This window comes from Saccostrea echinata, unplaced genomic scaffold (genome assembly GCF_033153115.1).
Source record: "Saccostrea echinata isolate AGI-Se365-2 ecotype Australia unplaced genomic scaffold, CSIRO_AGI_Sech_v1 ptg000058l, whole genome shotgun sequence".
Lineage (NCBI taxonomy): Eukaryota > Metazoa > Mollusca > Bivalvia > Ostreida > Ostreidae > Saccostrea > Saccostrea echinata.
Window position 1 is genome coordinate 532,410 of NW_026889807.1, and position 72,089 is coordinate 604,498.

The following is a 72,089-nucleotide window of genomic DNA, read 5'->3' on the forward strand; positions in this document are numbered from 1 at the left end:
AACTCAGTGCTGCAGGCATTGGAATAAAGATCATAAAGAATCATTATGAGTATTTTCTCGGATGTGAGGACTATTCTTTTTTATTTAAATTTATCCCTGTAGAAAAGTTTTAGGAAAAGATACAATTTTCTTTACTTGGCTCAGACTTTAAGAATTAATAAACAAAGCAACTGTTATAATTTTCTTTATGCAATTCTAATTTGCGTTTTTTGTCAATGAGAAAAAGTCAAAAAAAAATCATTCCTCGTATTCTTGAAATAAAGCAAAAATTATAAAATGTGAGTCTCATGGAACAGCATATAAAATTGATGTTGGTAGATTGGGGTTCTATTCAGTGTGCAAATACTTAATTTTGAATGGTAACGTTTCACTTTTATTAGATTTCTATGCATTATTTTTTTTTCCCAGGAGCGTATACATGTACATGTACTGACATTATACATAATATAGCGTTAGAACATGAATCTGCATGGGCAGCAGAAGGGCATGATGCAGGAGTGTCTCAGTTTTTCCCTTGATATTCCCGGTGGCTCGATGGCCAAGTCACTTCAAAGGATACGATGAAGGAAAATGGGCAAAGTCTTTGGAATTAATTGAGGTTAAGATTAATTTAAGTTGAGGCGTCAAAACTTCTTTGCTACCGTAGTACTTAGGCGGCTAAGAACTTAATTCAAAAGGAATGCTAAGTTTTTATCCATCTTCTTTCGGAATATTTGTTAAATCTATATATGGCGTATCTGAGCTAAAAAATAAGAATACGAGATTGAGTGTATATCTAAACATGATATATGTTATTTACGTTGAAATTAATTTTTTCACCGATTTTGAACTTGAATAACCTCATGTTTCCATACTTAGATTGATTTTAAAAAATTAAACTATGTCTGTTAATTAAATGCGGAATCGGTAAATAAATCGGTTATTGTTTTAAATTTCTAATATCGTTGAAACATGATTGATATAAATTGTGTTGTTTACAGGAAAATCCTATTTTTTATTTAAAGTAATAAAAAAAAAAAAATAGAAAGATCTTTTTAATTTAGGTAGTCTGAACTTATTAAAAAAAAACGAATATTCCTCAGTGGTTAGAATTTTTTTACAAACATTTATTCAAAATATATTTAAAATGAATAAAGCATATTTACAACAGGTAAAATAATACAGGCACGTAGCATCAGGAGGACCGCCCCTTTCGACTTTTTCCCCCAAACAATTGAAAAGGCGCACCCTTGCCCCCTCTTCCACCTTTCGTTGCAGTATGGTACGTCAAATCATCCCATGGGAATGTATTGTAATATAAAATATGTTTGTCGGAAAAGTTGTAATCCCTCCTTCCAAGAAATGAAAATGCTGAGTTTGGATAGCCCCTTTTTCCCCTTGTCAAAAATTGTTCAGATAAGTCATCGATTTTTTTTTTTCTGTCCTCCACCCCCCATATTTCAAACGCAATACTACTGCCTGTAATAGCTGAGAAAATGATGCAACATTTCACTGTTTATTCTATGACATTAATGAAGTAAAAGAGATGACATTTAAGGCTTTCTCGAAAGCCAAACTTGTTCTTTATGCATTCATTTTTTTTATTGCAATTCCAAACACAGAATGTATGTGTAATCCATACTTCTCCATCAGTCCATTTGTTTACCACGAAAAGCGGGACACGACACATAATTTTGCACCATCATTTACTTTTTTTTTGAATGTATATTCTTTCGAATAGGTGTGATAGCTTCAATGAATTAAAAAAGTATATATATTCTTATAGCCTGATTTTCAAGCTTTAATATGTATATTTATCACATTGTACATATAACATTTCTTTTACTGGCAAATAACACTAAAGCTGTGAACTTGCTAAGTTTTCACATTTACATATTTTATTTTCCTGTTTACTCAAAAACTGGTCTATTCCAATTAGGTACACATCCATGAATAGACTGGACCGTTTCGCAACAAAACATGTCTCGCCCTACGACGGTCAAGGAGTCTGATATCATTTATGTTAAAAAAAAAAAAAATATTCGTGATTTGTAATTTTGTAATCTTGAAATGTTAGACAAGCCCGCATGCCAAAAAGATGCCACGTAAAACGTTATATAAATATTGATTGCTTTAGTCAGGCAAGCTTCTTGAAAAGCTATTGCTTATAACGCAATATTAATTACCGTTGCAATCCCTCTAACTTCTTATTCTTGACATACATAAAATATATAAGAAACTAAAGCAAAGCTCGTTGCAAAGCAACGAGTAGGTCATCCGTAGGAGCTCCGAACAAGAAGAAGTGACCTTGAGTCAAGGTCATGCAACATTCTAAGGTTATAGACAATCTTGTAAAAGGTATCAACTTGCAATGTTTCAACAGTATAAAGACAGTAAAGGAATGTAAAGTTCCCCTATCAGTGACCTTGAACTTGTCCAAATGACCTTGTGTCAAGACATGTCACACTCTGTAGCTGGTTAAGAGCAAACCTCATCTGTATGTTACTGACTTAGAAAGATTCTATCAGATTATTCGTCCAAAACATCACGTTCTAAGTGACCTTGAACTTAGGTCAAGGCCATTAAACACTCTGCATGATAAAATAATAATTTTTCAGTGAAATGCAGATAAATGCAATGTTTTTCTATTACAAAATTATAGACGTTTTTATGAATTTTATATTTTTTTTATATCAGTGACTTGGACTTGCCTAAATGACCTTTTTCAAAGTCATGAGACACACTCAGGTTATAAACAACCTCTATACAAAGTATGAGCTTCCAATGATTCTCGACTACAAAGTTACACCTGGACAATGATTTTGTATTTTTTCTATCAGTGACCTTGAATTTACCGAAAAGACCTTGGGTGAATGTCAGGACAAACCCTAGATCTCAAGCAATCTTTTTAAGAAAGAGCTTCCTGCGTTCCCTCTTACAAATTTATATCCCAGGCAGGAATTCTGCAACTTCTGCAAGTTTAATTCTATGTCATCTCAAACCGGTGAATCATAATCAATCTGAGCATCCAAAATTATAGCACAGACAGTAATTTTACACTTTTCTCTCAGTGGTCTTTAACTGACAGGAATAACCTTGGGTGAATGTCTTGGCAAGCCTTTTTGAGATAAGCAATCCCTGTATCCCTGTGTCAAGTATGAGCTTCCATTGATTCTCTATAACAAATACATGGCTTGGACAAAACTTTGATGCATTTTCCATTGACCTTGAACTTGCCGGAATGACGTTGGGTCAAGACCATTACACAACCCCGGATCATTAGCAACCTTTTTACCAAGTATGAGCTTCCAGTTTCTTCATTACAATATTATATCCTAGGCAAATTTCAGGGACATACAGACAGCTAGACAGACTGACAGTGTGATTCCGAAAGACCCCCCCCCCCCCCCCAACCAATTCAAGATTTGAAAAAAAAATAGAATGTATATTATGTCGGAATTTTTCTCATTCTAGTCCAGGGTTCTTGATAGAACTATTTTCAAATTACCCCATCTAATTTTTACTACATATATTTCTGAATTATCTTCTGTTGGAAGAGGATGTGGCCCTTCATTTGAACAAAAGAATGAATCGTTTAAACGTCAAAATATGCCCCCCCCCCCCCCCCGGATAATTTACAAGAAAATAAATTACAGATTTTCTACATTTTTTTTTGCCTCAATCTTTCCATCATTGTAGTTTATTATTTTCAATTTCAATTTTTACTCCATTGCATTGATATTAGGTATTTATCTGATTAATATAGCAGGGGTACGTTGTTTACATCGATTTCTAATAGACTTTAGGCCACACCCCCATTTTGCAAACCTTTATATATATATATATATGAGCGCATGGGTGTTTCAAGTTGTCGTAAATACGGTCAATGTAAAAAATTATACTAGTCCTTTACATTCATGAAAGAAATTGAAACAGTCGTGCGCTCATTTATTATTTTCCAAAAAGGTGCAAAATCACGGGTACTTTTCTCTATAGTAAAGGCACCTTATTTACCATTTTCAACCCGTCTTTGTCCTCATGAATAACAAAGCACTGAACACATGACTCAAATCTAATCACTTTACGTCTAGTGTCTGGGAGCTATCGATGGTCAAATTATTTTCAAATGGGTAATTAGAATTCTGGGAGAAAACTTTTTTATGATTAAGATGTGTTAAGATTTTTAATATACTTGTTTTTAAGCGCTACTTCAGTCGATTTTGTTTGTTTGTTTGTTTGTTTGTTTTTTTTTTTCGGTATCTATCAATTTATATTGGATGCCTGTGGAAGATAGCTTTCACTTACCGCTGTGTCTATTTAATACAGAGTTTTTGAATTTAAATTACTGTGGGTATCTATTATACATTTGCCTTTGTTCCCAAACATCAGCACTACGTTCATTGATTCTCGGAAGATATAAAAGATTTTTTTTCCGTTAAAACTGTCATTAATATTATCAACCGTTATTTGAAAAACACCAGTTAACCATATCTTTAGAAAAATAAACTGTTGGTTACAAGTGCACAAATGCATACTTTCAATTGAAGAAAACCTTAAGGGAAAGAAATTGAAGTACGGAGGGCTAAAAAGACCTGTATGGTTAGAGAGCCTGCTATTGAGTCACTATATCTTTACTGAATGAATACTTTAAAATTGCACAAAATGCACCCCTAATTTGAATGGAGGAAAGCTGCAGGTTTCTTCTGACGACACTGCAAATGCTTTAAATTTTTACATCGGCACAAAACCTTACTGAGAGTTTTTTTTTTTTTTTTAAATTAAATTATGTAAAAAAAAAGTTTATGTTCGCAGAGATGTTTAAAAGCAGGAAAATGCACTTGTATGACCCTTTTAAGTATAATTAAAGATTGAGATAATTAGTAACAAAAATCAATCGAATGAAAAAGGGCAATAAAAATATCTTGACGTGTTGATCATTTATCTTACTACAGGGCGAGAGTTTGTTAAAATCAAAATGTACACGAGCAGATTTCGACAATTTAAGTTACACAATGAGTCAAAATCGTGTGTCTCCTTTAAATTATCTGTATCATAAAGCGATAGATTTATGAAAATTATGAGTATAGAGAAGATATGACATTTAAACTGTACTGTAAAGCAAGAAAAGACTGCACAATATAAGTGCCAGAAAAACAAAGGTTGGGTGTACTGTGTCGTTGTTACCGTACATGTCAAGGTCACGCCTCTTTTAATGTCAGCGTAAACTTGTAAACAACATTCAATTGTTCTAATAATCTTTTTTGAAGATTGCATAAAAATTCTTGGTCTACCGACATTCATTTTTTTATTGGTACTTGAGACCATTCAGGAATTGAACAAATTGTGCACTGGTCATGCAAAAATTCTATGGTCAATTTTCCCGTTTGTGCGTCACGATGTCGCATTAATGAATTCCTAAATGAGGAAGATCATATTAACTTGTCTGAATAAACAGGATAATTTGAAAAAATGCAATCTGGACACAGTACACTGACACTGATGTTTCTTCATCCATCAGCGATGATATTGACGTTAAACAGACGTTTAATTGGCGTTTTGATTTTCACTTTCTTACGAATTTATTTTTTATACACAGTGTGAAGTTTCATATCATAATTCAACCGCCTACGTGTACTTGTTGTAGCACTCGGATTTTGTAAAATTATACATATATATGCTATGAAATAAATTCAAATTATACACATAAATGAAATCAATCTCTTATGCAGAGTTGTCGTTCGTTCCTCTCTCACACACCTCTGCAATGGGCTCGCGTCAAGATTTTTGACATAACGTTAAAAACATAACATTTTAAGGATTATTTCAAATTAAACTAATAGTTTTAGAACTATTTGGTAAATATCCATCCTTAAGGACTATCATTAGCTCAAACATTTAATTATAATGAATTAAAAGAAATGCACTATTTCTCGTGCTTATCACTGTGGTATACGCGAGCCAACGACAGAGGTGAATGTATGAACCGATGGTAGAGAGTGAAATGAAATAAGCTTAAGTTGATTATCTCTTTAAAAAATAAGGTTTCTTTAAAGTATAAAAAATAGTGTATCCTGCCGCGTTTCTGTATAAAAATTCCATTGTGTATTTAATGTATAAATAACGAATTTCTAGTAAATCATTTCAATTTAAAAATAACTCGTAAATTAAGCAGAGAAAAAAATAATGCTACGGCTGTCATATTAAAAATGTATGCTTATGTATGGTCGGTCTCTCGCACTAAAAAAGAGGGTTTTTAGGTGTCAGTTAATCATAAAACTTAGTATACCTCGAACACACGCTAATGTATTCATACTAATCGCACGCTTGATGGACGCTCCGCCTTCTCATCCAAATAATCGTACAATGACCTACATAGCTGAAGTGGTGAGGCCGAGATTTTACTGTAAAGTATACGATTTTATTTATTCGATATAATTTATATATCGAAAGTCTCTCCTAAAGAATCTTTTATGAGTATGCTTGACAACTTTTGCTATAATATAACAATGTTCTGATTTAAAAAGGTAGAATTCTGCATCTAAAAAGGGACGAGAAAGCAGTGTTATGATGATTCTTTCTTTTACTAAAGAATATTCTGTGCCAATTTTTGTTGATATCGCCCCATGATTCTTGATAAGATAAAAATGCAAAAATTTACAAGTAGGTTTACAACGATAACGCTTACACCAAGAAAACAAAGAAAGATGACAGAAAATGAAGAATTATGAACAGAAAAGCTTACTTGAGCCCTTGGTTTGAGAGATGAGAAACTGAATGAAAATTAATAATATTTAGTCATAGTCATTTTTTTAATGATCGACGGGCCTGCAATTCAAAGAGAGAAAGAGAGAAAGAAAGAGAGAAAGAAAGAGAGAAAATTTCTTTTTAGGTCTTTGAATAACCGTGAGATCAGTGCAGAAAACGAGGTCCCTAGGAATGTACATGTATATGAAACAGGTTGTGCCTTTCTTTCGGAATTCAACACCGGCTTCAGTAAAGCTCCGCCCTCACTTGTACCTACTTTGTAAACCAACCGACTGAGAAGGAATTTTATTTTAATATTTCAGGAAGGGGCTATACGTGTGTTATGAGAGGAACGGAAGACCTGAATAATTATTAGTAGATGTTTAGACGATATTACGTTGAGAGCAAGGAGAAGGGCTTCCGTCCGATTTTTGATAAGATGGGATCTGATTTTGACATGATGATGAGATATTCTCTGATGAAAACTAATGGAAAGAATTTGTTAGCTTCTGTTTTATCCGGTGTTTCTAAACCATTACTCATGGGCATCTTTTGTTTTTATCTCTTTTTAATATATTTCAAGTTTTGAGATACAAGGGTAGAATTATGTGACAGATGGTCTCAATATATATATTATTTATATTTAAAGACAAGGTCATTATAACGTCGTAGCGGAACAGCGTGATACATGCGTTTAATATCTAAACACATGTATAAAGCATAATGTACTGTACCTATGTTTGTTCTTTTTTTATATTGTAGAACAGTGAGTGAAAGATTTTTTTTTTTATCTTGTCTCTTATATTGCATTCAAAGTGTATGTATGAAAAAAAAAATCTTTTGGGGATTAAATTGCCAGCTAAACTATTACTATCATTCTTAGTGAAGGGACTTTCTAACAAAAAAAAAGCCAAATTTTGCGTTGTCGTATTACTAGACTAAAGGTGGTGTAATAATTGATATGGAATGAGAAATAATATATCTCCTGATCTACTCATAATTACATAGGCCTTATTTTTCTTTGTTTAATTATCATCCATAAGTAACACTTTTTAGCATCACTAATTGTATATTTATTGATTGCATCTTCTCAAGAAAACAGTTGTATTTTCGTCTGATACGTCATTTTAAAATAGACTAAAGATGCAAATTTCCGTTTTGGGATCTGTGATTTTGTACATTTTAGGTTGCAGAGAAACAGGCTATTATGGATCAGATTGTTCCCGTCCCTGTCCTGATACCAACTGTCGTTATTGTAACATAGAGACAGGTGCTTGTCTGGGGTGTAAACCTGGATACCAAGGGCATCAGTGTGAATTACGTAAGTTAATATAATCAAGTCACATCTGAAACTATTAATTCAAACGTAATTTCATATTTAGGGTTATTATGGACCGACATGCTTCCTCCCTTGTCGTGATAAAAATGTCGATATTGTGACATAGAGACAGGGGCGTGTAAATGGGCAAAAAAATATTATATATGAGGAATATTACTACCGGAGCTCTTATGGCTGCTTCGTTTGTTAGTTTGTTTGTTGTAACGTCCTTACCGAGAATTTTTCACTCATATGGAGACATCATCACTTGCCGGTGGAGGACTACAAATTTTTGACATAAACTCGACACTCAGGGTCAATGGGCAGTGAAGGATCTTTTTCTTGCCAGCACCTACTGCAACAAGGGACCTCGGTTTATAGGGTCTTATCCGAAGGACCAGTGTCAACTTCCCACAATGGGATTCCAACCTGCGACGTAAGGACCATTTCCTTACTCCGCGACTCAATAGCAGTCTCTCTTACCACTGCGCCACGCGGGCAAAAGTGTGGCTGCTTCGTATTCAAATTTGTTCAAATGTTAATGATGCTCTAAACGCAGAGGAAAGGTGATCTTAGGACTTTGAAAAAAAAAAAATTACGAGTTGTTTGTTTGATTCACCAGCTATTGACAGAATTTAAAGGGAATTTATTAACTAGAATACATACATACATACATACATACATACATACATATATATATATATATATATATATATATATATATATATATATATATATATATATATATATATATATATATATATATATATATTGACTTCAGCCTGTAGCAAAAATTTCTATGGGGAGTCCTGTAAGGAGGAATGTGGTAACTGTAGTGACGGAGAGACTTGTAACAGTGTCAACGGAACGTGTACAAACGGATGTGACATCGGGGTTTATGGAGATAGATGCAAAACACGTAAGTACAAACAAATTCTGTTAAAAAAAAAACTTTTATGGACTAGTTATAGAGGGAAAATATCAAATATAAAGGAACAAGTTTCCGATACTCTATTGATGCTCTTTATGATTCTGAGCGGCTGCGTAAAAGAAATCATGCAATTAACATTGACATAAAAATGTTCAAACTATGCAGAATCGTTTGTTTTCATGAAATTTAGATCTTTAAAATATAAAAGTTGCATAAGAAATTAAAGTTAGCAATGTCCACATTTACGTGTTATCCCGATTAAAGAATAGGAATCATATGATTTAATTAGGTGAATACGTAAACATAAAATTTAAGTGGAAATAGTCACACTCTCAAGAAAACACAAACGATTGCATATCATTCTTATGATAAATAGCCAAATTATTCAACTTGTTTATTTTAAAACTGAAGTATTTCTTTTCAATAAATGAGATTTGTGTCATTCTTTCTTTACTTTTGATATATTTCATTTTAGTGAATATTTCTTTTTTCATAATAAACATTTTCAGTAAACAAATTCTAATGACGGTTAAATGTAAAAGGAATTTTGGGTTATAGGAAATATAACATTGCATTGTTTTTCTTAGTCTGTTCAGTTTGTTTGAATGGAAAAATAATGTTCTGACAAATGCAGTAATTGTGATACACGAAAAAGGTGAAGATAACGAACAGGGATCGATTGAAAGAAAATTTACAAGCATTACAAATCTGTGAACAGGGCATTAAACATGAATCCCAACATTCAAGGGGTGAGATCAGGGCCTAGGAGGAGTAAGCACCCTCTGTTGACCGGTTTCACCCGCCATGTGCCCTAGGTACGTATTAGGTAGTCAGAACATTCCGTAGTAAAATTTAGTATAAAACAAAAGCATACTAATTAGTACAAGTGACAGGATCACAAACCAATTTACATCTCCATGTCACATACGAGAGGTGATCAAAAAGTTCGCGAACTAATTGAATTACTTCCATAAAAGAAATAAAATTAGGTTTTAATGTTCATTATTTTATAAAGAAATTATCTCTAATTTTAATGCACATCTGAAACCTTTCTGCCCATGCGCAAATCACGTGATCCAGGCTGTCACGTGATATGCTTTATAGCTTTCTGTTCACAGAAGCTAAAAGATTTTTTCCGAGTCTTATATCTCTTACCATGCCTTTTTTAATATAACAAGAACAGTCCTTTTGTCAGAAATGGCCAAAATCTCGGCAATAGAATGGGTGGATAAGGTTATCTTTCCCAGAATGAGAATGGTGACCATCACGACCCGAGTCATCTGTCTTAAGAGCGTCGTTTATCCAGTGTAGTGTGGATAAAGTATGGACGCCTTCATTTTATCATATCTGATATGTTTCAAGTCTAAAGTAAACGACATTTTAGGGATTTTATAATTATATCATTGTTAAGATATTCAACTGTTTTTCTAACCGTAACTTGGCGATCTTTCATAACAAATTGCTCAACTAAGGACACATCTCTTCCCCAGCTTGCTTCCACTGGGCAACAGAACAATTATCATTTTCAACCATCTCCCTTCCTTCACTCAAACAACAAATCCAATTAATGATTGAAGTTCTGGCAAGCTTTTTTGTCTTCAAAAACCTTGTACAAATTATTATATGCTACTGCAAAGAAATTTCCCAGATATACGTTAAACTTTACAGCCGTTTCGTTCCTCGAGTACGACTGAGTCAACCATTTTTTGTCACAAGTCTTCTATATATTAACGTCATTTTTACATTGTGACGTCACAAACATGGAGAAAAAAATTACATATGGTATGCTTTCTATAGAACATGTGAATGACTATATGTATGCCAAATTTCATTCTTGTCTGCATTGTGGTTTTGTGAATATAGAGATAGTTCGCGAACTTTTTGATCGCCCTTCGTAGCCTGGAAAAGACAAAGATGTATGGATTAAAATGTATTTTAAATCTCATTACAGCATGCTGGAATGGAACTTTCGGGAAAAACTGTAATGAGAGTTGTAACGTAAATTGCGGTTTACCAGGAACCTGTAAGAGGACAACAGGAGAATGTGAGGGCGGATGCCAGCCCGGCTGGGAGGGACCTCAATGCAATAATGGTTAACTGCATTTTTAGACTATTTACAGTGATAATTGTGGTGTCTTTCGTTTTTGTTTTTTTTTTTCCCCAAATATTTCAATTAGATTTGATGATGGTCAAATCATTTGCCTTTCTTTCTGGCATTGAATTTTAAATCACATCTGATATATTTTGTAATATTTGTATGGTTACATGTATTATGAAAAACAAATAGATACATGTAAGTGCTTAAAATATATAAAATATTCATGAAAGACAAAGCCAAATCAAGCAAGAACAAAAATATTTAAAGTAAGGTATTTCATTGACAAGGAAAACGGTCAAATATATAGAGAATTATGGGAAAAATACAAAATCAAATAAAGACTGAAGAGGTGTCAGTCATCTAATGTTAACATGCTAAACGATAGGATTCATAACTCTTTAAACTCTTTTTTGATGGATTAAAGTTCACTATTCATGTTAGAGTGTTATCTGTTTACATTTGTATAACATAACACTTCCTTGTTGAAGTTTTAACGAGCATATCGCTAACTCTTACAAAAGTACAGTATGTAATCAGTGTACCTCTGGATATGCACTGGAAAATAAATGATATCTTTGAAAAGGAATACAGAATCAAATAAAGGCAAGGAAAGAAAAAAAATCTTATTATTTATTTTTAAAAATAAAAAAATGGAAACATAGACAACCAAACAAAAAGCCATACTTTTCAATGTTTGCGTTATTGTTATGTAGTTGATTGTTATCAGTAAATGACGTAGAGTTAAATAAATATTTATGGTACATTTTTAAAAAAGATATTTTTTTTAAATATTTATTTTATATTTTTGATAAAGAACAATAAAATAAGGGGGAAAACATAATGAAACAAACAAAAACACAAGCACACTAAAACCATAAAGTAATCATGCAGTTCATACACTTTGTTTTCTTTTCAACTAGTTTGTTCAGACTATAGGTACGGAATGAACTGTAGTCAGCGTTGTGGGAAATGTCGAAATCCGTCGAGATGTCATCACATCAATGGCAGTTGTTTGAATGGATGTGCAAAAGGATACAAAAAAGTACACTGCACTGAAGGTATATATATATATATATATATATATATATATATATATATATATATATATATATATATATATATATATATATATTGTAATTTCGTTGGAATAATAACAAATTCTGCGATTGTTATTTTTGCCAGTTTGTTTTCTGAATGTACATGAATTTTTTTTATTTTTTGACCAAAATAGGGCTAAAGATATTGCAATTAGTATTGCTCAAACTTGGAAGTCAAACTGCAAAACGCACGGAAAAGAGTTACTTTCAATTATACTTTTTAATATCAACAACATTCCCCCCCCCCCCCAAAAAAAAAAAAAAAAAACAAAAAAAAACAAAAAAAAAAAAAAAAAAAACAAAACAAAACAAAACAAAACTACAAAGTCTAGAAAGAATGTAGAATCAAAATGTAAACTGATTCATTTGTTCCATATTTTTTATAACAATCGTTTGGTACTTGTATGTTTGGTTCTAAAATACATTTGTATAAAATACTAGAAGAAAAAATGTTAAATTATGGGCAATGACATTAGATATCAGCAATATGCAAATTGGTTGTAAAAATAGAAAATAAAGCAGTGTGGTGGAAGCATTAAAAAGTACACTAGTCTTGTCTTTATATCATGTAAAGTGTGAAGATTAACTTTCGGATATGAAGATAAACAAGCATTATGAGAGTATATTGCATAAGCAATACTAGTCCCCTACCGGGAAGTGTAATCTGGTTTCCGTTAAAAATTGAAAATGCCATAATTCCGTCAAAAATCAATGAAGTGGAACGAAATGCAAACTTGATCTATAACTCATCAAGGCAAAGTCACCTACCAAAAATCAGCTCAATATCTGCAAGCATTTAGAAAAAAAATGCAGAAAACCCCGAAAAATTGAAAAGGTCGTAATTCCGTCAAAAATCATTGAAGAGGAACAAAATTCAAACTTGATCTGTAACTCATCAAGATACACTCACATGCCAAAAAAACCAGCTCAATATCTGCAAGCATTTAGAAAAAAAAAGTGCGGAAAACCAAGTGGGACAGACAGACAGACAGACAGACGGACGGAGAGATTCAGAGGAAACCTATAGTCCCCTTCGGTTTCATCGGTAGGGAACTAATAATGTAGCAATCACGGACTGCGACGGCACTGCCCATGTCATGCTCCGTCGTGTTATTATGTCAATTTTTTTTGGATTTTTATGCTGATTTTCAGGATGTAGCTCGGACACATACGGGTTTGACTGCTTGAACAACTGTAGCACCAGCTGTATTAATAATACGTGTGACCCTGTCACTGGATATTGTCCTATTATAGAGGTGATATTTTTCCTACAATGTCCTAGTGTTTTCACAAATCATTTTCCAAGACACTACAGTGTTATTGTAGAATTCAAAATTTGTTTCAATAGAGTACTTTTTTTTCAATAGATTTAACAAAAAAAAATATGAAATAAATTTTATTTTTTACACTGTTTAAGCACAAATGAAATATATTCTATAACTAGATATAAGTAATTTGCATATCCATTTATGAAGAAAAAAAATATCTTAGCTAAATAAAGAAAAAAAAACAAAACATTTGTGATTATTCTTCTGATAAAACGTTCTGTCGTTATATCAATCTATTTACAGAATCCCTCACAGAACTATGTTATTAGCAGTTTTGGTTCAGTCATCGGAGGGATATCTGGTCTTGTCATTGCCAGCATTCTTATTGCAGTTCTAGTTATGGTTTTAAGAATGTAATTCATTCATTGGCTGTATTTTTAACATGATTTTACATATATATGAAAATAGATCTGCTTTATACATTCTTTGAAATAAACAACAATTATATTTTGCTAATCCCTAGAATACAGGGACATGTTTTTCTTTTAATTTCTAAAACTAAAGAGGTAGTTCTGCTTTGACCAAGAACTTTTCATGCTTCAGGCGCAGTCTACAGGAAGAAAGAAGAGAACAAATTGAAAGACTTAAACATCGTAAGTATCTAAATTCCTTTTCGTAGTCTTTTTTGTACATTAATCACATCCTCGAATGAACTAGCAGGTTTTTGTCTGATTTCAGCCGAGACTGGAGCTGAGGGGACAGATTCCAGTGATTCAAAACCTCTGACCTCAACCAAACACCAAAGAAGTAAACACAAAGATAGTGGAAATCGCAAACATTCTAGACGCAAGAAGAAAGGTGAAGATGCTGATGTTGATGAAGATGAGTTGATACACTCGGAGAATCCCTATGGGGACCTTTACGCAAATGAAACAACAATTCGAGACATACCTCTAAATCAGCTGGAATCAGTTATAGCTGAGAAAAGAAAGGATAAAGATGACAGGTTTCAAAGAGAATATGCGGTGAGAAAGAAACTGAAAATTTATCAAATTGTGATTATAAAGTTGGTATGGGTAAATTATATATTTTAAAATTTTGTCGTAAAGTTAACATTTTTGATACGGCATCTATAAGAAAGAAAAAAAGTGCATTATGCATGTGGATAAAGATTATAGAAGATATTATTTCTTTTCACCGCAGACATTACCATACGGGGAACTATACAAGTGTGACGCTGGAAAGAGAGAGGAAAATGTGATTAAAAATAGATATAAAACTACATTTCCCTGTAAGTTTTTAGTAATACGTTGGCGCATTTAAAACTAGGACTTCTTGCATTTTGCTCATATTGCAGACCAAACATTCATAATGTCATATATGACTAATAGAAATTCAATTACCGTATAGCAGGTTATTTTAGCGAGGTGCTAATTTTGGCTTATTTTAGCGTTTTGGTAATAGCCCACTAAAATTTTGATCGCTAAGAAAATCAAAATTCTTCTTAGTGTTCTTTTGCAAAGTGATAAGACCATATGACCACTAAAATAAATTACGCCAAAATTACTGACATACCTTTAAGCAAGCAATGCCAAATTTTACATAATAAAAATCAATCAGGATTTTGACAGAAAACGTGCAATCAAGTATTTTTTCATAATTAAAATATAAAATAAGTCGTACTAAAATTGTTATAATTTAATTCATTGTCAATTTTATCGTCGATTTTTAAATCATTTTAATTAAATGATTTGCTTGATATTTGGCAGTTCTCCGAGCATTTTAAGGGGACTGACTGGAGTTTTCATTGCGCAATACTTCGCGCAGCATAATAAAATAAAGCGTTCCTACTCTTTTAAAGAAGTAATTTTTACATAATTGATAAAAAATTACAAATTTAGAAAATATCAGATTAAAAAATCTTATTACGTTTTTAAATAACTGAATTTTTAAACGATTTTGCAAATGATAGGTAGATAGACGTCGTAATAACGTGTTTTTGACGTTATGAATAACCAACGTTCTTTAAGAGGGGTCATTAAATATGTCATAAAATAAAAAAGTATATGATAGATGCTCTTGCAATTTTCAACATAGGAAATCGAGAATCTCACAATCATTTTCATTATCTTTCATAAAAATATGTGGTATCTTTCATGTTTTGTAGTATGCCATAAAAACAAGAAAATATGAATTTTGACATTTTGAGATGCCCCCTCAGGAAACTAGACAGTAGAATTTCGTGTTTCTTGCATACATGTATAATGTGCAATATAGTATTACTCATCAAATAATATAATTTGAGCAAAAAGTCTATAGTAGCATTTATATAATTTGCTCAGATGTGCGAAAAAATTGTATTTTCCTGTATAATCCTATAGTAAATGTACCTGAATTCTGAGATGGTCTCTAAAAAATAACAATACGGTAGATTTTCACTAAACTTGGCACGTACATGTATACTGATGTCAATGTAAGGTACATATGGTTTAAAATTAAAGAGTTTCTGTATAGTAGTTTTCACACAATAATACACCAGTCTGCTCCTTTAAATGAGAAAAATAGTAAACTTAACACACGGAAAAGGCTAAATTTAATGATGCTTTGGCGCACTAAAGAGCAGGTCAGTTTAATGCAGATTTAAAAATTACACCTCTACAGACATTCAATGTTAAAAGATTCTTTTTACTAGATATAAGTAGATATACCTTATTCAAGTCGAATTGGATAAAAAAAAAAAACACTTTCATCTAGTCCCTTGGAAGAGCAAACGATGCGGTAAAAATGCTACTCAAAATAATGAAATGTGCTATCATTTTAAACCGTCAAAGATTTCCTTCTTAGTTTGACGTGGGAAGAGTACGTAATGTATGTGCAAGATAGGTCTCTTGCCCGTTCATGGAGGAACTAAGAGGAGCTCAAGTGCTTGCATGATGAAATTCCCGAGTTTGAGTGGTGCTGACCCAAAGTTTCTATACGAGATGAACAGTAACGTTGCATTAGACAGTGGAGTAATACGTGTACCGTAAAGCAATGGAACACACAATAAAAAAATGTCATATTTTGAATATTTGAGAATATATCTATTGAAACTCCCTTGCTCTACATGTTTTGATGAAAAGTTCACCGATGATCTTTAACAATTTTAGAGAGCAGCTATGATTACATGTTTTGTTTAATTTAGACATGTCCGCGATTTTACCACACACCTTCGTATGTCGTTTTGATTTTTAGGTTACACGAGTCACTCAGTGATCTATTGCTATCCGTTTTTGTCCTTCGACCTTCGTCGTGCGTCGTGCCTTAACATTTTAACATTTTTAGCTTCTTCTCTTAAACCGCTTAACCAATTTCAACCAATTTTGATATATAGCATCTATGGGTGAAGGGGAACAAAAAATATGAATTTCAGGGTACTTGTCCCCCTGGGGCCTGAGGAGTGGGGCTAAAACTACCAAAATTAATGCAATCTTTAAAAATCTTCTTTACTCCTGGACATCAAGCAGTCTAACTATTGGCATGGTTGTAGTAAGCAGTGAGCCTTCTACTATAATTATGAAATTCATGGCCCCAGGATCAGGGGTTCTTGTGTAAGGGCGGGGCTATATAGATCATATAGTGAAAGTGCAATATTTATTTGAAAATCTTCTTCTCTGCTCCTGGTATTAAACAAACTAACTAAGTACATAGTTATGATGAGCAAGAGTGCCTCTTCCAAAATTGTGAAATTCATGGCCCCAGGGTCAGGGGTTCTGGTGTTAGGGTGGGGCTCTATTGATTATACAGTGAAAATGCATTAATTCTTTGAAAATCTTCTCCTCTGCTCCAGGGTATTAAGCCGATGAATTAAGTACATAGTAATGATGAGCAAGAGTTGTAACAAAATAGCCCTTATAATTGGTTACGGAGACTGAACTTATTTTAATAGAACTTATATGACATAGAATTATAAACTTTAAACGTGAATATTCTTTATATAACTGTATCGATATTTGTGTAAATTCCAGGTTAACTTGACCGCTACTTTAATATGTTCATGTTTCCATCAAATGTTATTTCTGAAGGGGACAGTCAGAGAGAGAGAGAGAGAGAGAGAGAGAGAGAGAGAGAGAGAGAGAGAGAGCAAATCATTACCTTTTTTATATATTGTGGGCAAGTACTAGTTTTTGTGGTTTACTACGAAGCACTTTTATTAGTAGGTAATAAAACTTTCTTCAGCCTTTCTGTCCCTCTGACCAGGAAAGAATAATTAAATCAGAAGTACAAACTAATTAATGTCATCTTGAATGGTCAACATTCCCTAACTATTGCCAGTGAGAAGATAGAATCTCCAGCCAGAGGCCAAGACTTTTCCAGACCTTCTGAGTCCAGGAACGTAGAGAGGATGGTTTATATCCAAAGTGCGTTACAATAAACGGTCACCCCTAAGTGACCATTTCATAATTAATCCCCTCTTTGACCATGAATACATCAGATGGGGGCAGTCCATGGACTATTTTTTTCCTCCGCCATATTGAAGCGTACCTGGAGACGAGATTTTGTACCCACACACGAGATTCTCTGACTACCAATGGACATAAGTTTTACTTTTGTTAATTGTCTTTACCAAATATATAAATTCCCCAAATCCTTGAGAATTGATTAATTCCGATTTTTCTTTTGAGTTAAAACATTAAGCAACACTCTCTGACTTCCCCGAATTTGGATTTACTATACTATTCTTGTGAATTATAATAAAAGACTTATACCACTATACGATCATTCACTATTTTGTGACGTATAAAATTTTGCTGCTGAAGTGTTATAAAGTGCGTCTTCGAAAATTGTGAATTTCATGGCCCCTGGGTCAGGGGTTCTGATGTTAGGGCGTTGCCCTTTTATAATTATGTAGAGTTAAAGCATTTATTCTGTTAAATAATCCTGTCTAATCCTTAGTGTTGAGCAGATAAACAAAGTGCATAGTTATGATGAATAAGAGTACTTCTTATAAAATTTTTAAAACTTTGTGGTCCCAGGATGAGGGGCTTTTGTGTTTCTCACTGGGGGGGGGGGGGTTCTATTGATAACATAAGTGAAAATGTGTTAATTGTTTTGATAATCGTTAGCTAAGTGCAGAATTATGATGATTAGGGCACCTCTTCCAAATTTATGATGGGGATACCTCTTCTAAATTTGTGAAATTCATGACCCTGGGTCATGGGTTTTGGTGTTAGGGTAGGGCTGTGTTGAATCTGTAGTCATGGTACATGTAGTGAAAATGCATTGTTTCTTTGAAAATCTTCTCTGCTTCTTGGCATATCAAAGGCAAACAAAGTAAAAATTTTAATGAGGAAGAATACTTTTACATGTAACAGATTTTTAAACATCTGGACCATTTGGTCAGGTGTTCTGGTCCTGGCCAGAATTTGTATTTCACTGAGAGAAGTTATTCCCCTTTGCAATTCACTTTTGATAATTAATCACTGTAAATAATGTTTTTGAAAAGTTAATAGAATAAGAGAATTATGCAAAATATTTTATTGTATAATACAAAAACTACTTTCATAGTTTTAATGATCAGATAGACTTGTAAATAATAGAAGAAAAAATGGACAAAAATAACTTTTCAAAATGTTCTTCAAAGACCAAAAGAGGCCAACGGGGTTAAAAATAATACAGAAACACTAATAGTTTGCTAATAGTCTGCATGGTGAAACTGATAAATTGGGGACAGATTAGAGCTTAATGTTTGAGTTTGTTACTAGATATTAGACTAATTATTTCATTGATCCTGATCATCCTATTTCGCTTGCTTTTGGGCAACAAATCTTCAGCTACCAGTTTATTTTATATTCTTTGGATCCTCTTAGTTGTTGTATTATACTCAGGTGACCGTTAAGGCCCTTGGAGCTCTTGTTTTAATTATGAAGAATTTTAGAATAAGCATGTAACTCTTTCCTTCATTATAGATGACCATTCTAGAGTTATATTAAGAACGGAGTCAGGATCCGACTACATCAATGCAAACTATATTGAGGTAAAGACATGTAATTACATGATAATGTAGTGAAATGATATAGAGTGGATAGAATTGTACAATAAATCAATTTCTTTAAGGAAGGTTCAACACTTTCAGACGGTTTGTTCTATTCAAATTGAATATCCGTTACCTCTAGAGACCTATGCCTGAAAGAACAAGGTACGGTTTCAATACAAATCTTGCCCTGTGTTTTTCTTAAAAATAAAAGTGATGTAAAAAATTAAAACTCAAGCTTTTTGAATTATTGGAATTCCATGCAGAAAGATCATACAAATCTTTTTTCTCACATGACCTTCCAAATGCTAATTGTGACGTCATAAACTTGTGCATTTTCCCGTATTTTCTTAAAAAGTTGCAGAAGACATTAATTTTCAATGGAATTTTCTTTCAGATAATATTGTCCACAGGCATCGCCCATAAAGATTTTGAGATATGTGATTTTTCAAAGAACTTTACACAACATATCTAAATATTAACGTGGGCGACGGCTGTGGACACTATTTTCTTAAGGAAAATAACCCTTGAAATGGGTCATTTTAAGGCTTTTTTCTGTTTAAATAGAGAAATGCATCAAATTAGTGACGTCGTATATCTAGAATGGTACTCCATCATGCTATATTCTTTCCTGATTTATTACAGTCATATACTCAACTAATATTTAAGCCAGTTTTAAAACTTTTTGAAAACATTAAATTTTTAGGGCACAATAAAGGTAAAACCATACCTTCTTCTTTAATACCGAGTTTTGTCTTCTTTTTTTTAAAAGGGTGCAGAGAGAGAAAGAGAGTATATCGCAGCACAAGGTACTTATGCTTCAATACCCGTTATATGTTTTATTTATTTACTTTTCCAAAATAAGCCTCAAACAGGTATAATGAGAAGTGCATTTACAAGTACATCTCTGTTTTGCATTATTATTGGACAATTACAGAACACCAATCTCCATTAAATTCTGATCCAACTTCATCAAGATACAGGTATATATTTTCTGGCAATTTTTGCGTCTGTTGTTTTTGGTGTTTATATTTCTCGTTTAGGCCCAAAGCCGAATACACTTGACGATTTTTGGGAGATGGTTTGGCAAGAAAATGTGTTCTCCATTGTCATGCTGACAAACTTGAAAGAAGGAGCTAAAGTATGTGTTTGTAATGAACTTCAAGTCTCTAATATAAAATTCAAAGCTTAAATCTTTGGGTTTTCCCTTATATGTTTTCTATTTCGTTTCAATCAATATTTGAGTGAGTTTACAATAGTGTCTGCCCAAGCAAATCTAGAAGTAATTAGATGTTATATATATCGACTTTTTTCAGGTCAAATGCCATCAGTATTGGCCGGATGCAAATAAGAACGTCAACTACGGTTCGGTGTATGTGAAATTGATGGAGGAAAAAGAATACGCATTCTACATCGTACGAAAGATGACAGCAAGGCACAGTGAAGTATGCTTTAACAGAAAAAACCATAGTCTACATAAAAATATCAGACTTTACTTAGTTTTCAGTGGGAAAAATGTTTACTTAATGTTACAATTAAACAAACTTTTTTTGTATATCTAATTTCTTTTATTATTATTTTTTTTTTTACTTTTTTTTAATTCCAATGTGCAAAAAAAAAAAAAAAACAAAAAAAAAAACAAAAAAAGAATTATTCCATTCATTACTGTAGTCGAAGGAATCACGATCGGTGACTCAGTACCATTACACGGCGTGGCCAGACCATGGAACACCGGAACCTCTATGTCTTGTTGTCTTTCTTGATCACGTGACAAGAACTGGATCCAGTCAGAATAACCCTCCAACAATTGTACACTGCAGGTACATTTTGGCCGATAAATTTTAGTGGCAATAGTGGATATGTACCCTATCTAGAAACTGGCCTCAACAAATGTCTATGTGCACGTGATTTTGTTTTATCTTATAGTGCGGGGATAGGTAGAACGGGGACGTATATAGCTTTGGATGCTTTGGAGCGAAAAGGGCGAAAGAGAAAGAAAGTCAACGTAGCAGAATATGTCAAGAAAATGAGGGAAAACAGGATGAATATGGTCCAAACCTACGTAAGTTTTTTTTTAATTTTAATTTTAATTTTTTTTTAACAAACAATGTACCTAGATTCTTGATTTTTTCTACATCTTTCTATACGAATGCATCTTTTTTTTTCTTACCCTTTTCTTTAAATATTTATTTCATTTAATTTATCCATTTCTTAACTTCATTTTATTGTATTTTATTGCATTTTCGACAGTGAAATACTGTAATGATTTGTTTTAAAAAATGGTATTTTGTCACAGTGTGAAAAAAATAAATCAATGTGATATTTTGTCACAGTGTGAAAGAAAATTAGAAAATCGGCAAAACTCTCAATTTTCATTTACTTTCATTTAAGAAGAGGTTTGCAAAAATACTTTCTGGCCTTTTATATCTTAAATATATCATCCTGACAGAGACTAAACTGGCAATGTTTCTCCAAACACTTTGTTGAAATTCATGTTCACAATCGCTACGTTTTTATGTCAGTGCCGATAAATGATGACGTCACAGCCTTTGACAAAGTCTTACGTAAAGTCAGAGGCAAAGGGAATTCAAATAAAAATGAACAGAAAACACAATGTATATAATCAAATGGACAAATACACCCTCAAAAAAGAGATAAAGGAAACCTTTCAGGTCATGTGATTCATGGGCATTTGGGGCTCGGACCCCTACCACTTCCACTTCTTTTCTTCATTTTAAATCAGAGATCGGCTGTGACGACATATCGTTTCTCTGTTCATTTTTTTTTTCAGTATGCATTGTATATTTCGATAATGTAACATAATGACACAGGTACTTCTTTGTAAATTCATTATAAATGACTCATTGATTTGAAGAAGACAAGACAGATTGTGTACTTTTTTTTATTGATCCAGTTTTATCAGAATATTTTTTTCCTAATTCAGGAACAGTACATGACGGTTTTTCTTGCTTTGAATGAAATATTTAAGTCGCCAGTTAACATCAGCACTATAGAAGACTTTTCCAAAAAGGTCGGGAATATGACGACTGATGAACCAGCCAATCAGAGTATTGTACGAAAAGAATTTCAGGTATCCAATTTGAAAAAAAAAATGAATTAATTGATCTGACACTTAGTGACAAGAAATGAGCAAGAAAAGAGAAGCACAAAAATAACAACTAATTTTCTGATAGTTATCAAAATATTGATATTGTAATGATGTATTGTTTGTTTTGAACAAATTTTATTGACAATGTGTCAAAGGGATTGGACACAAGTTCTAAAAACTTAGATAGTCCTCTCCCATTGTATTGTTGTGTTATGTTATTGTAGCAATGATAGTTTTGTTCAATTAATATCAATGAATATACCTGCGTATATTGAAGTTAGATACAAAATTAAGCATGAACAGTAATACCGGTATATAGTGGTTGATATAGGCTTATAGATAGATGTTTTTCAATAGTCAGAATAGTCAAATATAGTCATTTTCCCCCAATTCAGCATTTCGTTTATAGATGGAGTGGAAAAGTGTAATGTCCTATATTTGAGAGCCAATCTGTTTTCATTTCTTTCCAGCAAATATCTAGCTTAATGGATGATCTTATACATCACCATTATCTTTTTTGAATTAATTTTTTATTCATATCGATGTGTCAATCGATTTGAAAATCCAAAGTCTTGGTTAATTGTTAACAAAGTGATAAATGTCTTCAATTCTTTCTAAGCTTTTGATGAAGATAAGACCTGTGTACACTGACGCTGACTTTATGATTGCCAAAGAAATTTGTAAGGATGGACTTTTGACAGGTGTATTGCCTTGTAAGTATACATTTAACAATGTTAATTCTGAATATATTTGTTAAGAAATTATATTGACTATACTGCCCTGTTTGCAAAATGTATATGCACTTTATAATTTGATATTAATACGTTTCCAAAGCATTTTCAAATGTAACAATAAATGACTTTCTTGGAGTACATTATTCATTCAGAGAACAGACTTGAACGTCGTCAATTTTGTGATCATAACGAGGATCAAGTAATTTTTGTTTAATTTTTTTTTTTTTTTTTTTGATTAGTGGATAAATACAGTGTACATCTTTCAACTCCAGTTCAGAATCGAGGAAGTTTCATCAATGCCATATATGTACCAGTAAGAATTGACAATACAATTAATGCAACACATCAATTTCTTTTTTTTTTATTTTGTACATGTTGAGAATGTTTATGATTAAATTTGTAACATATACATTAAAACTTGAGGAAAAAGAATTTTTTCCTGCAATTAATAATAAAATTTGCATCATGAAGATCTTTCTGTTTTCATAATTAAGAAAAAATCGACTTTATAATTAGTAACACAGTTCTTTTGTTGTTCTTTCTAGTCATTTACCAACAGTAGAGCATTTATTGTAACGCAGTATCCTCCAGCAGAGGACGCTGTTGACTTCCTGCGCCTGCTCGGTGACCAAAAGTCGGACACTGTCATCTGTTTGGATCCGTTGGATGGGATTGAATCGGTTCGTAAGGTCTAATTATAGCGAAAAACAGATGTACTTGAAGTTATTTCTTCGCCGACTTTTGTAAAAATTGCAATTATCTGTGTCTCATTATAAGCCACTCTCCTACATGAACATAATTTTTTTTCATTTAATACCAAGATTGCCTGAATGTCATTAATGAATTATATACATATATTTCACATTAATAATTCAATAAGGAGTGATGTAGTTTTGTAAATGATTTAGGCTAATTTGTTTTACAACACAGCTTTTTATAATCAAAGAAAAGAAATGTTTCTATTTTCTTTATATATTGACATTCATGAAATGCAGAATTCAAGTTCAGTTTTAATTTTTTGAAGACGTGTTCCCGTTCCTAAGGAAAATAAATAAATAAAATAGATAAATAAATAAAAAATAATAAAAAAAATAATTAAGTTCTTGAACATGGAAGCTCAGTAGTCATCAGATGCATAAATTGTAAAGGCATTTCCATCGATGGTATAAATGTTACAGTATATATGTGAAATCAAGAATTTCATGTATTTCCTAAACCATTCAGTAAATAAATGTATTTATTAGCCGTTTTAGGAAATACATGTAAAAAATGAATAGTTTGGAAATTCATGTATTTACTGAAAATTCTAGCCAATTTTACACGTTTTTACTGAACTAAGCTGGATAACTATAAATATGCATTAAAACAAACAGTAAGTATATAAAATACTAGCACGCATTTTTTTTTAAGCAGCCCTTAATAATAATAGTTTCTACAATGCTTACATTATACATTAATTTCCGATTCTGGAGAAGACTCAGTGTATTGTCTTTCTAAAATTCCATTAAAGATATTTCCTTCCTCCTGTGATGTCACAGGTTTTTACAGAAACTTTTATTAAACCAAATTCCTACCCAATAGAGAAGATTGCTATTTGGGTGTGATGAAAATATTTCAATGTATTTTAAAAATAAATATTTTTCTTCATTTAATCAATTATCAATCTTTTTAAAATATTACTAAGGGCTATAACTCCTCTCTTTTATCTTTGTTCAGGTATTTTCTTTATTGAACTTTTGATGTAAAATGGATTCCCAAATATTCACAATTCAAATAAGCAATTATTTTGGACCTTTCAACACCAGAATAATATATTTGAACCATTTTTTTCATATTTTTAATTATAAAATTAATCATTATGTACGATTTTTTATTGCTGAAATATACGGTACTTCTGTTTATTTAAATCTTAAATTTTTAAAAATATGGCAACATATAAATGTTTTGCAATTATTATTTAATTTGTATACTATATTCAGTGAAAATAAATGCAGTTTTTCTACATTGAACTATTGAAATTGTGAGGGTGGAAAATACCTTTAAGAAAAGATTTATCATTGAAATACTGACTTTAGTTTCGATATATTGTATGTATTTTATAAGATTTTTTTTTACATTTCTAAAGAGACAAGATGAGAATTGTTTTACTTGCAAATAAGATGTTTCAGGGTTTTAAATTTACTCTCAATAAATGCAAAAAGCATTGTATGAATATCTAGTAAAACAAGAAATGTCAGTTACCGAGTTCAGTTTTTTTAAATTATAAAAAGAGTAAAAATAATTTAAATTATGATGTTATATAAACAACTCATTCGAGAAAATGAAAGCAGTATATCATTATGTTTTTTTTTTTAAATTTTCAAAAATAATGCATTTTTATTTATAAAGGTTTATTTCGTTCAAATATTATTTATTCACATGATATGCTAACTGATTTAAACATTGAATATACTATGCATCTGTTCATATTTTTTTTAATTCACATTTGAAATTATAACACAGTCAGTAAATACTTGTAACAGGTATTGAAAAATCCAGTAAATACATGTATTTCCTAAGCAGAATAGGAATTTCACGTACTTCCTAAAATTCAGGAAATACATGAAATTCCTGATTACATATATTTACTGTAACATATATAATTTAAATTTTGTCTTCTCTCTAGAGTAAGGAGTGGCTACCGGATCAATCCCCTAAAACAGTGCCTCCCTTCACCATCCAGTTTCAATTAAAAAATGAAATTGATGTCAGAAGCACCATCCTTCACATTCGTCAGAAAAATGTAAATAAACAACATGCTGCTTTGAGATCTTTGCGTCAGTTTTTCTTTCTCTCATTATTGTTTAATTTGATGAGTATTTTATAAATGAAATAGAAAGGAAAGACAAATTATAATTTTTTTTTTTTTCCTGTAGGGTAAGAAGTCTCATTCGGTGACAGTTATAGAACCCAAGTTTAGAATCAAAACTTCCGGAAGTCCTCTGGATACTTCTCAGCTTCGAAGTCTGGTTTCCGTCGCTCTAAGCGTGAAGACAGGAAATCCTATAATCATTGTCAGCAGGTTTGATATTCGTTTTCCTATTTGCGTTTAAATGATTGTATACAAATATCTAATTACCTCTTCAGATACATTTATGATAAATATTTTTGTTTTATTAGTAAATAAAATTCAAAGTATGATATACCGCGAAATTTAAATGTTTAATTCATGAAAGCAATACTCATTAATCTAATTATATATTTTCTTGTTAATTTCTTACTTCCACCTAAGGAATAATGCAGAATATTTGTAAACAAAAGTAGTTTAAAAGATCAGGCTAATTTGTTTTGTTTTTTGTTTTTTTTTTTTTCTGGCAGCGACGGAGCTTCCCTTTGTGGTGCTTTCTGTGCAGTTCATAACGTGGTACAGCAAATTAACATGGATAATAGAGTTGATGTCTTTACTGCAGTTAGACAATTTCAAGTTCGTAGACCAGCTTTTTGCTCCAGTCTTGTAAGTCATATTCAATTATGTAAATTCTTTTATAATCTATGAAAATTAAATTGGCTCAATTGAAAATATGTGTACATCAGCAATGGCCTATTGACAGAATATTATTAAGAGTCGTTTAAATATAATATGCTTCAACATATCATAGCCTAAATCTGTGTATAAGATGTGAAAAAAAAATCATTGTAAGATTAAATCTGTAGAAATGAAAAACTGAAAATGCATAAGAGTTGCTTCATCAATACATTCAATTCTCTTACTGATCATTCAACAAATCTACAATTTTTTCGACATAAAAAAAGTGTAATTTTTATAAACAGCAATTGATTTTTCTTTATGCTTGCTTACAGGAAGAGTATGAACTTGTCATCAAAGCTGTGCATGATCACATTCAGCGAGGCACTGAAAACATCTACTCTAATCAATAATCAGGCAATGTGGAGAGCTAGAAGCAAAGGAATCGGAGGCTGTTTTCCCACCGATAAAATGAAAATTCATATAAAAAAAGTTCCATGGATTCATGTTGTAGTTGATCATTAATTCTTTCTATGATTTTATATATTAATTTTGATTTTTATATGCACAAAATCTCTATAGGAACAGGAAATAAAGACAGTGACTTTAAAGTATACTTTTTTTTAAATTATCATTATTTATTATTATTATTATCATTTGTGAATATACTGTATTTTTTTTTTTAGCTCTACTGGTTAGAGACCAGAAGAGCTTATGCGATAGTAAGGTGTCCGTCCGTCTGTCTGTCTGTCTGTAAACAATTTTTTAAAATGCTACTCCTCCTACAGTTTGGGTCTGATTTCAGTATAACTTGGCACACAAGTATACTACACTTAGATACATAATTCTCTGTATCGGTTTTTGATTTCGATGAACGGTGTTGCCATGGTTACTAAAAATAGAAATTTCTGTGAAATACATTCAAAATGTTACTCTTCCTATAGTTTTGGTCTGATTTAGTATAATTTGGCAAACAAGTAGACTACACTAAGATACATATTTCTATTTATCGGTTTTTGAGTTCAATGAACTGTGTTGCCATGGTTATTAAAACTAGAAATTTCTGTGAAATACTTTCAAAATGCTACTCTTCCTACAGTTTTGGTCTGATTTCAATATAACTTGGCACACAATTAGAATACACTAAGATACATAATTCTGTATATCAATTTTTTGATATTGGTGAAATGTTGCCACGGTTACAAAAAAATGAATTTCTTTGATATACTTTCAAATCATTACTTTGCCTACAGTTTGGACTGATTTTAATATAACATGGCATGCAAGTAGACTATACTGAGATACATAAATGTCTTAATTGAATAAGATTTTGATGAATAATGTTGCCATGGTAACTAAAATCGAAATTTCTCTAAAATTCTTTTAAATTGCTGCTCCTTCTACAGTTATAGTCTGATTGCAATTCATCTTGCCACAAAAAGAGAGTAAAACATGGATTACTATTTATTTATTGCTGTTGCAAAGTTTCAAGTCTAAGTGAGTGCTACTTTTCTGTTCCTTAATTGTTACAAGTACAAACCAGTAGAGCTACAGTCTCGACAGAGACTTTTGGTTTCAATATATACCCGGATTTGCATAAACAACTTTCTATATGAGGATTTGTTTGTATAATTTAAGCATATAATAATGAAAAAAAATCAGTACAAGTATTATTAAAGAATGAAGTGTTTAATATTACTTATCCCAGTGCGTTAAAAATGAAAAAAAAATTGCATTTTCTTCAAATGATTATTTTTTATCATATTGCTTCACAATTTGGTGGTTAATTTAAGTAGGCATGATTCATGTATAGTTTATTCGTATCTCAAATCTAACAATGTACAATGAAGCCAAGCTACAGATATTACTAATAAAATTTGTTTTTCATATTATGTTATTGTAGTTGAACAAATGCAATTTAGCATTTGAGCTTTACGGATGGCTTTAAAGCCATCAGTGGTAAAAGTAACATCTATCAATGACAACATGTACTTATACAAGATTTAATCCTAAAATAAACAGGTTAAATAACCTTCATATGCTACTCAACTATCTTAAAGAAGGCAATGGAGATTGTTATCTAAATACCTTTTCATACCTTTTTACATAACTTTTAATAGTCGGTGTAAAATTAGTAACTAAATAAGTGTAGGAAAAGTAATATAGCTACCAATAAAAAGTGGGTTTGTGTCGTACTAAGTACCTGTTAAGTTGCATGTATCAGCTTGATGTCACATTGCTGATATAAAAATAGAATTGTCAGGCTGATTGTAGAAAATGACGCTAGTGCAAGGGCATCAAAATGTTTTTTGCCATAAGAAAATGATATACATTAAATGAGGTTTACGTCTCCAACCTTAAAAGTGCAATGAGTTAGTATGTGTTGTATATGAAGTACTCGTAATTTTGTCGAGGATGCCTGTGTGTGTTCCACTTTCCAACTACATCATAATATAGTTTAAAAAAAGAATAACAGTGTCTTTTTTTTTAACTATAGAAGAAGTTGCGGATAAGGGATGGTTATTGCTATGTCTAACAAATGGACGAACGGACGTACAAACTGATATGTCCATCACTACCCCCCCCCCCCCCCCCACACACACACACACACTACTAATACCAAGCAGCGAGCATAATATAAATTAATAAAATTAGGATTGTCGTTTGATGCACCATATTTTAATGACAGAAATAATAATTCAGAGATCGATTTTCTTCAGTTGTTAAATTTAGTGTTAGCATAATTGTTTGGCTTGTTAGAAGAAAATAAATAAAAATAAATGTTAAAAGAAATTTTTACTTTCATATATTTACACCACAAAGTAACGCCAAACAGTATCACTTTCTTATATTTTACAGAGCACTTCTATGCATAATCTGTCAACAGGATGTTAAACATTCTATTTAGATACAGAAAATATTGGTATAAAAAAGGAAGAATTATACATTGTACATATAGTTAATAGTTTGCATTCTCTATCATTTCAATTTTACCAAGAAGGTTGTGTAATCTCGTTTCAGTATTTATTAGCTATAGCATACAGTTGATCTACTGTTCCTGGAACACTTCACCGCCCTAATTTTACAATCATCCAGTGTTCATCTTTCTTTCGATTATATACATTCGCATAGCTTTCACCCACCGTTTTTTTTCCTGTACAATAATGAGGAATTCTACTTTTTTTTTTTTTAACTACAGCAAAATGTGCAAAAGGAAATTCAAAAACGATCGAGTAATCATACTTCAATTGTTACATACAATGTAATTGATTATAAGCCGATTTAACTCATTAATAAGAGAAAAAAACAATTTGCTTTTCAGTTCAGGGGTGAATAATTTGTTTGACATAACACGTTATCAAGGGACTATTCAGGGAAATAATAATTTAACTTATTTACGATAATTGTTTAGCGTTGTATAGAAATCCCTTATCTAGGAAATCCACGTACTACGATTATTTGTACACCTGTCAATTACAATTTTACTCTTATCATACAAATAGAAGAAATCACTAATTTAAATCGGTAAAACAGTAAATGATGTATAAATCATTAAGAAACGCATCAAAAAACTTTACAAAAAAGAAAGTAATAGTTATAGTTAAAAAAAAGTTTTAAAAAAAAATATCTCAATGTGCTTAAATGCTAATTTATCGATATTCAGTGATATAACAATCAGGGTGTTATTTTCTGTCCCACACACACAAACAATAACTTCTGTTGTATCTTAAAACTGATGTTTGTTATTATGTCATATTTATGCATACAATTTTTTTTTTATCTTTCTTTAGAAAATTATATGGATTCCATTCGGAGGAATATCAACAATTTTCTTCTTCTTAATTACATGCAGTGTGATTCGTTTTTAAAATCCATTTGTAAATTCAAATATGAAAGATATATTAAAGATCAACTGCTTCAGTGCTCCTACATCTATGTTATCCACGGTTATGTTTCATTCTGCAAAAATACTTTTTTTAATTGTTTTGTGCCCAGTCGACATTTAAACAGTGTATTAATATTGCAGTGATTAGTATTAGAATGGTTTTAACATAATGTGACGGTACATATTGTCGTTTTGTACATATTATACAAATGGTACCAAAGATACTGAACAGACATTAAATGCTCATGTTGGAGAAATTTAAGTTTTAACCTTCTAAGATGAAAAAAATATTCGTTTACTTATTAGAGGATGCCAGTATGTCAAGAATGATGTCTGTCAAGCAAAGGATTCTTTCTCAAAATATTCATCGAATACATCTCCTTATGTCGAAAATTATTTGACCTTTTTAACATCGGGGCATCAAAATTAATGGACAATTTATCTTCTTAGTCATAGTAAATGTATACATATATGTATATCTAAGAATAATAACAGACTTAGTCACAAGCTATTTTTGCGCCAAGTAAGATTCTCTGGTACAAAGTTTTTCTCACAGAGTTAAACATTCCAAAACCTTCTTAACCCTGTGACTAACATTTAAATGTCTAAATGAATTGTGCATTACGTTATTTCCTTGGACCAAAATCAGCCTACAAGTATTATGTGAGAGAACTATCAAAATACACATGTCCATTTCTAACGTACCGAATATTGATATGTATTATTAATGCTTAAAGCATCCATAGCTAGTGTTCTTAAATGCTAAATAATCTCTACCCCATCCCACACTTACCATCCAAAACTAATGCAATCATTACATAAGTTAGAGTTCGAGTGTATAAAATCTGAATCAACTGCTACTATAAAAATATGAGTATGATGAAAATACTTTTCAGTAAAAGTCTTAAATCTTCAAGATCCTTCTAAGTTTGTTCACCAAATTTATAATATACAGTACGCGGTTGTCTGAATCTTTTCGCAATGTACTTCCTCTGTCTTTTCAAATTCAACAGAACGGAAAGAGGGGCTTCCTTTTCTGATGTAAAATCGACATCAATTGATATTGCAACTATGAAGTATCCTCTGACTCCATGGGATGATTTTTTTTGCGTTCTTTCTGTATTTATTCTCAGTAGGCAACAACTTCTACATCAATGTACATGTACAAAGTGAAGGGATCTCGTAACATGATGCTCGAAAGCTCAACAATGTGGTTCATCGTACTTGTAATTGATTGTACCCATGGATATAGTAAGTCTAAGTATATGTATTCAGAAGAAAAAATAATTATAATTGTTTATATTAGGAATACTAAAATACAATGGTCCTTCTACCTTCAAATTATAAAGATAAGTTTAAATGACAATATCTATAAACTTCAAAAGTGAGAAAATACCTCTAAAAATGGTTGATTTATTGGCTTTTCGTTTAAAATTTTCATGTTAAAGTCAACATACCAATTAGGTTGCTAAAGCAAGTTTCGCAAACGAAGGGAGCAATTTTTTGTCATAAGAGAGTTATGCCATTTATGGGAATTTAATCAATTTCTTTTGTATACGGTCATTTTTGTCTTGCATTTAGACTTATTTTGATACATTGCAGGGGATCGTAGTGTTGTTTCATGTTTACCCAATGTATATTAAAGAATGTAATTAAACAGCTTAATACATCCAAATAAAACAGCAAACCTTACTATGAGTTTTAGAAGAAAATAACAAAAAAAAAAAAAAAAAAAAAAAAAAAAAACCAAAACAAATAAATGAATATAAAATAATAATAATAATAATAATTAAATTAAATTAAATTAAAAAAAAAAAATAAGAAAAAAAAGATAAAACGAACAAATAACCAAAACCAGAAAAAGAGGACCAAAACATCAAGTAAATAATAAATAAATGAATAAATAAATACATGTAATAAAAACAATGAAACAAACACAAAAAGACTTTAAAAAATAATTCATACAAATAAGGGGAAAAAAGAAAAATAAAACACGGACCTCATAGATCAGAGATTAGATCAGGTGCCATGAAGGAGTAGCATTCCCGTCGACCGGTCACATCCTCTTTGCGATCAGGTAAACGGAAAAAAAAATATACAGACATAATGGCCAAACAAACTATATGAATTACATCATTCACTATTCAGCTTAACTGCATGTATATATTGTATTTGCAAACAAGATCATTATATCAGCCACGGTATTTGCGATATGTTGAATTTAAAAGGGATTTTTGTGTCCATTATCCTGTATTGTAAATGTGTGAGGAGGTAGACATGAATTTAATTTCAACATTATGTTACAAAAATGATTTTATTTTTTTTCTTTATCTTTAGAAAACATAGCTTTAAAACAACCAACAAATCAATCGCATGCATATGCTAGTAACAGATATCGCGCATCTACATTCGATTCAAACAATGCTGTTGATGGTCGGAAGACTGACCTCTCGGCCTTTGGAGGACAATGTACTGTATCAGCTGATGGACACCGAAACGCTACCTGGTGGGTTGACTTGACATCTATCCACAGCATTCACGATATAAGGATTTATTACAGGACGGACAATGTCGAATGGAGTAATTATATTTATATTTCAATAATATTACATGTTTATCATCCCCACCCCCCAAAAATACTCAACTGATTTAACCTTGCAGAAACAATTTTTCGTTGCACGTGCATAACAATAACAATAAAAAAGAAGACAATGGCATCTATCGTAATACGACGCATTCGGATTAAATGCATTTTTGAAATCTACAAAATTTTATTGAAATTTTTGTTTCCCTACAAGTGATAGTAGAGATAAATCATCATAAGAATGATGTATTTAAAATTCTAAAACGTTTTTGTCAAAATACAAAGTTATGCGACCTTTTATATTCATTGTAGATGCTAAGAATGGTTTTACACGAAGATTTCTGGGATTTTATGTGTATATATCAAACACAACAAGCATTGAAGATGGTCACTTATGTTTTCACGACACAAACTACACCAGATCCACAATACCAGCTGTCGTCAACTTAACCTGTCCTGTACATGGGCAATACGTCATTTATTTCAACAAAAGACCCCAGGAATCAACAAATGCACGTAACTTTTCTCCAGATGCACACACTGATTTGTGTGAAGTGGAAGTATACGGTAAGTCTTTAAATTCATTTTTGTTGCAGGGAAATTTGCATATCTACAAACACCACTAAGCCAGAAACATGCTCACATTTCTATTTTTTTACTGACAACTATAGACAGTTACTGTCAATATACTGTGTGTACTACAAAATGTAGGAAAATACTGATATTTTTTAATGCCGGTTATGATAAACTTAAAGTACTGACAAACTTTTTCAGTGCAAATAAACATAGACAACTACTGATCCGTTTTACTGTCTCTACTGGGAAAAAAATAGACAAGTGCTGACATGTGGTGATAGGTACTGTCCCCTTCGAAGAAACATTGCAGTTATGTGAAAATATGTGTGTATTATAGGTTTAATAATAATAAAAAAGGATTTTTTTTCTCAATAATATCTGCAAGATTATTCATAACTATTTTGATATACAAAAATTATGCGTGAGTCAAGGTAAATGTATGTATTGGTTGCACTTTAACCCTTATCTGTTCGATCTAAGGAAGGCAATTTTTTTTCCAACAAATTATTTTCATCGATTTATTCCTTTCCAGACAGTAACTCAATATGTCCGCCTTTAAATGTATAGATGTATAGTAAATTTCTAGATTTTTCAATATCAAACGAATTTTGTCTCTAAAACAAATATATTTAAAAAAAAAAACCGTTTGTCGTTTAAAATATGAACAAATATTTCCCAACTTACAAGAAAAACCAAACATCTAGTATACATCAAAAGGATTTATGCATTTCCTATGTTTTGTTATACAAACTTTGGTGACCACTTGGTGCTAATGTGATTGTTATTTTATTATTCAATAGCTTTATTTCTGAAAGGTCTACAGGAACTCCTAGTAAAAGTTGTTGGTTTATTTCTTTCTCTCCAAAAACTCAGTATCGACTGAGACAAAGTGAATTTAATAGTGTAGATATAAAACAGCATACAGGGCTCTAACTGGCGACTAATTTAGTTGCCATGGCGATAAAAAAAACTTTTGATTGGTGCCATAAATTTCTCCACAAGTCGCCAAATTGGCGATCAACTTAAATTGACTTTGCGATAGACAAATTCTGGAACTTTAAAACTTTTCAACATTTTTTTTTTCTGAAGAGAAGTGAAGAAGTTTTAAACACTTTAAGTGCGAAAAAATATATATGTATATATATTTTTTTAGAAATCGGCATGTCTTTTTTTGTCGACTTGATTCTTTTAAGGCCCGTCGGAGCACTCAGAGTTCAGGTAGACAGGGTAATTTATGACTCCAGAAAATCGCTAATTGTGAAATGCAGTAAATTGTACTATAATCCTGAAATTATGTATATGAAATGAAAGGTTCAGGAAATGAACTTAACATTTGTTGGGAATTTTTTTTTAAAGTTGATAAGCACACTTTACATGCATCTTCCAAATCTCCAATCATCTAGTATAGTGGTAACAGATCAAGGGACAACACAGCCATTATTGTTCTCTCACTTTCGCGTCCCTGAAATGTATTCGTACAACCGACCTAGCAATCTATAGGAAGAAATTGCTGAAAATAAAATTTTGACAATTTAAGAACCATGCTTACTAATTCTAGGCAACTGATCCAACCTCTGGAATATCCAGGGGTCCGTGTTCTAAATATTCTTTACAAAGTGGTATTGTTTGATAGATTTTTTTTTTTTTTTGAGTTTTCAATCACTGTTTGTTATCTTCATCTTTTTTTCATTAGGATATAGAGAATATTTTTTTTATTTTTTTTAAATCATGGACCCAATGGCTAAATTTTGATAAGGTATGCTTGTTGGATGTTTAACATTTGAAAAAGGAACAAAATGGGAAACAGTGAGACACATTCATTTATTTAATCCCGATGCTTTGAGGATTTTTTTTAAATCATGACCCCAGTCTACGATAAAGCCAACAATGGTCTCAAAATTTGATAAGGGATAATTTAAAGACAGAAAAGTAGGGGCTATAATATATCAATGCGCACTTGTAGTAGATTTATATTTGTTTGAAGCATGGAACCTAAGGCATTCTGTTTATCTCTATAATTTCGTACATTTTTTAAAGGTTGCAATAGCGGTTTCTATGGATATAATTGTTCCTTATCTTGTCTCAATCCAACCTGCCGATATTGTGATATAAAAGATGGCGTTTGTCAAGGATGTAAACCTGGGTACCAAGGTCATCAATGTCAACTACGTAAGTCTATGAAAACCAAATCATCTTTGAAAATCCATTCAGAATAAAAACATTGGTGCAAATAGCGGAGTTTGTTGAAATATTAGGATTCTGTATACTAGTAATTGATAAAATATATCTACACTTAAAAATGTAAGGGTCAGCTATCCTATCTTAGAAAAAAAAGGTGTTAAACCGAATTGAAAAATTATTGTGTAGGTTTACATGTAACATATTGTACATTCTTTGAGAATAAATGCTACGAAGAAATTCAAATTTCTAACAGCTTCCTGTTCTTTAAGATTAAAATGACAATTCTTAATGTTAAAATAATTTTGAGATTTTTTTTTCTCTCGGAATTATACGAAAAAGCAGTATCGCTGCACTCTTAATGATTTCATACAAGCAGATTGATTCATCGAACAAACGCCTAGTTTGGACTTGAACATTCAACATAAAGTAGTTAAAAATTGATATTTCATGCATTTCTTTTTTCAACCACAATCTTCATTTTATGGGCTTAAATGAAATTAGAATGACGTTTAAATGTAGAAAAGAAAACCAAAGATAAGTAGCAAAAGAACATGTGTTTGAGAACATATACAGAAATAGATACTGTAAACCAACTTTTATTTGCGTGAGAGAAATATTCGCGACTTTCACGACCTACATTTACTCGCAAATATTAATCGCTGCGAACCATTTATTTTACTTTGTATTTCTAGAGAATGTTTCCTGAGTTGCGGAAATTAATCGTCGCAGATTGATTTTAAACTGACCAATCGCGAATAAAAGATGACGCGAATAATAGTTGGTTTACAGTATGCCTGTAAACAGAAATTATTTACGAAGTCGTTTTAAGGATTCTTATTCAAATAATGGTGTCGTTGTAGTAAGATAATGGGTACATGTATCCAAAAATGTGTTTTGTATTTATCTTGAACTGTCATAGACAGAAACATATTGAAACTGATTTGTCAAGAAAACCTAATGCAAATCACTTGAAATGAAACAGATAATACGTAATCCGTGTCAAAGAAATCGTAAATAATGTTTATATATCAAATTCTATTTGCGGTTTACCTTATTTTGTACTATTTGTATGATTTGTAAGAAGTAAAATATAAAAAAAAGTTACTACATAAATAAAACATAATTTATATTAATTGTTTTAAATGAAAAATTATAAGATTATTATTATTATTATTATTAATGACGATAGGGCACAAACGTACTATATTCAACTAATTATTTTTTGTCATCAGCCTGTAATCGTTATTACTATGGTGATGCTTGCAAGAAACGCTGTGGTAAGTGTATGAACAGAGCGACTTGTAACCATGTAAGTGGGAGATGTGAAAACGGATGTGACGTTGGATTTTTCGGAAATAGATGCAAAACACGTAAGTTCGATCAAATTTGTAAGAAATCTAGAGTCAGTAACAACTTTCCATTTTCAGCCAGGCGTGTCGATCCCTGTCAAAAAAAATTATACTGAGGAATTTGTGAGGATATGACATGTATTTACACATTGTCCTTCATGTTTAATTAGGACTAAATTTGATAATGAATTGTGCTTTGCTATCAAAAAGGAACATATTTGGATAATTGTTTGCATACAATCAATTATTTATTGTTGTTCTTTATGTACTTGAGGACCCTCCGTGAAAAATTCATTGCTTTAATCAATTTACATGGATACCAATACAATGCTGAAATATAAATAAGATTAAAGAATTTCTTAGAAAAAAAGGTTTATAGTTGTAATATTAACACGTTACCTTGAATAGGAATAAAATAGACTCTTGGTTGGTGAATATGGTTTGATATTTCACCAGAAAAATACCAATATTGACGAGGCGAAACAGAGGTCAATATCGATATTCTTATAGTGAATGTCAAACCATTTTCACCTCCCACAGAGTTTAAAATTGTGCCATTATATAGTCGTATTCGAATAAATAAGACATTGAAGGCTGCATGATGACACCATTTTCATTAACCAACTTCTGTCGCACAAATTATAAAGTCAAGATTAAAAGTTATCTTCTCTCAATACTTTGTTAAATTGCCTGTCATCTTTAATACGTCATTTAGTCTGCCAGGAACTATCTTACACAAGTGACCTTAATGGAGGAGGTAGGTACATTTACCAAGGTACTTCTGTGTTTCCTTTCGTAGTGTGTGAGACATCATTTTACGTTAAATTGTTCTGATAATAATCTGGCCATAGGCTTGCCAAACATTTTCCATGCTCATATACACGACTTGCTCCGGCCGTTGCAACCCTTTGTCTTTCGGACGTCACAATCGCCGCTGCCTGCACACTGTGCCTCCGGTGAATACGGCCTCAAATCTAGTGAATATATAGTGCTATGAACTTTTTGCGTTGTGTAGATTTGAAAGGGGCTATATATAGACTATAAAATGATAACTTTTATTAACGAAATGATTTTTGTATCATATTAGCTACTTTTATTTTTACTTCTTGTTTGTTCTGTTTCCTTCAAATATTCAATATCTAACATTCATGAATAATTAAAATATAAGTATTTCATTTTATATGCAAAATTATATGGTCAAACAAGGATGTCCTGATGAACGTTTTAAGGAAATGTATCAGTAAATCGTGTTTAGTTTGTAACTGTTTTTTTTTATTATAGCCTGTCCGGAGGGAACTTTTGGAAATTACTGTAAACAGAATTGTAGCGTCAACTGCGGCGTACCAAAAACTTGTAAGAGGACAACTGGAGAATGTGAAGGAGGATGTCAGCCGGGCTGGGAGGGACGTCAATGCGATCAGAGTATAGCTTTCTCGTTCATTCAAACAAAATTTGATTTTGATGACGTTATTGTAAAGTACATAAACCCTGTGATAAATACTTAGTTTTATATAGCTTTAGAAAATGACAGCTTTTGCATCCATTCTGTTTCAATGTCTTTGCATTATTTTTGGCTGTTCAGATAAATCCATAAATAAAAATATTTTTAAAAAATATCAGCTGTAAAGTTCACGTGATACAGATTTCTGTGATTGCATATCGTTTCGCAGATTTCGCCAAGTCAGAATCTCTTGGCGTAGCCTTAACATAATAATTCAAAGAACAAAAGAAAATCCTTACAGTATGTTATTTCATTCAGAAGTAATAACAGTAAAGATAGGGATTTATATATAAATTAATATATAAAAACACAAAAAATGTTAGATGTTGGGACCAAGTCTACTATTGATTTAAAAATATGTCTGCTTTCTGTATCTTATGATACATGTATGCGCCAGAAAATATGTAGCTAATTTAAGGTAAATTAAAGAGGTGCAAATATTTTTTTTTTTTAAGTGATTTGAACAAAAGGTTTTATTGTATTATACATATATATCCGAAATACATTTTTAAAAAATATATTTTGCATTATTGTAAAGATGTTTTATGATCCATATGTAGGTAAATATCTTTATATTATAATTTTCAGAAAATAATAATAATAATAATAATAATAATAATAAACGAAAGGTGCTCCTCGGATCATTTAGCCCCTTTTCTGTTCAAATAGAATGTTCTGGCAATGTGTACGGAAAGCAATGTAGTAAGCCTTGTGGGAACTGTCGATATTCAACGAAATGTCATCACATCAATGGAATTTGTTTGAATGGATGCGCAAAAGGATACAAAGAAATACACTGTACTCAGGGTATGCATATCATGCAAATTTCCTATTTTTTTCTAATCCTAAGGAATATCACTTGCTAATGTTTTGCTTTCCTTCCAGTTACATGTACCCAATTCAAGAATCGTTCTGTCCACACAGTACGATTCTATCATTTTCAACCATTTATTTTTCTCCAGCTGCATAGAATTATATGAGGTCAAGTGCATTTCTTTAACTTTTAGTTAGTCTTTAAGATTTTTTTTTTTTTTGGTTTTGCTAATGCATGGGAAACTATGCATTGTTTGAAAATTGTTAATCTAAAGGTAAAATCCGTATGCACCTTCAGCTATTTGTTCGAGACTCCTCACAGCAATTGTCCCCAAAGTTTATCGCAGGTATAATGTATGGAATACTAAAAAAATGATGTTGTCCTGTGAGCAAGCAATGGTGTTGGACATCAACAATATGCAAGTACCTTAAAAATAGTAACAGAATACTTTGAAATGAAAAGGTTGAAGAGAGACCATCATTTATCAGGATATATACTGTAGATTCCTTATTTTTCGCGAGTACTTATTTTCGCGAAATGGCTGACTTCAAATCGCGAGAACAATAGTTCGCGAGCGGACGGTTAATCAGGAGATTTTACATTGATTTCAGCACAATAAATATAAAAGCGAGTAATTTTATTTCGCGAGTGGTGCTTCTCGCGTAATTACTCGATAATTAAATCCTCGCGAACATTTAGGAATCTACAGTAATGCAAAGAGTTATGAGTTCACCAAAAGGTGGGATGACATTACCCGTATCATACTCAGCTGTCTCATTATTTGTGATCTTTTTGCATCTTGTGCTGGTTTTCAGGTTGTAGCTCGGACACATACGGGTTTGACTGCTTAAACAACTGTAGCAAGAGCTGTATTAATAATACGTGTGACTCTGTCACTGGATATTGTCCAAAGGTAAAGGTGATTTTTCTTTTCTTTTTCTCCCAAAGCATTCTCTATAGATACTCTCATAATGTTTTAGAAATAAGAATCTACTTTGAAAAGATATTATTTTTATTAATAGCTTTTTAAAAAAGATAAAAATGTATTTGTAAACTTAAACTCTCTCTCTCTCTCTCTCTCTCTCTCTCTCTCTCTCTCTCTCTCTCTCTCTCTCTATATATATATATATATATATATATATATATATATATATATATATATATATATATATAAAGCACCAAAAATGACCAATGACACTAACAATTAAAAATTGTCAAATTATCTTGACGCCCTGTCCCTTCCTCGGGAATTAGAGAAACAACAACTAGCACTACTACTAAACTATCAAACAATATATAATTATATACAATGTCACATGTTTAATTTGAAGTTTATAACCAGTTGTAATGAATGATATCCGGACTGCTATGAAATACGTTAGGTCTGTCGGGTGTACTCTGGGGAAGTGCGATGTACATAATTGTAAGAATTAATTATCGCTAATTAATTACGACCATGTAGTAAATCGTGCACTGTCTTATTCTCTCAAAATAGCAGAACTATACATTATAAAAGAAACCAAAGAAAGATAATGTAGAAGGGAAATTTTAAAATATGAATTTGGATCTTTTATAAATTTGGAAATGTTTTGAGGACTGTTTTTCGGATAAAAGAAATAATAAACCAAAATGTAAGCAAAAATAATTGTGTGTTGGTCGATCCAAAATTGATAATGTAAATTAACTGTAAAGATTACACTATATGGAGAGAATGTTCTTGTTTGTCACAATCAGGAATTTGATCTAGTTTACGTTCATCCTGGTGAAGTCATTTAGTTTGTTAATCCCATTAGGGCGGAATGACTTCAGTCTGTGCATCCATAACTTTTCCTTGCTTTTTCTCTGAGCCTCTGTCCATATTGGATTATGTTCAATAACCACTGCTGTCATGTCCTCCCATTTTGACCTTCGAGGTTGAAGTGTTCCCCAACTGGTTCATTGATTTTATTGGTCTTAATGGTCGAGCGGTGATTATTGATTCTTCTAAGGAGATCACCGTTTCCGCAACATATTGCTTTTGACATACATGTACTTTTCAGCTGATGAGATAAATGCAGTTATCTGTTTGACAGGAGAAGTTCCCTAATATTCTGAAGTTGCGGCCTGATATCGGGTTATTAAAACTGTCTGTGTCAGAGCTGTGTTTACAGAGAAGACGCCTTCTGTCATAACAAGTTTTAAACCCCCGTTGGGTAATGGGTTGTCCAATCTGATTCTTACTACATGTTCCATATCCTTCAAGTTCCTATAGGCAGCCAATGAAGTTCCCGTAAGATCTCAGCCATTCTTTTGTTGGAGTAAAAAACTGTGAGGTTCTTATTAAGAATATCGTTGAGTTCTTGAGGTTAGGATAGTATGTGGTTACCAGTGGAACCTAGCTGCTACTGTTTTTTTCTTTGTAATGTAAAAGGTATTGTCTGTCGTGTCCTGCCATTTCAGCAATAGCAGTTTGTACGGTATGGGCTTTGTAGCCTTTCTTGCATAAATGGAACTTTAGGAGATTGCTCTGTTCTTGGTATGAAGCAGAGGTTGAACAGATGCGGCGGATTCAAGTGGTTAGACCCTTAGACACACCTTTGAATGTGTGTTGGGGATGACAGCTTGACGGCATGAGATACAGGTGGGAATTTGTCTGATTCGTGTTTCACAGACCAAGATCAACGGGAGAGAAGTCCTAGTAGTCAGTAAATCACAAAAAAACCCGCTTAAGACACTTCAAGCGCAAAAAGATCAACACGTTGGACGAATCCTCATAAACTCTTGACGTCTGCCCAGTGCTTAACAAATCCAATGTTCCTCTTTCTGAATCAGAAATCTCACTTCATTCAAAGGGACTGAATTTCTGTCCCACGCCACACGAAGTCGAGGAAAAACAAGTCAGAGAGGACACTCGAGCATTCTTTCGGAGGCTACGACTGAAGGACTATTTCTCAAGAAAAGACACCGAGAAAGATTCGTGCGGCTTTTACCAGTCACTATTCCATGACTAAGAAAAATATAAACTCTATCGGCCAAAAAAAGACTGGGAACCTATGTACTATATTGTTCGTGTCGTTGGTCATTTTAGTACTTTATATAAAATACAATCTTTTACCTTGTATCTAATATATATATATATATATATATATATATATATATATATATATATATATATATATATATATATATATATATATATATATATATATATATATATATTCCGAACACGACATATTTCTATCCCTACTTACACAGTGGAAATTGTATCAATATATTCAACACATATTACAGACTTACGCTAATAATACACTTGGCTCCGTCATTGGAGGGATCTGTGGACTTGTCATTGCTGTTATCGTTGTAGCTGTTCTGATTCTGGTTCTAAGAAGGTAATTCTTTAATTTGCTATGCTTCATTCATAAACTTTATAATGTATGTAAATAAATATGTTTTATATATTCTTTAAAATAACCAGCGATTACCTTTTTTGCCTTGGAATAGAAGAAGAACGCCTAATTAAATGTCTATAACCATTAATCTAGACTTGCTTTTATTTGTACTTTTAATTTTCTCATGTTCCAGGCGCAGTCTACAAGAAGTCGGAAGTGGACAAATTGGAGGAACAAAGCATTGTAATTGCCTGAAATGTTTTTTTTTTTCCATACTCTACATTAACCACACTCAGGAATGACTGTTGGATTTTATCTGTTTTCAGACAAAATGGGAATTGGTGGTGCAGAATCTACTTCTACTAATTCAAAACCTCAGTCCTCAACCGAACATCAAAGAAGTAAACATAGAGATATTGGAAATCCTATACACACTAGACGCAAGACGAAGGGTCATGATATTGATGTCGATGAAGATGAGTTGTTACACTTGGAAAATCCCTATCGAGACTTTTATGCAAATGAAACGACAATGCTGGACATACCTCTTAATCAACTGGAGTCGGTTATAGCTGAGAAAAGAAAGGATGGAGATGCCGGATTTCAAAAAGAATATGCGGTAATAAAGCAAAAAAGAGAAAAACTTCATAACTTATAATTATAAAGTTGATAAGGGTAATTATAATATGACTTTTAAAATGATGTTGTAAAGCTTACACTTCTGATACGCAGTCTATATCAATAATCACTGAAATTGCACTATGCATATTGACATACTGTGTGGAAGGTGTTATTTATATTCACCGCAGGCATTACCATACGGGGAACTATTCAAGTGTGAAGCCGGAAAAAGAAAGGAAAATCTTGATAAAAATAGATATAAAGCTACATTTCCCTGTAAGTATCAAGTAATACTTTTACGGTTCTAAAATGGGAGTTTTAAATTACTCATATTGCATAGCCAAATGTTCCATATGCTCCTGTTTTCATATGTTATTGATTGTACAAAAATGTCAAAATATATTTTTATAATGCATAGTATTCTAATGTTAACGTCATACAATTATATAATTTATGCCCTTGTCTGAGACTAGAGTGATCATGAAAGGAAGCACATGAAAGAAAACGTGGTCAGCAAATGCGGCATCTTCTTGCAAAAGATCGATCGATCCCGATATAAAGTATTGTTTGTGTACCGTTCGTTACGCATTCCCTTACTTCTCACACGCACAAGTGCTTTGCAACTATGTTGGCAGGGGATATCAAAATATATATCATAGAAAGAAGATAATAAATAAATAATAATAATAAATAAAAAAGAAGATAATGAATAAATAATAAATCAATCAATAAATAGCGAACGAAAGTAAATTAATTTAATGTACAATGCACGAGGAACTAAAATAAAGAGATTTTTCGATATCAAAAAAAAAAAAAAAAAAAAAAAAAAAAAAAAAAAAAAAAAAAGGCGCGTATTTGATGTGAATAGAAATTCCAATTATCTTCTTCAAATCAAGCAATTTCAAAGTTGTGACTTATTTCCAAAGATCTTCAGCGAAAGAAAGGTAACGTACAGGAAGAGAAAAGTAGGATATCCGCACAAACGCATACCGCAAAAATTTTTATGCAGACACCGTATTTCGGTAGTGTTCCCTTAATGTTTTATCATGTTCAATTGTCCCATTGGAAAGAACAATCATGACCGAAAACCTTAGAACCTCGTATATACCAAATGAGAATAAATAAGGTGTGGATTTTATGGTTTGAAATAATATAATACTAAGTACTTTTATTTTCCTTCTTATTATTACACTGTTTATACGATATTATTGTAAGAATACTCATATTACTCTTTCCTCCAAAATAGATGATCATTCAAGGGTAATATTGAGAACGAAATCAGGATCCGACTACATCAATGCAAACTATATCGAGGTAAACAACATTGTCATGCACATTCATGTTTTATAGTAACACCACTATGAACAAAAAATCATTTCCTTGCAAGGTAGAAAATATCAAATCGTCATTTTCTTCTTTTTTTTTTTTTTTTTTTTTTTTTTTTTACTTACTTTACATGAGCTATTCGTGCCTCTTAAAGAAATACGTATGAAATTTGATACTGAGCTTTGTCTTCGTAATTTACAGGGCCCAGTGAGTGTAAGAGAGTATATCGCAGCACAAGGTATACATGTCTCGAAACTCGTACAGTATATTTTATGTTTATAGGTTGTATTTATTTATTTATTTTCGTATGATGGTTACATTTTTGGTTTCAAATAAGCCTCAGACAAGAATTATGAGAATAAGTGTATTTACAACATAATCTTGAATATATATTTGAAAAGATATATCTACATAAAAAAATGCAGTTGTTTTTAGCGTTTATATGTCTCTTGTAGGACCAAAGCAGAATACACTTGACGATTTTTGGACGATGATTTGGCAAGAAAATGTGTTCTCCATTGTCATGTTGACAAACCTGAGAGAAGGACCCTGGGTATGTTTATTTTGTGATGAACTTGACGGCAATCATACATGTATGTAATCTTAAGCTTACTTTTTTTTAGTTTCTCCCTTAACTCTTTCCTTTTTTAGTTTCAATTTATATTTTAGTAAGTCATAATAGTGTCTGTCTAGGCTAATTTAAAAGTTTTCTTTTTGATTTTATGTTCCATTTTCTTTTTTCAGATAAAGTGCCATCAGTATTGGCCAGATGTAGATAAGAATGCAAACTATGGTAATATTTTCGTACAATTGATGGAGCAAAAAGAGTACGCATTCTTTATTGTACGCAGAATGACTGCAAGACACGATGAAGTAAGCTTTATCAGAAAACTCCATAATATACAAACAAGTATCATACTTCACTTACTTTTATGTGACAAAGACTTTCTTTAGATTTAAGAAAGCGATTGCAAGGGTCTATGAAGAAAATCTGCTAAATGAATTTTTCTCATTTTTACATATAATTTGCCTTACGTTGGTGGTATCATAATATGAAAATGTCAACCATGATCATCAGGCTTATAAAGATGATACGCAGGTATGTTAAGGCAGTACCCAGATCATATTTCGGCAAAATTAGACTTTTTTCGTAAGATGTAACATTGATAAATCGGAAAAACCATAGATAAAACATTTACTATTATTATCCATTATATACATGTAGACGTCATTGAGTCTTAGGCTAAAAGAAGCACTCCACTACGACGTCATCACGTGACGTCTATAAATAGAAAAAATGCCTTAATGAAAAAGTGAAAAGTTCAACACTACCCCGGTGATAATTCATTTCTTTTAGTGAAAATCAGTATGTAAAAACATCACTGGGCTATGAAAAGTGCTGCTAGAATCCTACTCTCCTGACACAGAAAAAAATATTCCAGTTTCGCATGAAACCTTACCAATTTTTTTACATTTTATACATACGATCAAGGAGTTTTTATCAATTCATGTTGACCACACGATTCTAGCAGCACTTTCCAAGTACCATAGAATACAAGCTTTCGATACAAACAAAAATTATATTTCAAAGTATGCGGCGTAGTGTTGAACTTTTGCATCTTTGTTGTTATAGAACGACAGAGGAACGGCTGATAGGGACTTCCAAGCACTGACTGTGTTCATTATAAGAAAACATGATAAGAATATATCAGCGTACCCGATTCTTAATCTTTAATTCCTTATGAATCACACATAACATTCACGGTATATGCTTTAAAACTCCCATTTCATATATTTGTTTACATGAATTCTCGTCACCATTAATTTCACTCGGCAAATATTTGATCAATAGTTATGACGTCACTGGTTTGGTATTTAACCCCGTGCTAAATAACTAGCTATTTATACCACCCAAAAACGACAAGATTTAGTTAATATTATGTTTTGAATGATTCCATTTTTTTCTTGGACCTGAAGTTAAACTTTAAAGATAGATATTAAGAAATCATTATTTCTAAAGTTCACGTCATACAGCTTACTATGACGTCATATTGTAAAGGCAAGTAGGATTCTCTGGGTGTAGCCTTAACATACCCGCGTATGGTTGCCATGGTAACCACTGTTTTTCAAAATATTGATATTTATGAGCTGAAATTTTATGTATCCCATACATGTATCAAGATTGAAACAAAATTAAAAATTTCCACTACATATTAAATAATATGCTTTATATTCAATGAAAATAAAAATTGTATCGGAAACTATTGATATATGTAGTAATGCCATTACTGCTTTGGGGAGTATTCATTGTAAATTTGCAGTAATATTTTCACCTCAAGGGCACTTTTCAACGTTCTGACAAAATATTGCCCAACGAATTTTCCTAAAACTGATATATTTTGTACAAATTATTATAAGTGACTTATGGTAAAAATATGAAGTAATGTCATCACATTCATTTTGAAGCTTTCTGCATTTCAATAACACCCCCCCCCCCCCCTAAAATATTATAAGATTCCATAAATTTTCGCATGATGGTTTGCTGCTGAACCTTAAATATGTATAGTCTGTTAAAAGACTACAGAAAAAAAAAACAATAAGTATAGATTAATAAATACTTTTTTTCTGAAAGTCTTGTGGTTGATGTTCATTTTGTATGTAAATCAGAATAACAAAAGTAAAAAATAAATAAATAAATAAATAAATAAAATCATGTACTCAAAGAAATAACAACATGCCCATTTGTTTTTTTTTGTTTTTTTTTTTTTATTTTATTTTCCCGTCTCCAAAACATTCATTCCGTTATTATATCAATATAAATATATATATTCTAAACCAGTGCACAGTGGTCCAAGGGGCAAATTGTTCATGCGCTGAACAAACATCGAGGTCTCTGCACTATGACATGGAATCGGGGGAGAAGGGGGGAGGGGGTAGACACTTGTCTGAACAGAGTGAATGAATAGGGGTTGTTTCAAAAAACTTTTATCTGCAATAAATATATAAAAATCCTAATATCTTATTTGGCAATTAATAGTGATTTGCTTATTAATATTTACATTTGCAAATATTTTTTCCTTTATATTCTTCGCATCATTTTCTTATGAACTAGGTACATGAGTACATGAGGGAGCAAGAATATCTCCATTGTGACGTCATAATTCCACACTTGACGTCAAAACTAGAATTAAACTGTTTAGCTTCAAAAATAATTGTTGAATGACATAAATTTGCATCCCTTCGTGCTTATGCGCTTCATAAAATATGCCAGCGTTAAGCGTCTTTGTTCATGTCCTCGAGAATTTTCAAAATTATTATTTTAAAAATCATTTTTTGCTAGATTTGTGAAAAATATGCAAAAAGAAACTTTTCTTTTCTGTCAGAAGAAGTGTGTCCAGTTTCAATTTTTGACAAAATACGATGCATAAAACATTTTACAACAAATGTTTACACAATATATGCACCGATGATTCAATGTTTACATGGCCGATATAAGATCTTATAGAGGGAAAAAAATATGTTCCTGTCCAGCATGCAACCTCAAGCTAGTCTATAACGTATGTATCAAAATCAAAATCGCGTTCGTTCATCTGTTCATCCATCTGTTTAATCACTAAGAAAATCATGCCGTCTGAAGCTTCTAGATTCAATAGTAAATTCTAATATTCTAATTAATTAAAACAAGAGGACATAAAAATCCAGGTATAAATTCAATTTATTATTAAAAAAAAATAGATTTCAATGTTCAGAACTACCACAAAAGCTGGACGTGCCAAAACAAAACATGTGGATAAAAAAATTGCGTTGACGCTCCCCAGCACTCTGCAACTCTTATTCTTTCTCTGTTCAAGAAATATTGCCACGAGGACTTTTTGTCATATCACGCCCCTTATTTCGGAAATAGTTACCGTAAACTTTCTTTTTTTAAACATCACATAAGTCGATCACGTGACGCCTTGCAATAGCGTCCTTAACTAGACGGTGCGATTCAGGAAACTATTTTTGTGTGTGTGTGTGTCTGTGTGTGTGTGTGTTTTTTTTTCAATTCCAACTATTATCCCATTCATTACTGTAGTCAAAGGAATCACGGACGGTGACTCAATACCATTACACGGCGTGGCCAGACCATGGAACACCGGATCCCCTTTGTCTTGTTGTCTTTCTTGATCACGTGACGAGAACAGGAACCAATCAGAATAACTCTCCAACAATTGTACACTGCAGGTACATTTTGGCAAATGATGTTTACCAATACTTAAATACAAGCTTAGATTAATATTATATATTACGGTAGATATAAATAAAATATTACAAACCAAGTGTTCTTTTATTGAAACAATGCATTACTATTAGAGTCGAGATTTTAAAATAATGAACATAATCTTATGTTTTCTATCTTTGATATGTTATAACATATAAGATGTCTTGAGATATTTTATTATTATTATGTTTCATTTTAATGTTTCTGGATGGCTCAAACTTAATCAGTTGTTGAATTATAAAGCAGAATATCGGAGGATGATCCTCTTTAAATTTTCAAACAAACCGTCAGCCTGACTATTTCTGCTAAAAATAGAATTAACATGGCAATAGAGAATATAGACTAGAAATCTGTGAAACAAATACCCAAACATACTTCGAGGAATCTATAAAATGGCCTCGTCAAATCTTTATGTATGATTAATGCAATTATATTGTTTTATTGTTATAGTGCAGGAATAGGTAGAACGGGGACATATATAGCGTTGGACGCTCTGGAACGAAAAGGGCGAAAGAGAAAGAAAGTTAACGTAGCAGAATATGTCAAAAAGATGAGAGAAAACAGGATGAATATGGTCCAAACCTACGTAATTTTTGTTCCTTGACAAACAATGTACCTTAAATGCTTTTTTTCTGCATCTATTTATGTAATTATTAATTAATTTCATCATTTCTTTATACAATCATTTTATTTAACTTTTTTAAAAATACTTTTGCTTTATGTGTATTGCCTTGCATTTTATTGTTTTTCCCTTCTTTTCTTGAGTTATTCATATATTTAAGTGAGGTATTGATTGCTCCTTAATGAGAAATGTATAATCTACATTTCAAATGCATATCAAACGATATTAAAAAGAAAACATTTCAGGTCATTTAATTTATGGGCACTTGGGGATATGAACCCTCACCCTTTTTCAATTTTTAGGTCACCTGAGTCGCTCAGGTGACCTATTGCTATCTGTTTTCGTCCGTCGTTGTCCGTCATACGTCGTCCGTCGGTCGTAAACTTTTGAACATTTTCAGCTTCTTCTCTTGAACCACTGTGCCAATTTCAACCAATTTTGGCATATAGCATCAATGGATTAAGGGGTACAAAAATTGTGAATTTCATGGTCCCTGCCCCCCTCCCCCCCCCCCCGGGCGTGAGGGGTGGGGCTAAAACCATCAAATTTAGTGTTATCTTTACAAATCTTCTTTACTCCTGGACATCAAGCAGTCAAACTGTTGGCATGATAATTGTAATACGCATTGAGCCCTCTACCAAAATTATGAAATTCATGGCCCCAGGGTCAGGGGTTCTAGTGCTAGGGCGGGGCTATTTAGATCATAAAATGAAAGTGCATTATTTCTTTGAAAATCTTCTCTACTCCTGGGTATTATTTAAACAAATTAAATATATAGTTATGATAAGCAAGAGCGACTCTACCAAAATTGTGAAATTCATAGCCCCAGGGTCAGGGGTTCTGGTGCTAGGGTGGGGCTATATAGATCATATAGTGAAAGTGCATTATTTCTTTGAAAATCTTTATTATTTAAGCAAATTAAGTACATTGTTATGATAAGCAAGGAATGCCTCTTCCAAAATTTTGAATTTTATGGCCCCAGGGTCAAGAGTTCTGGTGAAAAGGGGGGAGGGGGGCTCTATTGATTATATAGTGAAAAAGCAAATTTTTTTTTGAAAATATTCTCTTCTGCTCCTGGTTAAAAAGCAAAGAAGCTCAGTGTATAGTTATGATGAGTAAGAGTGCTTCTTCCATAGTAGTGAATTGCATGACCCCTGGGTCAAATGTGCTGGTGTAGGGGTGGGGCTTTTGATTATGTTGTGAAAATGCATTTATCCTATTAAAATAATCCTGCCTGCTCTTAGTGTTAAGCAGATAAACAAAGTGATTACTTATGATGAGCAAACTTCTGGCCCTAGGGTGAGAGGCTCTGGTGTTTCTCGCTGGGGAGGGGGGGGGGGTGTCTATTGATAATATAGTGAATCTGTAATAAAAATACATTATTTCTTTAAAACTCTTCTCTGCACTTGGGCATATCAGAGGCAAAGAGAGTAAAAGTTTTAATAAGGAAGAGTATTTTTACCAGATTTTTTGAACATCTCGACCATTTGGTCAAGTGTTCTGGTCCTGCCCAGGGCTCTATTAATTTGTACTCTACTGAGAGGAGTTATTCCCCTTTGCCATTTACTCTTGATAATTAATCACTGTAAATAATGTACATGAAAGGTTAATAGAATAAGAGAATTATGCAAGAATTTTTATTGTATAATACAAAAAGTACTTTCATAGTTTTAATGATCAGGTAGACTTGTAAGTAATAGATAAATAAAAATGAGACAAAAACAACTTGTCTTTTTAAATGTTCATCAAAGTAAGAGATTTCAACAAGGAATTAGAATTTTACAGAAGCACTGATAGTTTGATAGTTTGTTAATATACTGTTTGGTGATAGTGATAAATGGGGAACAGATAAGAACTAATTTATGAACTGTTAATGAACTCTAGATTAATTATTTTGTTGATCCTGATCACCCTATTTTTCTTGCTTTTGGGCAACAAAGCTTCACCTTTCAGTTCATTTTATACTCTATGGATCCTCTAAATTGTTGTATTATACTCAGGTGACAGTTAAGGCTCTTGGGCCTCTTGTTCATATTATGAAGTCTCTGTGGTGACATTTTTTTCCTGCTCAATATTTTCATATTTTTTTCTTCCTGTTTAATTTTTTTTTTCAGTATACGTCACATATTGTCGATGATGTAACATTTCATTTTCCCCTCACTATTATTTAAAAAAAATTATTTTGTTTTAAACTGACCAAGGAACTTCTCTGCAAGTTAATTCATTACGAAAACAAGACAAATCGTTTTCTTTTTCTTAATCAAGTTTTATCAACACTTTTTTCCTCATTCAGGAACAGTACATGACGATTTTTCTGGCTTTGAATGAAATATTTAAGTCACCAGTTAACATCAATACTATCGAAGACTTTGCAAAAAAGGTCGAAACAATGAAGACAGATAAACCAGCCAATCGGAGTTTTTTACGAAAAGAATTTCAGGTAACCAAATAAAAAAAATATTTAAGGAGCCCACTGTAGTTTTATTGCGTAAAAACTACAGTAGTCATTTCTTTAATTGTATACCATATGTAACTTACATTGACTTCAGTAAACGTGCCAAGGTTAGGGAAAATCTATAGTGTGGTTATTTTAAGGACGGTCTCAAAGTCTCAAAACACAGATATAATTACTATAGGACTATATGGAAAACTTTTTTTAATTGCATTTCAAGGCAAATTTTAAAAATCCTACAATAGACTTTTTCCTCAAATTGTAATATATGATGAGCAATACTAAATTGTACATTGTATGTTAGAAACACACAATTCTATCGTCTAGTTTCTTAAAGAGGCATCTCAAAATTATTTTTTTAAAAAAATCTTTATTTTATGGCTACTACAAAATATGACAGGTGCTAATGATTTAATAATAAATATATCAGAATTTTTTTTATTTTTAAATTCCTGTGTTTGAAAACTCATAAGAACACATTTCATATTTTTTCTGTCATAATATTATTCATGACCCCCTCTTAAAGAACTTCAATTTATCATTACGTCACAAACACACTTTAACGACGTTCATCTACTCTAAAAGTGTAAATATGCTTGAGTATACTGCGTTAAGTATTGCTCAATGAAATTTCCAACCCCCCCCCCCCCCCCAGTGGAAAGGAATTAGGGGAAAAAGTGTTCAAGAATTGCAATGAAAAATGGAAATCACAGAAAATAACTCTCTATTTTTGATGACATTGATTAAAATATGTTTATAATGTACTGCCAGTTATTGTTTTGTAAGTATTTAAAGTTCTAATTCGTTGTGATCAATAAAATGTACACGTACAACTGTTTAGAGACAAATTGTAGAGGATCCTCTAAATAGTTTTATTTTTTTTCTTTTTCCCTGTATTTGTAAGTTTTGATAATTGATGTACCTTTGAATGGTTTTTCTCTGATGTCTGGTAATGCTGAGCACCTTTTCTAAATCAAATTTTGATGAAAAAAAAAACAAAAAAAAAAAAAACAAAAAAAAAACAACAACTAAAAAATACTTACTTAATGAAAAGAGAAGAAAAAGGATTTTCATTATTTGATATCTGTCCAAAACTCTTTCTATGTATGTATGTTTGTTTTCTTTTGTTTTCTTTTTTTTATGAATTGTACTAAGATTTTGAAATAAAAATATCTTGGAGAAGTAACATGTACAGGTACCTTGAGTATGACCTTCACAAAATTTGATTTGATTTAAATCTTTATTTTTATAGTCAAAATAGGTGAGTAAGTTACATGATTTATGAAAATATCGACATTCTTTTTCTTACACTTAAAAGAAATAGAAGTGTTTTACAGGGATTTATTATCCGATTAAAAATAAATCATTTAAAATCATTTCCCTCTAATTCAGCTTTTTGTTTAGAGATCTAGTGGAAATGTGCGGAATCTAACATATGTTAACCAGTCCTTTTTTGTAAAATAGTTAGTTTCTGTTCAATTTCTTTCCATCAACTTTTGAACTTAGTTGATGATCCCATACATAATCATGCTCTTGTTTAAAATGATCTTTTTATTTTTAATGTGCAAGTTGATCTGAAAATAGAATTTATTGCCTAATCTTGTCTTGATAAATATCTTCATTACTTTGTGAATTAAGCTTTTGATGAAGATGCGACCAGTATACACTGACACTGACTTTATGATTGCCAAAGAAATTTGTAAGGTCGGACATTTCACAGGTGTATTGCCTTGTAAGTATATGGCAATATCTATTCTTCTTATATATGTTAAAAAATGGAATGGATTGTTCTTATCCTTATTGCAAATAATGTACGTGTGATTAAATTCAAACTAAATATTTATATGTTATACATTACTGAATAAAGTTACCGTATTTAAAGATATCTTTTCGAGGACAATATTCATTCAGAAAACAGGCTTGCAAATCTCATTTGTTCACATTGGAGGCCAATTATTTTCTTTTGTTCCCTTTTTAACAGTGGATAAATGCAGTGTTCATCTCTCAGCCCCTGTTCCGAATCGAGGAAGTTTCATCAATGCAATATATGTACCGGTAAGAATGTATTCCAATTAATGTAAAATAACCAATACTTATATTATTTTATTCATGTTGAGAATATTTTAGGGTCAAATTCGCAACAGATACTTGATTACCTTTAGGCGAGATAATTATTTCTCAGATGAATGAGGAAATTATGTCTGATCAAGATTTTCGACATTAACAAAAATCTTATTTTAACTATACTAAAAAAATACGTTGTTATTTCTAGTCATTCATCAACAATAAGGCGTTTATTGTAACGCACTATCCGCAAGCAGAGGACACTGTTGACTTCCTGCGCCTGGTCAGTGAGCAAGAGTCGAACACTGTCATCTGTTTGGATCCACTGAGTGGGATTGAATCGGTATGTAAGCGTGAATTATATATAAGAAAACTTAGGTAATTCAATTTATTCCTCCGCCAGCTATAGTAAAAATCGCATTTTTTATGCCTCACAATAGTCCATATCCACACAATCAAATATAGAGAGAAAAATTCTGGATCAACTTTTTTAGGCTAAAGTGCATAAAAGTTATATTAAGTAAAATTTTAGCTATTAAAGCGGTATGGAAGGAGTGAAACGACCGACACCGTTCTTAGTCGCTAAAATTCTATCTTAGAACATAGCCCACTCTGCAAAATGTGAATTATATGCTACTTTTTTTATATTATTTTCATTTTCTAATATATATATATATATATATATATATATATATATATATATATATATATATATATATATATATATATATATATATATATATATATATATGAACATTATGTAATGCAATGTTCCCGATTCAGATAAAAAGAAAGCTTAAATAAATGTTGATTATAGAATCTCAATGGTCATCGAATGCATAAAAATGAGACCTTTTCAACGATGATAGTCATATATATTTTTTTTACCTTCTAGAGTAAGACATGGGTACCAAGTCATACCAACTCTTCCAAATCTGCTAATCCCTTCACCATCCAATTTCAATCAAAATCTGAAACTGACGTCAGCAGCTCGATAATTCTTATAAGGCAGAAAAATGTAAATTAACAACAGGTTGCACTATGGTTGTTGCCTTGATCCTCTCTCTCTGTATCTCTCATCTGTCTGCCCCCCCCCTCCTCTTTCTCTCTCTTTATATATATATATATATATATATATATATATATATATATATATATATATATATATATATATATATATATATATATATATATATTATTGGTATCTTATTAGTATTTCAAAAAGTGAAATGATAATGAAATTTTAAACAAGCATTCTGAGAATATTGCATTAGCAAAACAAGTCCCCTACCGGCAAGTGTAAGAGGAAAACAATTGTATTCTCCCTCCAGTTTCACATGTAGGGGACAAAAAGTGTTAATTTTCTGTAGAGTAAAAAGTCTCACACAGTGACTGTTATAGAACCAAGGTTTAGCATCAACTTTTCCGGAACTCCTCTAGATACTTCTCAGCTTCGAAGCCTGGTTTCTGTTGCTCTTAGTGTGGATAGAGAAAATCCTGTCATCGTTGTCAGCAGGTTTGATATAAATTTTACGAACGTACATATGAATACAAATCTAACCACCTTTTTAGAAACAATGATCAAAAATGTTTTTGATTACTAAATTAAATTCAATATACCGTTTTGATTGGAAATTTCCTAAGTTCTTGAAAGCAAGCTCCATTTTTTTTTATCATTCCTATTTCTACTAAATGAGTGCTGACTTTTATTAAGAGAAGTGATTTAAATTAGATATTGTTATTTTTTTAAAATCAAATGTCGATTTGCCTTGTAGTGATGGAGCTACCATTTGTGGTGCCTTTTGTGCAGTTCATAACGTGATTCAACAAATAAACATGGATACAAACGTGGACGTTTTTACTTCAGTAAGACAACTTCAAATTCGAAGACCTGAATTCTGCTCCAGTATTGTAAGTCCTATCGAAATTATCTTTTTTTTTCACACAAACTCTGATAATCATAATAGTTTATTAGATGTATGTACACACCAGTCGTTGCTCAGAAGAGCAGTTTTACTTCGCTATATGACTGTGCACTTTATTTTTGATTCTTTACATCATGTAAAAAATAAAAAAAAAATGTCTGAAGAGGCTGTTTTCTTAAAGTTATCAATATACTGTCAACCAACGATTATTCGCCCTTATTTTATTCATGATTTATCGACTGAAATCATGACGAAGAATTTTTGCAACTGAGGAATTATTCTGTGTAAGTAGAAAATGAAATGAATGGAAGACAGACGCGATACTTCTTGGACGCAAACAAAAATTTGTTAACAGTTCATAAATCTGAAACAAAAGTTTTGCTAAAGTTCGTAAGTCTGAAACAAAAGTTTGTTTACAGTATATAAATCTGTTACAAATCATCTCAAATACACAATTCTGTTTCACTTTGATACCTGCAAAATAAGCTGAAGCAGTATATTTTCAAAAAAAACAGCAATATGTTTCTATTGATAATTGAATATTCATACGTGTTTGTTTACAGGAAGAATACAGATTGGTCATCAAGGCTGTGTATGACCACATACAGAGAGGCACTGAAAACATATACTTCAATCAATAAAAGTGTATTTCAACAGAGGCTTGAATTAATACTGTAATGCTCACAACTGTGGACATATGAATGCATAAATATATAGAAAGAATTGTTTGTGTCGTACTTAGCACATGTTACAATACAGGGCTTGTATCAGCTGTTTGTCAAATGACTTGTATTTAATAGATACTGTAGATTCCTAAATATACGAGAGGAATTAATTATTGCGTAATTCCGCCAAATAAAATATCTCGCTTTTATTTTTAAGGTGATGAAATCAATATAAAATCCAGTCCACTCGCGAATTATTGTTCTCGCGATTTTACGTTAAAGAGGTATCTCGCGATAACAAGTACTCTTGAAAAAAAAGAAGAAGAATATACAGTATGTTATGTTGAATGTTGAAAATGACCCTATTGCAAGGGCATACATATGTTTCTGGAAATAAAATTTGAATATTAAAAAGATGTCAACATCATCTACCTAAAAAAAGTGCTGGGAGTACAATGTAACTCTCTGATTTTTTAGAGTATCCGTAATTATGTGGAAAATGCATGCAATTGCTATATATACCATTTTCGCTTAAATTCTGTATTGCATAAAAATAACATTTTAAAGACAACAATCAGCTCCCATCACTTTTGAAAAAATACATAATATAAGCAATTAATATTTCATATTTCAGCTCAAACAGTCTAGCTTATGCCTGTGCACTTTTAGGATTAATTGGGAATACGCTTATCGTCCTTGCGATTTTCTTTAAATTTTTAAAAGGTATATATCGGTTGATTATCTGTATTGTATTAAATAAATGATTCGATTTTAGTTTTATAGATTTTATTTAAAACTTGACAAGAATTGTAAATTTGATTAAATTAAGTATTCTTGTAATTATTAGACCATCAACTTCTCTGGATCACTTGTACTCCGTCAAGTCAATTATAGTTACGTCATTTATAACACATGACTTGTTTATTATTACTCAAAAGCATTGTTATTCATTGGTGTGATTTTGCATGATCGAATAAATAATGGATAAAATAAATGTATGTTTGTTGTTACGCACCATCATGTACTTTAATTGATTTTTGTTACCTTGTAAATTTTTATTGACGTGTTTATTGACTTCAAATGAAATTTTATCATACACACATGAGAATTCACGTCTTCAATAACGTAGCTGAGAAGTCTTTTACTCATGGAAAACTGAAATACAAGCAATACAGATGTTGATTCAATTCTGCATGAAGCTTGACCGATACGCTAAGCTGCTGCCTCAAAAAGCTGTAAATATATAACACTATATAACACCATTAGGTATAAAGAGATAAAGCTTGCATAATGGGTCTAGAAGGGTACAAACATTCCGCGAAATAAAAGAACATTTTGACAAAAGTACATTTGATGAAAAGAAATTGTGGGTTATACTCTACGTTTAATAATTGGACACTCAACGGTGTTGTTTTTTTCAATTCAAATTGCCAGTGACGTCATCATTTTACGTACTTTGAAAATGTTTTCGCCTTGTGCATGTAAATTAAGTCCGGTATACCAATTAATTTTAAAACTTTATTCAGGAAGCATTTTTCCGAGGAGGAAATATTTTTTTAAGCTTAAAAAAAGTACGACACATAAAGCACGAAATAAACTTGTAGTAAAAGATTGATTTTAATTTTATTAATTTCATTACGTTAAGGGTAAATGTCTTGGTCTTTTTAATGTGGTGATAAATCCGAAGGCATTTGTGCGTAAAATTTTCACGCGAGAAAATTGAATGATCATCATCATAAAACCTTAAACCTGTCTGCAGTATTTCTTTATATATAAATTTTACCTGCTTTTTGATTCAATTAAAAATAAAATTTATTCAAAAGTTAGAAATCTCAGCATCTCCGCCGGATGTATAACTAAGCAACACACAGCAATAGATAGCATTCAGTTCCTTGACTTGCTCTGGAAATCGCTTTATGAGGTAATAAATCTATTACATTATTTTTAGTTTTATCTCGGACAACAACATTGGAATATGTGAATATTTAATTATGTATCCCTTCAAACTCTATTACCATGATTATATATTATGTTTATATACATCTTTACCACTCCTTGCATTTAGAAGAGTAGTACTTCGTAGAATTCCTGTTTCCCTAAATTTAAATTTTACTTACATTATTATTAACCAAAAGACGAATTAAAAAAAAATAAATTGAAATTATATAAATAAGAAAGTACTTATTGTGTTAAAAAACTGATAGTATTGTATAACTCATTTTAAACACATGCATAAAAACTGTATTCATGCCCTTACTTAGCGTGTAAAACAGAAACATTGTTTGGCATTTTTATGTTAGTATTAAAGTCGAGAAAATCTGTTTGTTGGAAGTATATGCTTCCTGTCATAATGTTTAATGATTGTTTCATTATGAACTTATCAAAATTGTAATTTATTTTACCCAGATAAAGAAAATTTATGTTCTTTGATTTTTATCATTCACGCATTCCTTATATTTAAGAATGATAATTGTGTAACATCATCTTATACTCTGATTCGCCATCTTATTTGGACTCAATACAAGTACCTTGTTTGGGTGCTAACTCATTCTAGTACATAACTTGTTCAAAATCTTAATACGCCACAAAGCCAGAAAACAATTTTGCTTAAATGAATATATATATATATATATATATATATATATATATATATATATATATATATATATATATATATATATATATATATATATATATATATATATATATATATATATATATATATATATATAAAGTAAACTTTTTAACAAGCATTTCACTGCAATGCTCTTCCTTATTGTTGTTAAGAATTGATAAAACAAAAATAAAGGAGCTTTTAATGAGAAAGAGACTACAGTAACACTTTATCAAAGGGTGCTTGTCAAAACTTCATTTTAGTATGGCACTATATGACAATATATGACTACGCAGTAAAATAACAATCTCACATCTGCTCATGCATTAACTTGACTTCCTCTTATTGCATAACGACTGTTTTTATTTTATACATGTTTCTTGAATTTTGTTTTCATGAAAATTCTCTGTCATTCACAGACGGTAATAGGCATGGTGAGTCCTTTTCTAAGTATTCACTGAATGTTCAATAAAACATTGTATTTTTCCAAATCATGTTTGATATTTTTTCAAGATTTTGAAAATCACGATGTTGTCAGGACAAGCCATCTGCAACATTTAACTGTGACTGCTTGCATTATATATTATATGCTTTAATTTATGAAGACCACTTTAAACATTAACAGAATATGACCATACATATTAATATAAAAGTACACATTGCCTAAATTTTAGTTCATTTTTTTTAAATAAGTAAATGGTTAAAAGCAATTTGATCAGATAATGCTCATAAAAGAGCATTTATTAGACATTTGCATAAAAAAATCAAAAACACCAAAGAAAATTTAAAGTAGGGAATAACAAAACTTTTTTCCAAAAAATGGAATAGTTGTATTTTCTATTTATTTATTTTCATGTATTTATTTATTTTGTATTTATTATTATTATTATTATTATTATTATTATTATTATTATCATTATGAAGAGTCCCGTGATTCAGATGACATAAATGGTAATAAAGAGGGATTACAATTATTTTATGAATATGTATTCAACACAAGTATTAAAGAAATCCATTTTTGAAGGTTAAAAGGTACACAAAAGTCCCCATAATGCAAGCTACATGTAATATATACTTGGATATTATGCTATACACTTTTTTAATGTACCGAATACCACAACATATAGATGTGCACTTACGCTCTTGACTTTTATGTTTAGAGGACTGTATAGTTATTGATTTCGCAATCACTTACTTTATAAGGTACAACAATTTTAACCTTTAGTGTTAAAAAGAACACTGGAATTCTTTAACAATGTAATCATTTATTTCCTAATAATCTTAAAGTTAATTTATTTTGTATTGTATTTCAGTTTTTTTATTTTATTTATTTTTATTTTTTTTTTTCATATACGATATTGATATATTCATGAAAATCCACACATAATATTCATTATACAAACGATAAAAATAGAACGACTACATATTATCCCAAATATCTTGAAGAAGTTACATTATGTAATTATGTAATTCACACATCTGAGTGCTCAAAACAGTTTTAGAACAATAATCTTAAAGCTTCAAAATCATATTAGGAACAATAATCTTATCTAGTAAGTGGTTGACTGAGGTTTTTTCTTAAATTTAAAAGGCTTTGAGTTGATAAAATATTGACATCATTTTATGTAGTATTGAAAATGTAAAGCATCATCTGGTCAATTGACAATTGTTTGTTTTATGCGTTGAAGGCAATTATTGCTACCCTTTTGTCAAATGAGATGATTTTTTTGTGATGGGATGTTCGAAAGTGCAATAATATGGTTTATCGTATTTACAATCAATTGTACCCAAGGATATCGTAAGTATTGGTTCTAGTTTTCACGTTAAACTAGTAAAGACTACCTTCAACAGCATAAACACATTATTTAGTTTAACTGGAAGAAAACGGATAGAAGCACGGGAAAAAGGTCTTCCAGTTGACAATTTGAACATATTCTTAATCGACACAGATTGAAGATATTGGGCTCGCTATTTAGTCTAGATTTTTTTTTTTTTTTTTTTTTTTTTTTTTTTTTTTTTTTTTGAAAATGGTCAATTCAAGTCTTATGAAAGATCCCATTAAATTTGTCATTAATATCTCGATTCGAAAAAAAAAAATGTATTTTAATTTTAATCTTTTATCTGCATAAGAGTCTAGTAGCTTGACTTCCGAATTGGTAAATCTGACAAGGCACATAATTTATCATTATTATTTTTTGAATAGTGGATAAATATAGTGTTCATCTTTCAACACCTGTTCAGAATCGAGGAAGTTTCATCAATGCAATATACGTACCAGTAAGAAATGACAAACCAATTGATGCAAAAAAATATTCATTATGTATTTGTTCATGTTGCCAATGTTTACAGTGAAATAGGTAACATGTACTTTGATAAAATGAAGCAAAAAACAAAAAAAAAAAAAAAAAAAAAAACAAAAAAAAAAAAAATCAACAATGAATAAAGAATAATGTCTGATCATATCTTTGTTTTCATCATTTTACAAATTATTTTTGTAACGTTGCAAAATAGTTACTTTTTTCCCGTTTTCTTTTTTTCTTCTTTAGTCATTCACAAACAGTTGGGCGTTTATTGTAACGCAGTATCCATCGACAGAGATCGCTGTAGACTTCCTGCGCTTGCTCAATGAGCACGAGTCTGACACTATAATTTGTATGGACCCACTGGATGAGATTGAATCTGTATGTAAGATTTAACTATTGGGAAAAGCTGGGGTACTTCAATTTATTCCTTCTAAAGTAATCAAAATAATTATCGCATAATAGGCCAAACTTTCACAAGAAGGGAAATACAATTCTTTTCTTTTTTTTTTTTTTGGGGGGGGGGGGGGGTATACATTCTAAAATAAGGTTGCCTGAAGAGTTTTACATTTTAATCACTGACTTCTTCTCAGCATTTAGTTTATTTGTTAAACAAGCATTTCGATTGGCTGTCTTAATTGAAATAAGAAAAAAAAAAATGGAGCTCTGTTTACAATATTGAACGAACTAACTATCGCTAGTAAGTAAGCAATATAGTAAGTTGTACAGTATTGTATTCTCCTAAAATAGCATTTTAAGAATGAATTTCCCTCTGATGTTAGTTATGTTTACTGCTAATTATAGTTCAAGATATTTTTTTATATCAATGCATTAAAAAAGTATATCTTTACAAAAAATAATAAATAATTCCCAATGCTTAAATAAATATTAATGATGGATATAGTTTTAATTCATTTTTTTTTTTAATGTTACCCGCCCTTACCGCATATGAAAAAAATCAATAGAATCAAAACTCTCCATGTTCACGGCCTTAAAAGGATATGCAGCAATCGATCATAAATTACATCTGTACGTATCGAAAAGCTTTCAAAAATCACTTTTCCTATGTGGGAGAATTACATAAATAATTATTTGTAATCTTAAATAACGATTGCAAATTATTTAGTTTAAAAAATCCATTCTAAATAGTTTTTTTTCAAAAGTCGATAAATTGCACCAATAATTATTTGTAATATAAAATAACTTTACAATTAGTATACAATTAGTAAGTCGTAATTTTTCGTTTTTGAAAATATCCACTCCTAAATATTTTTAATATTTTGCGTAAAGAATCGTGCGTTTGCGTTAGCAATCGTGAAAGATCGTGTAACGAGTAGAATCGTGTGCGTGAAGGATCGTTCGTGTAACAGGTTTAATCGTGCGTTAATCGTGCGGAATCGTTCGTGTAACGTGATCGTTCGTGTAAGTTGTCAACAATAATGTTGCAGGCACTGTAGTGTAGATTCAAATTTGTTCTAATTTACGGTGGGTAGGGTGGGGCCACTATGCTCAATTTGAGTTTTACAAAGGAATACATAGGGAAAAAATATTCAAAATTCTTCTGTTTAAGAACAGCAAAGTCATGATTAGTAATATTGATATAGAAGCATCCTGAAGAAGTGTAAATTTAGGCTTGCCCCCTCCTCCTTAAAACTTTTCAAAATACTGAACTGATTTCTGCTTTTTCCTAGCCAGTGTGCTCAGGTGAGCTATGTGGCCCATGGGCCTCTTGTTTAATTTAGTTAGAGGCTCAATAAATAAACAGAAAAGGAAAATAAAATGTAAAACAAATGTTTACTTTCTGCAAAGCAAAATGACTCGGACAGTAACAGTAATAGAACCAAGGTCTAGCATCAAAACTTTCGGAACACCTCTGGATACTTCCCAGCTTCGATGTCTGGTTTCTGTCGCTCTTAGTGTGGAGAAGGAAAACCCTGTCATCGTTGTCAGCAGGTTTCATATTAATTTTAAGAATGCATTTAAATAGGTGAAGGCAAATCTTACCATTCTTTTAGAAACGTATATTGGACATCTTTTTAATAAGTAAATAAAATTCAGTATATGGATTTGACGGGAAATTTCTAATTTTACCAATGAGTGCACGCGTACGTCTATTAGAAAAGAAATCTGAAATTCTAATGGTTTCTTTAAATGAAAAATATTTTGCCTTGTAGCGATGGAGCTTCCCTCTGTGGTGCCTTTTGTGCTGTTCATAACGTGATTCAACAAACAAACATGGATACAAACGTGGATGTTTTTACCTCCGTCAGACAACTTCAAATTCGAAGGCCCAAGTTCTGTTCAAGTCTTGTAAGACCTATTAAACTTATCATATAATATCTTACAAGAACAATAATATTCATCTTAGATATTAGATGTATGTATACACCAAACGCTATTCAATAGCACAGTTTTAATTAATTCAATGATTCGTTTGAATGCGCAAAAAAAAAAAAAAAAAAAAAAAAAAAAAAAAAAAAAAAAGAGGGAAATAAGGGCTATTAACTGTGAACAACTTTAATTTCAAGTGTATGATATTTCACATTTTTTCACCTTTTTTGGTACATTTCACAGTGATTTTCATTTCACTTTCTGCAATTTTCTTTTTTTTTCGGAATGCTATATACCATTTTTGAAAACAAAGAAAGTTATGGATAATTATTTAACATAAATGTACAATGTATCCAATAACTAACTCAACAATATTCAACAATATTCACAATGGCTTAACTTTTACGGTACATTCGTTGAGCGCGAAAAAAAACCAGACACCAATTATTATTCGCTATTATTTCATTTACGATTTCTCAGTTTGAAATCATGTGGATGAAATTATGCAACTGAGGAATTGTTCTGTGTACACAATGAAATAAATGTAGTTCGCAGAGAGGAATAATTGCGAGTAGTATACAGTCGCAATATTTCTTAAATGTTTGTTTACAGTGTATAAATCGGAAACAAAACATCTCAAAAACCAAATACTGTTTTTTATACCAACAAAACAATATAAAGTAGCATAATTTCAAAAACAGCAATATATTTCAGTATCAACGGGTTTGCTTACAGGAAGAATATGGACTCATCTTCAAGGCCGTGGATGATCACATACAGAGAGGCACAGAAAACATATACTCTAATCAATAGAAGCATATTTCATCAAAAAGAGACTTACACATAATAATAATAAAATTGTAAAGCTCATCACTATATTTATATCACACTGTAACTGCCAACAATACCGGTGAAAAACATCATACCTTTTGTATTGTACATTATTAAAGTTATTTGTAACCTTAAAGGATGAAAACTGATTAGAGATATGGTTTAGGGCTAGGATTTTGAGTTGAAAAAATAGACAATATTCGTTGCATTGTAACATTTGCATACCTTAATTGTAGGATTATTATGTTTTATGAATTTAATAATAAACGCTTTTATCATTAACAAAATTTTAATTCATACGTGAAAAAGAAAATATTCTTTCAAAATAAACAAAATGTCATTCTCATAAATATTTGACTTGATGTGCTCTTATAAAGCATGTTTTCAACTTATAATTTATTTATCTTATGTCATTGTATGTGGAAGATAAACATTTTCATTGCATTTCCTATAGGGCATAAAGAATATAACAGTTTATGTGAAAACCTTCTTTGAAAGAGGGATTGTGCAATAAAAGTAACTTTTATGACAAACTAAGTTTAGCAGCATTGTATCAACCATTAATGATAAGGACATTGACAATGATAATGAATTTGACTAACAATAGAATGTTGGATTTAATAAGTGAATGGATTTTTGTTTTCTAATGATAAAATCATTACATTAATGATACACCACCTTAGCATTAATGATAAAACATTTACATAATTGTGTTAACATTTTTTCATTAGAGGTAAAAATGCTGCCACTAATGATTAAAAAATGACAGAAAGAATATGCACAGTCTCCTCAACTTATCAAAAAAACAAGGCTCGTGCATTAGCGAATACAGTTGACATTCGTTAAGGATATAATTTAAGTTTCAGTATCCAAATATCGCTTTTCCTTCTTTTACTTATAGTCGTTTGAATGCAGTAGGTGGGAGTTGTGCGGGAAAGTGTCTGTCCTGTTTACTATCATTATGGGTTCTCATTGGTATATGATTCTGAAATACATACTTGTACTTATATTTTTACACCAATGTGAAGCAGTTGTGCTTTAATTAATTTTTATTATTTGCGCAAACAGGATATGGTGATTCCCAATGGGTTTTACCCCCTACAAGCCGAACTGTGATAAAGCTTAAATCATGCAGCTATGTTAAGGCTTCCCGAAGCTTTTAAACGCGCTTAAAACATAATATGTCATTGTGAGGTCGGTTTTGGTTTTAATTTATAAGTATTGAACTTAAGTACTTCCAATTCATATAGAGAGTTTCCTCGGCTATATATTAACATATTTGTTATGGTATCACATGACTTTGTTGATCGCGTGACGGTCATTTATAATTTTTTGAAGTGTTTCAAATAAATCGCTTCGGCGCAGGTGATTAACACAATAATTATTAACATTTTGTTATATAAATAAACTCATCGTATCCTTGTGTATCCGAAATGTGCTTGGGAAAAGTCATAGTATTACTTAGATACAAAATATTTCCTGAGAAATTCAACTTACCTACAAATTTGAGGGTATCTTCCACACAGTATCGTAATCTGTATTAAAACAAAGCCAACACACATTTTTCCCAAGCAAGATTCAGTTAGAGAACAACCTCTTCTTACAGATTTCCACAAAAATTCTCAGATTAATCCTCATTAATCACCTGCGCCAGACTCTTTTATACACACAAAATAAATTCTACCTCCAACCACGGGTATAAAACAGAGTACATTTCAAAAGTATATTTTTCATAAGCATTTTGAACATGCTGAATTTCAATCAAGGGTAGGTAAGCGGTGTATTTTTAAAATATTCGGACATATAAGACTTAAAAAACCTGTAACGACCTGTGAATTTTGCAATAGCTATCTAGCATTTTACATACAGTTTGAAATAAAGTGTAAAGTTTATGACACTCTCCCCGTCATAACACCTCAAGTTTGCAGTGACTTGACGTCATTTTCCATTATGACGTCATATTTTGGTAGTTCAGAGATGTGAAGGCACAGAGTGCACTGTAATATTCTACGGGAAGCCTTAACCTACCTGCGCAGCTATTCTGATGACATATTGTTAAACGTCTCTTTGTCTGTCCGTTCGTTTGTCAGTACACTTTTAACATTTTGGACTTATTGTTAAAGAGAAATGGACCAATTTCAACCAAACTAACTACAAAACTTTCTTGTGTTAAGGCCGTCACGGTAGCTCAGTCTTTACAGCGCTCGCTCTGTGATCGGAAGGTCGTCTGTTCGAATCGATAAAAAAAGTTACAGCTGTTCCTTTGCTAAGCGCTCGGTACTTTGAAGTGAAGGTTGCTTGTCCTTTGGATGAGACCTGAAAAACCAAGGTCCCGTGTCACGGCAGGCGTTGGCACGATAAAGAGCCTTCACCTCTCAGTGGCCATGAGTGCCGAGTAAAGGTCTAAATTTGAAGCCCTTCGCCGGTTTATGGTGACGTCTATATATGAGTGAAGAATTCTCGAACGGGACGTTAAACAACATACAATCAATCAATCAATCAATCCTCGTGTAAAGAAAAATAAAATTTATACAAGATACAATCAATCAATCAATCAATCCTTGTTTAAAGAAAATCTTATCAAAGAATACATAGGGATTTTTTTTTTTCATCGAAAGAAGAGAAAATCCCTGATTAATCATATTTATACAGAAGCATTCTCAGATAGTATAGAATTTACTTTTATTCAAACCATTATCCAGGGATGTACGATGGAGCCACAATGGGCGATCAACTTGTTACCTTAGAATTTATAGGAAATCTTTAAATAAACATGATAAGTCATATCTATACAGAAGCTTTCTCAGTGGTTCTCATAATCAATGGTCGTCCGGAGCCTTCATTTTTTTCTTCTTTTTACTGGCTTAATTATTTGTGAGATATAAAATATACCTATAAAAAGCAAACCCTTATACGTATTCTTTGGCATTGTTATTGTTTTAACATGTCGTTTGGTCTTGACAAGAGTTTTCCACAGCCGTACACAAAATGATTTAAAGTATGCTAGCCTTGACGTCAAAATTTCATTTGCCGTCACATTCAGATTTCTATACCGTGCTTTAGTTTTTATGATCTTCGTATTCTAACAAACTTGCACATGATGAAGTTAAATTAGAATTGAAAAGAAAAATATGTAAACGTATATAAGAGGAATTAAAATCGCATTTGCTATGGTTTCTCCAAGAGTTTGAACGCAGGTGTTACATATTTCCAATATCTGATTCCGTGATTGTGGCGGGTCCCCTACCGTTAACACATTAATATACTATTGAAAAGATGGTGTTTAATATTTGTAAAATATTTCTTGCTTTTATTAGTTCTTAATGTATATCAAGCGTAAATGACAATTTTCATTTAAGAGCGTTCATTACAAGGAAAATTAAATACAACTTTTCAATAATTTCCGCCCTTGTTTTATATTGGTTTTTTTTTTTTTTTTTTTTTTTTTCTTTAAAACTCTTGATATATATAGTTTTTGTTCTGTGTGTTTGAATGCTTTACTAAAAAAAGGAAAGTGCGTACGCAATCCCACCAGGTAAAAAAAAAATCCGATATTATTCGTAGGATATTTAACTCACGTTAGCGATGCAGATATTTAAGTACAGTTCTTTGTAAAAATCATGCAAAATAGGCATGCAGGTGATATATGAGGGTTCTCGGAATTCGATGATTTTCCACACATAGTTTTCTTTTGCCCTATGAACCATGTATGCAAAAGGAAAAATGTTTTGATTCACGGTTACCATGGAAACATGGGTAAAGAATTTTCCCTAGCAACCAGCCGATTTTCAGCTTTGATGGACTAAAAAATCTCTTATCTTTCAGGCTCAAATTAAATGTAAATACTAAAAGAATTTCTTTTTCATTGCTGTTATTCTCAAGATAATGATCTTAACAGTCTTCACAATCAAAATATAGAAATAAGATTTAAAGATATATCTGTGATAGATGTGTGAATATATGCATGTTTTTCCTTTTTTGCTGACTCAGCATTTTCCTTGATTTTGGAATTATTCAATGCCTAATTACTCCAGTGATGGACCTCATACAGACATCCTATGTATATAACATAAAAGCAGAGGATTCTGTCTTTTAGAATTTGAATTCAGAAGCGTATAATTTTTAAACATTCCTATCCGTTGCCTAGCAACAAAAATGGATGTTTTGATGAATAAAAAGAGAAAAAATGTAGAATGCTAAAGTCATAAATCACATAACTTGTTATCTTTGAATACTCAAAACAAATTTTACAATAAATTGAAATTTTTGAGACCTCTCTGCAAGCTATGGAATGTTTTACAATTTGTAATCTCCATGGTAACAGCAATTTCCCCTTAGCAACACATCATAGAATAATAATTTTAGCATTTTCATGTACCTGTTGTTAAGGATTCTTCAAAGCATGCTGTAAAATTGTGATTAGGCAAATTTTACAATGTAATTAGCATCTTATAAAATTTTATTTTTCACTTGATTTTCCCATGGCAACGATTCTGAGCACATAGCAACCAATGTAACCTATGTAGAGTTAAGAGATTCTCTGTAGGAATTTCAACTGTTTTGATACTCAGAATCAAGATTACAGGACATGTTTATGTAAAATCGTTGCTGGTACAAAATATACATAAATATATACATTTGCAATCAAGATTTAAAAATTCAAACTAAGAATGTTACCATGGTAACGGGTATAAACATTTTTAGTTCACCTGAGCCAAAGGCTCAAGTGAGCTTTTCTGATCGAAATTTGTCCATTGTTTGTCGTTGTCGTCGTCATTGTCGTTGTAAACTTTTCACAATTTCATCTTCTTCTCCAGAACTCCTCGACCAATTTCAACCAAACTTGGCACAGAGTATCCTTGGATAAAGGGAATTCAAGTTTGTTCAAATGAAGGGCCATGCTCTCTTCCAAGGGGAGATAATTACAAATTAATGAAAAATTAATGGCATCTTTTAAAAATCTACTTCTCAAGAACCACTGAGCCAGGAAATATGAAACTCGTGTGGAATCATTCTCAGGTAGTGTAGATTCAATTTTGTTAAAATCATGACCCCCGGGAGTAGGTTGGGGCAGCAATGGATGATCAAAGTTTTACATAGGAATATATAGGAAAAATCTTTTAACATCTTCTCAAGAGCAGCGAAACCATAATTGGTCATATTTATATAGAAGCATCCTCAGGTGGTGTAGATTCAAGTTTGTTCAAATCATGACCCCCGGGGGTAGGTTGGGGCCACAATGGACGATCAAAGTTTTATATAGAAATATATATAGGAAAAATCTTCTCAAGAACAACAAAGCCATGATTGGTTATTAACTATTAGGAAGTATCCAAGGTAGTGTAGATTCATATTTGATAAAAATCATGACCCACTGGTATATATAAATATCTCCTGGGATATGTAGTGGTCACAATTGATTATTAAAGTTATGCATAGGAATACATAGGACATTTTTTTTCAAATCTTGTTCTCAAGAAGAGCAAAGCTATGATTAGTCATATTTATATGGAAGCATCCTCAAATAGTGTAGATTCAGATTTGTTCAAATCATGACCCCAGGGGATAGGGTAGGATCATAATGAAAGTTCAAACTTGTAGTGAAAAAAGTCACAATTAGTCAAAGAAATATGAAAGCGTGTTTAGTTAGTGTAGATTCAATTTTGTTCAAATCATACCCCCCCCCTCTTTTTTAGGGGTAGGTTGGGACCACGTATGCATTAAAGCTCTTCAATACTGAACTGATTTTTGCTTTTTTCCAAGCCACAGTGCTCAGGTGAGTGATGTGGCCCATGGGCCTCATGTTGTTTTTATCATTTTAGTTTTATTTCTGCATTTTCATTCAGGGTTCATTGATCTTTCTAAATTAAAAAAAAAGAAATATACAAGCACGGGTTTTCAAGTTTTGACAAAAAAATTAATGCACTTTGTTAATTATTATTTCATGAAAGAAATAAATTCATTTTTTTAATTAATATACAATTATTGCTGCTTTTTGAGGTCAATACGATGATTAAGACACCCGAGGAGTACAATATTCACCGAGCCCGAAGGGCAAGGTGAATACTGTACTTCGAAGGTGTCTAAATCATCGTATTGACCTAAAAAAACCCAGCAATAACTGTTTTATTATACGATTATCTATTTTTGGTCCAATGTAGAATAAATAATTCCCTATATTGACCTGGAAATAATTCCTTATATTGACCTGGAGGGTCACGTGCAGGTCAATATAACGTAGTGTTTTTCTAACATTGTTGGATCTCAGCCAATCAGAGAAATTGGGAATTATTCAATCATACAATAAAGTATTTTATAAAATGAATGTTTGCATTTTGGCATAGTAATTTTTCCTTACTTTTTCCCATGCTTGTGCCTGAAAATGAATCTGATGTGGGATTTCCGTAGGGGGGAGGATCCTACTCTAGAGTCTATTTTCTGGGGGGGGGGGGAATCCTACTCTTGAGTCAGTTTTCTGGGGGAAAAAGATTTTAGAGGGGAAATCCTACTCTACAACACCGGTAGATAATGAGCTGATTTATGGTATGTCTCTTGATATTGTACAAATCAGGTTTCGAGTTTCTTTGGTCCATTTTTTGCTCACCAGAGCAGATGGCTCAAGCATCTTTTTATCGTTCAAAAATCATAACACTTAGGGATTGTGTGGAGCAACAACAATGATCAAAGTTATACAAAGGAATACAGAAAAACATGCTTATAGATAAGGAGCTTATATATGAAATGACGCTTACAGCTAAGAGATCTGTGGGTTAAGAAAATATTTGGTACTGTACTTTATCAAATGAGTTGAAATGGTGTATATTCCCGATGTTTTCCGAGCGAATATACACAATTTAAACGACGTGGATAAAGCGAATACCACTTCACACAATTATAGATGTTTTATTATTTGCACAATTATATATATTTTAGTTATCTCATAAGATTTTCTTTTTTCACAAAAAATTAAGATAATCCCTGTAAAATGATGTTAATTGCTTTCTATCCAAATCGACAACGCG

General features: G+C 31.6%; 3 protein-coding genes across 3 annotated transcripts; all 3 read left to right on the forward strand.

Annotated features, from left to right (window-relative positions):
- Positions 1-6,342: 6,342 nt before the first annotated feature.
- On the forward strand, positions 6,343-27,393 carry LOC133174508 (receptor-type tyrosine-protein phosphatase epsilon-like). The gene is made up of 25 exons (XM_061309621.1): positions 6,343-6,363; positions 7,486-7,489; positions 7,910-8,044; positions 8,823-8,960; positions 10,924-11,064; positions 11,991-12,128; positions 13,320-13,489; positions 13,739-13,848; positions 14,039-14,088; positions 14,174-14,460; positions 14,639-14,726; positions 19,384-19,451; positions 20,221-20,257; positions 20,492-20,589; positions 20,765-20,893; positions 21,120-21,268; positions 21,375-21,510; positions 22,393-22,539; positions 23,177-23,270; positions 23,531-23,604; positions 23,837-23,971; positions 25,957-26,073; positions 26,207-26,352; positions 26,649-26,784; positions 27,132-27,393. Exons 1-25 carry the CDS (start codon positions 6,343-6,345, stop codon positions 27,207-27,209), a joined length of 2,826 nt encoding a protein of 941 aa, XP_061165605.1. The 3' UTR covers positions 27,210-27,393.
- A 5,710-nt stretch (positions 27,394-33,103) lies between these two features.
- On the forward strand, positions 33,104-57,226 carry LOC133174509 (receptor-type tyrosine-protein phosphatase epsilon-like). Its single transcript, XM_061309622.1, has 22 exons — positions 33,104-33,188; positions 33,579-33,833; positions 38,654-38,794; positions 39,962-40,033; positions 40,503-40,600; positions 42,958-43,055; positions 43,249-43,298; positions 43,382-43,674; positions 43,865-43,952; positions 44,923-44,990; positions 45,204-45,240; positions 45,458-45,555; positions 45,747-45,875; positions 49,078-49,226; positions 49,714-49,849; positions 52,179-52,325; positions 53,976-54,069; positions 54,319-54,386; positions 54,610-54,744; positions 55,772-55,917; positions 56,177-56,312; positions 56,890-57,226. The coding sequence occupies exons 1-22, from the start codon at positions 33,104-33,106 to the stop codon at positions 56,965-56,967; spliced, it is 2,601 nt and encodes an 866-aa protein (XP_061165606.1). The 3' UTR covers positions 56,968-57,226.
- Positions 57,227-63,718: 6,492 nt separating this feature from the next.
- Positions 63,719-65,107, forward strand: LOC133174510 (receptor-type tyrosine-protein phosphatase alpha-like). The gene is made up of 3 exons (XM_061309623.1): positions 63,719-63,858; positions 64,080-64,215; positions 64,972-65,107. Exons 1-3 carry the CDS (start codon positions 63,719-63,721, stop codon positions 65,047-65,049), a joined length of 354 nt encoding a protein of 117 aa, XP_061165607.1. The 3' UTR covers positions 65,050-65,107.
- The last annotated feature ends 6,982 nt before the right edge of the window (positions 65,108-72,089 follow it).

Coding starts and splice junctions, on each gene's coding strand:
- LOC133174510 (XM_061309623.1), top strand. CDS start 63,719: ATGACTCGGACAGTAACAGTAATAGAACCAAGGTCTAGCATCAAAACT. Junction 63,859..64,079: donor CCTGTCATCGTTGTCAGCAG/GTTTCATATTAA, acceptor TTTGCCTTGTAG/CGATGGAGCTTCCCTCTGTG. Junction 64,216..64,971: donor CCAAGTTCTGTTCAAGTCTT/GTAAGACCTATT, acceptor GTTTGCTTACAG/GAAGAATATGGACTCATCTT.
- LOC133174509 (XM_061309622.1), top strand. CDS start 33,104: ATGCTGTTGATGGTCGGAAGACTGACCTCTCGGCCTTTGGAGGACAAT. Junction 54,745..55,771: donor CACTGAGTGGGATTGAATCG/GTATGTAAGCGT, acceptor AATTTTCTGTAG/AGTAAAAAGTCTCACACAGT. Junction 56,313..56,889: donor CTGAATTCTGCTCCAGTATT/GTAAGTCCTATC, acceptor GTTTGTTTACAG/GAAGAATACAGATTGGTCAT.
- LOC133174508 (XM_061309621.1), top strand. CDS start 6,343: ATGACCTACATAGCTGAAGTG. Junction 8,045..8,822: donor AGGGCATCAGTGTGAATTAC/GTAAGTTAATAT, acceptor TATTGACTTCAG/CCTGTAGCAAAAATTTCTAT. Junction 14,089..14,173: donor AATTGAAAGACTTAAACATC/GTAAGTATCTAA, acceptor GTCTGATTTCAG/CCGAGACTGGAGCTGAGGGG.